Raw genomic sequence first — 72,089 nt, forward strand, 5'->3', positions numbered from 1 at the left:
ATGTCTGGATAAACTTTTAAAGGTTAGAATGTAAGGATCGCGGTTAAAGTAATGTTTCACATATTGAATTTGTAGAAATACTTTAAAGGCTGTTTTGATTTTTAACTTGAGTTTTCTAAAACAAACTTGGTTAGTTTTAATTATTCGAGGAGTGCGAAAGCACCCTGGCTTAGTAACTAATCTTTATTGTCAGTGAGAAGGGTATTGAAGTTGATCCTGCCAAGGTCAAAGCAATACAAGAAATGCCTGCGCCCAAAACTGAGAAGCAAGTCAGAGGTTTTCTCAGCCGCTTGAATTATATCTCCAGATTCATTTCCCACATGACTGCCACGTGTGCGCCTATATTCAAGATTCTTCAGAAAGATCAGTCTTATGATTGGACTGATGACTGCCAGAAAGTTTTTGAGAGTATAAAGGAATATTTGCTTGAACCTCCTATTTTGTCTCAACCTGTTGAAGGAAGACCGTTGATCATGTATTTGACTGCGCTAGAAAATAGTATGGGTTATGTTCTTGGTCAGCAAGATGAGGTTGGGAAGAAAGAATTTGCAATTTACTACCCCAGTAAGAAGTTCATCGACTGTGAGACTCGGTATTCAATGCTTGAGAAGACTTTCTGTGTATTGGCTTGGGCTGCTAAGCGTCTGCGCCAGTATATGTTGAATCATACCACTTGGTTGATATCCAAAATAGATCCAATCAAGTATATATTTGAGAAGCCTACTTTAACTAGGAGAATTGCTCGTTGGCAGATGTTGTTATCAGAGTATGATATCGAATACCGATCTCAGAAAGCAATCAAAGGTAGTATCTTGGCTGACCATTTGGATCACCAACCAATTGAAGATTACCAGTCAGTGCAGTATGACTTTCCTGATGAAGAGATTATGTACTTGAAAATGAAAGATTGTGATGAACCATTGCTTGAAGAAGGGCCAGAACCTGGTTCCCGTTGGGGCATGGTATTTGATGGAGCTGTTAATCAATATGGAAATGGCATTGGGGCAGTGATTATTACTTCTCAAAGCACGCATCCATCATTTACAACTAGATTGACTTTCAATTGTACAAACAACATGGCAGAATATGAAGCTTGCATTATGGGGCTTGAAGAGGCCATGAATCTCATAATCAAGTATTTGGATATCTTCGATGATTCGGCTTTGGTTGTGAATCAGATCAAAGGTGAATGGGAGAGAAATCAACCTGGTTTGATACCGTATAGATATTATGCGAGGAGGATTTCAACTTTCTTTACAAAGATTGAGTTTCATTATATCCCTCGAGATGAGAACCGGATGGCAGATGCTCTTGCAAAGTTGGCATCAATGATCCTAGTGAAATATTGGAATGAAGTTCCCAATTTATCTGTGATGCATCTCGATAGGCCAGCTCATGTGTTTTCTGTTGAAGAAGTCAAAGACGATAAACCATGGTACTACGATATCAAGTGTTTCCTCGAAAGTCAGATTTACCCGCTTGGGGCATCTTTGAAAGATAAGAAGACTTTGAGAAGATTAGCCGGTAATTTCTACTTGAATGGTGATGTATTGTACAAGAGAAACTTCGACATGGTTTTGCTCAGATGCATGGATAGACACGAAGCAAACTTGTTAATGACCGAAGTGCACGAAGGTTCCTTTAGTACTCATTCCAATGGACATGCAAGGGCAAAGAAGCTGTTGTGAGCAGGTTACTATTGGCTGACAATGGAATTTGACTGTTGCAAATTTGTGAAGAAATGCCATAAATGTCAAATTTATGTTGATAAGATTCATGTTCCTCCGACACTATTGAATGTTATCTCTTACCCATGGCCCTTCTCCATGTGGGGAATTGATATGATTGGGAGGATTGAGCCCAATGCTTCGAATGGACATCGTTTCATTCTAGTGGCAATTGACTACTTCACAAATTGGGTTGAAGCGGTATCATATGCAAATATAACCAAGCAAGTTGCTGTAAGGTTTATCAAGAATCAGATTATATGCCATTATGGTGTGCCAAGTAAGATCATTATTGACAATGAATCGAATTTGAATAACAATATGGTGGAAGCTCTTTGCAAAGATTTCAAGATTGCACATCATAATTCTTCTCCCTATAGACCCAAGATGAATGGGGTTGTTGAAGATGCGAATAAGAACATTAAGAAGATTATCCAGAAGATGGTTGTCACGTATAAGGATTGGCATGAGATGCTCCCATTTGCTTTGCATGGGTATCGTACATCTGTCCGCACTTCAACATGGGCAACCCCTTTCTCTCTCGTTTATGGTATGGAAGCAGTACTCCCCATAGATGCTGAGATTCCTTCGTCGCGTGTGCTCATGGAAGCCAAGTTGACTGAAGTTGAATGGTGTCAGACCAGGTTTGATCAGTTGAATTTGATTGAAGAGAAGAGATTAACTGCCATGTGTCATGGTCAATTATATCAGCAGAGAATGAAGAAAGCTTTTGATAAAAAGGTCAAACCTCGAGTGTTCAGAGAAGGTGACCTTGTTCTCAATAAGATTTTATCGTTCAAGCCAGATTCCAGAAGAAAATGGACTCCCAATTATGAAGGCCCATATGTTGTTAAGAGAGCCTTTTCAGGTGGTGCATTGATTCTTACAACTATGGATGGTGAAGAGTTCACTCGTCCTGTGAACATAGATGCAGTCAAGAAATACTTCGCCTAAAAATAAAAGAACAACTCGCTAAGTTGAAAACCCGAAAGGGCGGCTTAGGCAAAAATGAACGTCTCGGTGGATTGAAAACCCGAAAGGGCGATCCAGGCAAAAATTAGAGACATAAAACAGAAAGAGTTTCCCGATAAGTTGAGTACCCCACCTTGGGGAAATTTATGCAAAAATTAGGGATTATGGCAAGTAACTGCATTCTGCCAATCTTCAGTGTTTTGAAGACTTGGTTGAGCACGAGGGTTGACATCATTTCATCATCCCAACAGTGGTCAAGACCATAGTGGATATCAAGATTTGGTAGAGGGGTTAAGGATCATTTGTATTCAATGTAACCCTTTTCCATGTAAATTACCATTTTCAACTTTGTAAAAATCTATGGAGTCTTGTCATTTACAGACTACCATTCTATTAAATAAAGTTGAGCTTTTATCCAAATTATTTCTACTCTTATTTACTTCAATTAATAGTTTTAAATTTTATTATGATCATTTTGAAATTAAATTTTAAATCAAAATCAAGTTTTCTTTAATATATAAAAGCAAGAATTTTTCCAAAGCAAGTAAAAGGAATATCAACCGCGTTTCAGTAAAAAAGCAAGTCCTTAAGTGTGAAGCATCTGTGGTTCCCCAAGCAGTTAACTCTTGTGGTATCCCTAGACGTTTGTGTTTATTCAATTCCTCGGTGGAGTGTTTGATCCCTAGTGGAGCTTTTTTCTTTATCCCCAACTAAGTTGGTTGATTCAGATACCCTGCAACGTGTCCTTGTCCGCAACAGAGTTTAGGCCTTCCCCAACGGAGTTCGTGTTTCCTCAGCAGGTGGATCTTCATCAGAGATGTTTCCCCGGTAGACCGCTTTGGTGTCCCCACCAGTCTCCATGTATCTTTGCTCCCAGTCAGAGTTTCCTCCTGGTTTCTGAGCAGCTTTTTGTTCTTCTCTCTGTAGGGTTGTCTCCCATTTTTATGGTGTTGACCTAAAATTCCCCACAGATTGAATGTTCCGTCCTCAGCAGATCTCCTCCGTCTTCAGATAGGGTTTAGTCCTTTGGGATGTTGATCTCTCTGTTCTCCAGTTGTTGTCTCCATACATTTTGTGGATTGACCGAGGATTGTACCGGTGGTTCAATTTCTTTGCGACACATTTGTATCCTTTGTGACCGTTTTGTCAGCATAATCATTACATATACATATACATTCATACAATTTCATGATTTTGCATATCCTGCATGTTTGATTTGTTTGAGATTTTCATTCTCTATTATGGCGGTACTTTATCCCCATACCAAATCTGGTGTCTGGCCTCCTTCAATTGTAGAGTGTCAGCCCCTTAAGCAGAAAGACTTTAACCTTTCTCTGTTTCCCTACTGAGTTTGTTTCCTCGTGGATGGTTGTTATTTCAGCTTCCTCTCCAGAAGATTATCTGGATGGAATTACTCCCCTTGAGTTATGTCCTCAACGGGTTAAGTCTTGATTGATTGTTTCCTTCTAGCTCTTACCTAGACGGATGCTTTGGTCCCCTAAGAGTCTATTACCCAGTAACTGGTAATATTCTCCTTAGTTTGTAGTTTCTTACTTCTTGCCCAATACCCGACAAAAGTACCCTTTTTCTCCTCAGTGGAGTCCCCAGAAAGTATATCCTTGATATGTTCATCTTAACCGGTGACGGATATCTTTTCTTCCCCCGCAGGAGTCTATCCTTGATATGATCACTTTAACCAGTGACGGATATTCTCACTTTTAGTATTCTACCCAGTAAAAAGGTAGTTGCAATCCCTATTTTGTTTCTCAGAGATTTAATCCTTGATATGATCATCTTAACCGATGACGGGTTTTCTTCTCATTGTGGTTTTCTACCCAGTAACCGGTAGTTGCAAATCCTACTTTTTCCCCTGTGTGGAGTCAATCCTTGATATGTTCACTTTAACCAGTGACCGATTTTCTCTTCTTTAGTATTCTATCCAGTAACTGATAGACGTAATCCCTATTTTTGCTCCCCTTTTCAGAGTCTATCCTTGATATGTTCATCTTAACCGGTGACGGATTCTCTCTATGGCGGTTTTCTATCCAGATATTGATAGATGTAATTCCTACCCTTTTTGTTCAGTTGGTATATCCTTGATATGTTCATCTTAACCGATGACGGGTATCCTTCTTGACATTTTCCAGGCAAGTCTATCCTTGATATGTTCATCTTGACCGATGACGGATTTTCTTCCCTGTTGAGTTTATCCTTGACATGTTCATCCTAACCGATGACAGATACTCTCACCTTTGGTCTTCTACCCAGTAACTGGTAGTTATAAATCCTATTTTCTACAGTTTTCCCCAGCAAGGTTATTCTTACCCAGTAACCGGTAATGAATACTCCCTCCTGGCAGTCCTCAGCAAGTCATCCTTGATATGTTCATCTTAACCGATGACAAATGTTCTCTCTGTCAGATCTTTATTATCTCCTTACCCAGTAACAGGTAGCAGATAATAGATTTATGCTCCTCCTGTGTTGAAGTTTATTTTCTCCCCAGTTGAGTTGAGTGCGTATTTCCTTAGTTAAATTGTTTTTCCCCTGCACAAGTCGAGTACCTCAGTTTTATCCTGACGTATTCGTATCCCCTGCAGATGTTGTTATTTCCCCGGCTGAGTGTCTCCATTTTTTGTGGAATCCCTCTAGTCCCCCAGTAGTTTTAAGTCGTAGCCTGGCCTACACATAACTCCTTTTTATCCCCCAGAGTCTCTGTCCCTCCCAACGAGTTTTCCTCACATAATGCATTATACTCCTGCAGACTTTCGGTCTCTCTGATTTCTTTTTCCTTTGTGGCAATATCTCCCCACAGAGCATTAACTTTTGCATTCACATCATATGCATCATGAGGTCTCTTAGGGACCAAAATTTGTCTCTCTATGTTGTTATTTAAGCCCATTCTGCTGAGTCGAGCCGAAGATTTTAACCTTCACCTCTTCAGTTAGAATGACCTTAAATAGGGGCAGCTGTAAGTGTCGTACCTCGAAAAATGAGAACACGACCTAGCGAAGCGCAATCGCACGCTCCCAATGATGGACTGAGCAAAGTCGCCACTGAACTTTATTTATTCCTAAAGAGGAAAGGGGAAATATCGATAAAACCCAAGAAAGAACGACAATGATATTGGTCGTCGCAACCAAATCAGGGTTCAGGAGTCGATTACGCAAGGGGAAGGTGTTAACACCCCTCACGTCCGTTGTACTCAACGGGAACTGTTAGGCTAGTTGTGCGCATTAGTGTTAGTTTGAAATGTTAGGCTTTAAGTTATTAGATAGGAAAGAAAGAATAGAAGAGAGGAGAATATTTTTGGATTTTCGACGAAGGACTAAACCTAAGTTTTTTATTAGTGGGCCTGACAAGATTTACAAATCCTGCTCCAACGTATCTCAATAGAGAACTCAAGGCTTACGTAGTTTTGGGTATAAAAATGTTTGTTTGTTGGTCGATTTTAGTGAAAGCTACTTTGTGTCAAATCGACGAAAACATTGTTGGACTACCCAAAACAGGTGGAGAAACATTGCCTTGCATTGTTTTGAAACAAAATACCTTTCGTTTGAGAAAAGGTTTAAGAGGTCAATCGCACGGCGATGATAAAAGAAATTGATTGGTTTGATGTGTTTTGAATAATGGCGAGAACTTGGATGAGCGAGATATCCATCTCGAATCCTAATCTCAGGAATGCGTGGTATCCACCATGTTCCATTTCCATCTTATTTGCAAAAGTGTTTAACAAGGATTAAGTGTTTTGAATTTGATTAAGAAAGGGTTTGAAGAAAACTGCATTGACAATTTTAAATGATGGCGAGAGCTAAGATAGGCGAGGCATCCACCTCGAATCTTAGTCTCAGGAGTGCACAGTATCCACCATGTTCCATTTCCATCTTTATTGAAAAAGTGTTAAATAGGAATTAAGTATTTTTTGAGTTTTATTATGAAAATGGCTTGACGTTGGATCAAGCATTGATGGACATTTAAGAGAAATTTGAATGAATGTTTGAGAGAAACTGGATAGATAAATTTGGACGATGGCGAGAACTAAGATAGGCGGAGACATCCATCTCGAACCCTAGTCTCAGGAGTGCATGGTATCCACCACGTTCCATTTCCATCTTTATTGAAAGGGTCTTTAAATATGAATTAAGTTTTTTGAGTTTTTTTATTGTGAAAATGGCTTGACGTTGGATCAAGCATTTGATGAGTGATTGAGGAAATGGAATGGATAGAAATGGGTTGATAGAAATGGGTGGATTTATTTATAGAGAAAAATACTCGACATTGGATTGAATTTTTATTTTTTATCTTTTGGAAATGGTTGATTTTATTCTTGTATTAGTAGCTAACTAAACAGTCAAGCAAATAAAGAAATAAAATAGTAAAATTATTACACGTCATGGGAGTGGGGGTACATTTTGTCGAATGGGGATTCAAAGTAATGGAATAATTAAATCGGATCCAATCAATGAATAAACAATGCATGAGTGTAGGTGTGAGGGAATGATCTCATTGTAAGAAGGCCCATGAGTAAGCAATGTGAAGAAAGCAACAAATACAAAATTATATTTACAAGATAATCAAAAATTAAATTAAAAGGAGTAAAATCGTGATTTGCACGGATGGAAACTGAGGGACACATAAAACCTAAATAATGTGCTCAAAGCCGGTTTGCACATATTGACAACAATCAAAATGTCATATGTGATTGATCAAAACACGGCGAACTATTATCAATATATCAATAAAATAATCATGGAATAACAACATAGGAATTGTTGAATCCATAGATTAAAAATCGATGTCTAATTCGTGAAAATAAATCAGGGACAAACATAAAAAATCAACAAGTGTCAGGAGAATGAGAATAATAAAACATGAAGGGATTAGAAATAAGTAATGAAAATAAAATAAAAATGAGCATTAAAATATTTAACAAATGAGTTGCACAAGATAATGAGTGATTATTCAATCCTTTAATAAATCTTAAGAAAAATAAGAAACAAAATAATTTAAAAAAATGGTAAAGGAAAGTAATCATGCTCAAAAATCAGGAAATGGAGCATGCTGGTTTTGAACCCATGATATGCAGGAAGCAAGATGGCGCTTCAACCACTCGACCGTGCAACATCACTTGTCCAAAATCGATGGACAAGTGGTATGTGAATGGAAACCGGGATTTTCAACCCAAACAAAATTCAAACCCACCATGGGTGGCTGCAGTTCCCCTGGGCCCGGAATAAAGGGTCTGTTTCAACCATCGGCCCAATGAATAAATAAAATAATAATAATAAAAATAAAAAAAAGAAACTAAAGGAAATTTAAAATCTGTTGTGACCTAGCCGCATGGCTGTATTGATCTAAGCAAAAGAATATTACCCACTAATCAATGAATAGAGGAGCAAGGAAAAGACAGTGCATTAATAGACAAAGAATGTCTAGAGGACAAGAAAAGGCAGCATTGGGTTCTGTGAATCTCACATTTATCAATCCATTTTCTTATGTCAATTAAAATAAAAGCAGTGTAACGGTTGGAATGAATAAGAAAAAGGGGACTTCAAAAGCCACGAACAACTTCGTGTTACCGGTTGCAGCTTAAAAAAAAGTCTACCTTCTCAACCAAAATCAATTCTCATTTTGTGAACAACAAAAATTCAAACCATGGTAACAACACGAATAAGCAAAACGAACATTCATGAAGCTATATCGAAGGTGAGATAGATCAAGATGGAACTAACCGGTTGCAGCTTGGATTGACCGACGAAAATGTAGGTAATGCTTTACCTCGATCTCCTTCCAACTTATGCTATCGTTTCTCTTCTGAGTGGCTCGCGGATTCCCTTGGGGTTTTCGTTTTTTCCTCTTCTCCTCCAAGAAAAATAGGGTTTCTCACTTTTTCTATTTGATTTCTCTTGCTTGTGAACAGTATCCGCCGCTCAATGAGGAGAAAGTTCTCCCTTTTATATTCATAATGCTAGGGTTTGGAATTGGCCACTAAGAGGAATTGGGAGTGCTTTCTTGCGCTGCTCTGTTGTCTACCCCATTTTGATGCTTTCTCTGAAAAGATAAGTTGTACCTTGTACTTTCCCTTGTAAAATATTTGATTGGCTCTTGTTGCTGCTTATTTTCACTCCCTTTTGACCAGTTAACATCTTCATTCTCCATGTGAACCACAAAATATCTACGGATGGTTTTATAAGTCCAATTACCAGTCCAGACAAGTCTTTGGTTAACTTCTCCAAGTCTTGAGTTATCCTCTGATCTGCGTCAACACTTTTGCTTGCCATGTGAAGACCTCGTAGAACACATTGCTTCTCAAATAGTTCTGTAGTAGATATTGTGTCAAACGTATTCGCCACCCAAGGGCCAGCCTTGCTGTCAAATGCCTTATAGAAGGTGCAATGAAAGAAGATGCAACACTTTGAAGTACACTTAGACCAATTAACCGAATAAAGGCAACTTTATCCTGCTCCAAAACAAACTTCACAGTGGTACCATTAAGAGATGCAATACGATCTGAGACCCATGTTCTTGATACAACAAGAAGAGCAACAACAAGCAATTGTGCACCTTGTTTATCAAATACAGTAGGTACCAATACTTTGCACATGGCAGCTACTCTCAATGGAAATATCCTGGTATTACCCTGAAGTTGTGGAACAGTATATGGCAAAATTGTATGATTCGTAGATGGGGATGAATATATAACATCTGAAATATATGACTCTGCCTTTGAACTTGAGAATGTAGAGTCCGTTTTACTCATGGCAGATGCTCGTCATCAGTACAGTCCACCGTTTGATGTGGCAAGTGCTTCTTATCAGCATAATGTGCCGGCATTTGAGATGTTGAGTGCATGTCTCAACAAATCAGCCGCTGTTGGTTTGTGTTCAGGGTTTTTCCTCAGTATGCTCTTGATAAGTTGTTTCAGTGTGGAAGAGTAAACAATTGGCAATGGAGAAATAGCGGATCTACTTATTTTATTGTTAAGTCCAGCGTTGTCAGGAGCGCGAAATGCTGGTTGATGTGCAAAAATTTCTAACATGCAGCAACCAAGCGACCATATGTCAGATTTATAACCATACGACATATCAGCAAAGATCTCGGGACACATGTAACTTAGAGTTCCAACAACCATAGAAGCAGGACCGTCAGTGTCAAGTAGCTTCGCAACACCAAAGTCACCTAGACGAATGTTTTTTCTTTGTTTACATTTCCAGGCTTGCGTTTGGAGCTTGCTGCTTTGGTAATATTGTTTCCACAAACCCCGATTCAACCTAGTGCAGTTCAAAGTGAGTATCGTCTGCATCACCATTTGATTTAATGCGTGTAATTATTGAATTGGGCATGACTGTTGTATGGTTTGGTTTGTTATTCACAGGGCGCTGGTTGCATTTGTTACGGCTTGCAGGGCCTTGGCTACAAGATACTGACATCTGCCGACAATCAACATGTGGAGATATGGCTGGTACTTGCAAATGCTTGAAAATAATTCCAGGTTCCCTCACCCATGATGCAGCTCTTATGGATGAAACAATTGGGAACTGAATATTAGTCTCAGTAGAGCCATCCAAGGCCATATAAACATCACATGTTTCATCCATATCACACATATCCATCCCAAATCCCAGGCTGTTTCGAAGTGTTACTAACTTTATCATGCACTGTTGATGATATGATCTCTAAGTATTGCTCAAGCTCGTTAAGAAAAGGCTCAATCCTGGCTGATGAAACTTCTTCTACATATAGGTTATCCCAAAGAACGTGACAGAGATCTTTAAAAATAGCTTTGTATGCTATACACTCGCAGAGTTGACGGATACCTTCCCCTGCAGCGACTGCAGGAAACTTGAAGCTCACCCCATTTGCTATATTATCCTCATTGGCAGAATTAGAGCTACTAAGATTGGCAACTATCCTCTTTTCCAGAACCCCTAATTCCATGCGAATACGCTGCATAGTATTAATGCGAACACACAGGTGGGGTATATCAACCGAGCTATATTCACTTGTGGTTCTAACAAGGGCTTTCCTCCTCTGAGTCATTTCTTTTCAGTGCATTTGAACTTCCATTAGATTCTGCTCTAGATATGACATTGGAGTATGATAGTGTCTCTCCATTCCTTAAACCTGGGGTACCCGAAGAATCCGCAAATGAATTATTATTACGTAAATCGCTAGTTTCTTAAGCTTGAAAGGATGGAGAATCATGAGCAGCAGCAAAACCAAACCTAGTCACACTTGAGAACAATTTCCTCTCACCAACAACTTGAGGACTTGATGATAGAGTGGAATTTCCTAGAGCTTCAAATTCATCTATGGAGAACGTGGGAGGATCATCACGAGAAATAAGCTGAGAGTGGGTTGACATGGAAAGAGCATAATTAGAAGTAGCTTTAGCCTTTAATTTTTCTTTCAGTTCCTTCTTTGCAAGTTCCTTCCTGTAGATGTTTAATTGGCTGCATTGTATGGTAAAACACTAGCTGGATTCTAATGTCTTGACTGATGTCATGACATGCTGTGGAGATGTTTGTTTGACTACATTGTATGTTAGAATATCTAGCTGTACTCTGATGTCTTGGCTGATGTCATGACAGTCTGAGTAGTATACTGCAGGTTTAGCTAATACAGGATTTATTGAATGTCAAACTGGATGTTATGACATTCATCCCTGTCAGCAGATACTGAGGAATAGAACAGTTGGTGTTCTGCTATAACTCAGTATTTACTTTCAGTCTGGTTCTCAAGGAAATACCAGACCTGACATAAGGCTAATTGTGTAAATGTCAAATTGGATGTCTTGACATTTACTATTGTACGCTGATACTGAGGTATGGACAGATTGGTCCTGTACAGTTCAGCAAATTTGTACAGTCTGTTTTCAGGAAAAACAGACTTAGCATATGGTCCTTGATGTCAAACTAAATGTTGTGACATTCATTCCTGACAGCATATGCTATATTGTAGGTTGTTTAGTTTTTCTATTTCAGCAATTTTCTCAGGCTATTCTTCAGGGATTCAACAGCTGAGAGAAAATCCAGGAAACCAACAACCAAGCTACATTTAATAAACCTAACAAATAGCCTATTTGTTAGTAACCTAGATGTGGAATTTAGGGTAACTCGCATGACCTTAAATTCAGGAGAATACAAGTACAAGGCCCAAGTGCTGCAATATAAAAGGATGGCAATCCTTCATTCAGAACTGGGGATTTTAAGGCGTGAAGATTTAGTGTGTTCATCATACTTCACTGTTGTATTTTTGTGAGTCTTGTATTAGACATATCTTGTAAGCCAAGCTATTATCACATAGATGATTGCATTGGTATAGGGTGTTCATTGAGTTGTAAGTGTTGTGTCACTCTAAGCTTTTAAGCGTGAGTGCTGCGTATCTTGATTAAAGCTGTTAAGCACAATCAAGAGTTGTGTGAAGTGTGACTTCATAATTGTCTTTAATATTGATTAAAGGTAGTAATCACTGAGGTGATTGAGGGGGAGTGAGTAGGAACTCTGATCTTAGTGTAAGATTGAAATTGCATTGGGTAGGGATTAAGTGAAGAGTTGTAAACGGGGGAGTTTAGCTTTGAATTAATACTACTAATAGTGGATTTCCTCCCTGGCTTGGTAGCCCCCAGACGTAGGTCATGTTGGACTGAACTGGGTAAACAATTACTTGAGTTATTTACTGCACTTACTTTTAAGTTCTGCATAATTCTTGTCTGTGCTGAATTGGATGTCATAACAACCCGTGTGACATCGAAAGTATGATAACTAGAATTTCACTTCCTCTGGTTTGCACGGTTCTTTGTTTCATCCAAAAATGGGGCCAGTGCTTAAGGAGGTAACATCTCACTCAAATCAACTTCACAAAGCTGAAAAGTTGTGGTTAATGGAAAATGACTTAAATATCGATACCGCCTTCTCACAGCCTCAGATTGAGTAACTGTCTCCAATTGTAGAATCCTTCCACTTATTCTGTGAGGGAGCTTATCATAGCTACCATAATGGTGTAGTAAACACTTGGTGTTCAAAGGATGAAGAATTAGATGTTGCCCATCAACAGCCTGATAAAAATTGTAAGAGTCATTTTCCTTTGCATCTCGAATGCCATTTGAATGGCCTTGAATACATTTTTTCTCCTCATATGAAGAAGACAAGTTCATTTCCTGCTCGACTAGTAACTTTTCCAGGTCCAAAATTTCATCCTGACAGCTTCCAGCAGTTGATTTATCCATTGCTATAACCTTGCTTTGATCGGGGAAATCAGTAGAGGAAGTTCTTGATTCACTAGAACAGTTTTCGTCATCAGTATCCACAACATTTGCAGATATTAATGGTACCTGGAGTGCATAATCAATGAGGCTAGATGATTTTTCACTGTTAGAGGCCTTATGCTCATTCCAATACTTCTTTCTCTGTTTTAGTTGTTGCATTGCAGCACTAACATATGGAAGCTTCTCCAGGTCATCGACAAGACCTGAATCAGCTCTGGCCAGCCAACCATCTAGATCTGATATTGCATATCTCACTGAGAGATATACATCTAATGTGAGTCTGAACTTAGAAAATAGGTCACATACATCTCTTTGGCCACATGATGAGTTATCAGTCTCTTGTTTATTTTTATGTGAAAGAGTAAATGAATCCTTCTTCCTCGTTAAGAAAGTGAACTCAATATTATCTCCTACTCAATACTGTTTGACATTTGTGATGTGAACTAAATATAAGTCCTTGACAGATATCATCACGAAGCAAAACTGACACCTTTTCAAGCAATCACCTTTGTGATCTTCTTCACCCAACAACAAGTATTGAAGAATACATGGGAAACAAAAAATGTGTCCACATGAGGTTATTTGGGGACACAGGGGATGCTCCAAACAAATTGGACACTGAGTTGGAGAAGGGGTCGAATATGTCACACATATAATATCTTCCCACTGCAACATTTTATCTGGATCCATTGACTCGGGGAAATAATTTCCTGAATCTAGCACCATGAATTTGAAATTTGCCTGTAAAAACCAATATTTGTTGTATGGTCTTCTCTTCCGCTGCCTTCTTGCAGGAGGGGGAGGGGGAGGACCCCTTTGTTGAGAATGGGATATTGGATCATACTGAAAGTTGAGCAAGTGATTGTCATTCGCCATCTCAGATTTCCTTCCTGCAAAAGGGGTGCTTCCTTGAGAATATGTTGATCCAGTAGCCTGTTGATTTCTATGAGAAGCAACTGTTCCCGTTGTCATCCCCTCAGAATGGGAGAGTCCAACCATCCGTCTTCCTGAGTGACTCCTAGAATGTGACCTAGAGTTTTGCTGAGGTTCCTTCATAGTTAAGTATCCGACATAAATACAACCTCCTGTAAGTATAATCATTGTTTGACACACTGAAATAAACATGTTTACACCGAGGCACTTCTTTGAATAAGTCCCTTTCTGGAATGGTTATAAACTAATGTCATTTGCATATTGTTGTCTCTTGTGTAGGAGTTGCAGCAACCCAACAAAATGACCTCATCGTGGTGGGTGAAATGGCTGTTTGAGAATGTCATAGCTATTGAACCGATGACAGCATCAATAAAATGACAACGTAATGCAAACAGAAAATATGACCAACCCAAATATGAATTGAACCAAAAATGGAAACGGCATCACCCTCATCTGCAGTATTCCCTTACACCTGTATGCACTAGCTAGGCTTGACCATGTATCAGCAGAATTGGAACGGAACTCGATGGCAACCAAGTAATAGCAAATAGAAAATAGCAAGATCAATGTTGCCTTTTCTTTCCATGCCTTTTCTACATTACCGTAACACTCGGCAAAGTGGCTTGACCCCTAAGAGCTTCTTCAGATTCTCGTTCGTACATATATAAAACTTATGCAACTTATAACAAATTACATCGTGAAGTGGCATGTTGTCAGTGTGGAGGGGATTTGATCTCAACGACAATGTTGTTGTGTTCTAGTCCCTTTTGATTTCCAGTTTTGTACATGTGATGTGAATGAAAAATTAGTGCTTTTGTAGCAAGACAAAGTTATTTCCTTGTACTTTAGAACTTCCATGTATTCGTGTGATGACACTCTAGGATTATGAACTAATCACATGACTATGATTGAATGAATGTGAGGACACTCTTGGACATGAATGAAATGGTTGTAATGTGAATGAATATGTGAGTTCTCAAATATGGGTGAAGAGTGATTTCCCAATGTAATGTGAAAATTTCGAGCATACAAATGGAGAACGTGATTGTGGATCGAAAACATGTGGAAAATCATTTTAATCATGCATGAATGGTTGGACTATGAATGATTTTTCTTGGAAATCTTTAAACATGAATGAATGAAAAATCTTCCAATATGAAGTGAAGAGTTTAAACGTGAAATGGGGAGTATGAATATGGACGGAGAGGTACGCGTGGAATTTTGAATCTCGAATAAATGAAAAATGAATATGAATGATTAACTAATGTAATGTCTGATTCTATTAAATGAAAAGGGATTCCAAATCCTGCTTGGCTGTGGAGGTTAATTGTCTTAGGCCGAAAGCAAAGGCAAAACCCAAAAGTCATGGAATGGCGAGCGATGGCATGCCCAACAAAGAATATAGTTGGGTAGCCTCGTGACCAGGTGAAAAGGTCATGAGCAGAAATGCAAATGAATGATTAATTGGGAATATTTTCAGGGTCAAAATCAGGGTATGACAGTTGCCCCTATTTAAACATCCTCCACCAGAGAAAAATGAAACAACACTTTTTCATCGGATCGTAGTGGGGGATGGTTAAATACCATGGAGACCCAGATTTTGAACCTGAAAAATGAAAATGCTATGATATGATATGCATGGGTGAACGAAATATATATTTTTGAATTTATCTGGTAGGGACATGGTGAACCCTTAACAGGAGATGTTATGCCAAACAAACCATTCTGTGGGGAATACCGATGGTCCATAAGGAGACAGACAAATAGGGTAAAACAAACCGCTGAGGATAACAACCCTGCTGGAGAGTCTAACACACACTACGGAGTACTCAAAGTGAAAATTGATAAATGACACTTGGAGTACAACAAATTTCAACAGTAAGTTCACACATGACTTACTAACAACTCGAATATTTTAAGGGAATTTTCATCACAGGATCAAACATGACCTGACGACACTAGAACAAAAGGTTCAGCAACAGGTTCATACATGGCCTGACAATACTGGGGAATATCAAGAAATTCTGACAGCAGGTTCAAACACGAGCTGTCATCATTTAGAAAAAAAACATAAATAGTATATCAACGGGTTCATACATGACCAGATGATAATTTGAACATTCTAGACAAAACCGGAGATTTCTCACAAGAAAATCATCCGATCAAGAATTCTGGAAATTATTGTCACTGAAAAAGTCAAAACGATAACTTTCTAGGAAGCACTAGGGCCAAAAGGAACAGAGGACCCTCTCTAGGTGCCAACAACAATTGGACTTATGCCATAAACGTAGGTTACAACCAACTTCAAACGGATTAGTGCTAGTTACACCTGGACTTCAAGAGCGCTGACAACGACCAGACTTAAAGATACCATTCACAGATGGATTTGACAGATGCTGGTGACAACCAGACTTTAAAATGATACCAGTTACAATTGGATTTCACAAATGCTGGTGACAACCAGACTTTAAAAGGATACCAGTTACAACTGGATTTCACAAATGCTGGTGACAACCAGACTTTTAAAGGATACCAGTTACAACTGGATTTGATCAAAGATGCTGGTGACAACCAGACTTAACAAACGACGCCAGTAACAACTGGTCTTAAAAGGTAATGCCAATAACAATTGGACTTGCAAACAAATGCTGGTGACAACCAGACTTATCATACCATTTACAAATGGATTTTTAAGACAGATGTTGTTGACAACCAGACTTTAAAATGGTACCAGTTACAACTAGATTTGATAGATGCTGGTGACAACAAGACTCTAAAATGATACCAGTTTCAACTGGATTTCAAAATATGCGCCAGTTACAACTAGACTTAACAGACACAACCAATAACAATTGGACTTGCGACTAAATATGGTGATAACCAGACTTATCATACCATTTACAAATGGATTTTGAGACAGTGCCGATTACGACTCTGATTAGGGATACCAATTACAATTGGACTTAAGATAAGATGCTGGTGACAACCACGCTTTAAAGAGATACTAGTTACAACTGGATTTTAATAGACAATGCCAATAACAATTGGACTTGCAGACAATGCTGGCTACAACTAGATTTATCATACCATTTACAAATGGATTTTATCAAAGTGCAAGTTACAACTGTGCTTGAGGTACCAATTACGATTGGATTTGAGACAAGATGCTGGTGACAACCAGGCTTTAAAGAGATACCAGTTACAACTGGATTTTAACATTTGAACGCCAGTTACAACAGGACTTAACAGGTGGTGCCAATAACAATTGGACTTGACAGCAAATGCTGGTGACAACTAGATTTAAAGAGATACCAGTTACAACTGGGTTTCAAAAGATGTTGGTGACAACCAGTCTTAACAAACGACACTAGTAACAACCGATGTTAGAGGTCAAGGGATACAATCAACAACGAGACCTGAGATTATGCAAATGAGCGCGAAGAACTTCAGGCTATGCATGATTTGGATTTTGCTTATATGCATGATGCATGAATGATCATGATAGGCAAATGCTGACAATATGCAGACTGGAGATTCAGACGGCTTTATGTGTGATACTGAATCCTCAACACCAGTCAAATCAGCCAAGGGAGTGATGATAGAAATGCATCAAAGGAGGATCCATCAAGCTGAGCAGTTACAACTGGCCCAGGGAGAATGCTAAACTCGCACTCTCTTGAGATATATGTTGATCATCCAAGGGAAGTCTTACAACTTGAGACTTGCGGGGAAAGACAAAAGATTTCCTTTTAATATTTCCACATGTCAAAGCAGAATTGTGTTTCTCAATATGTTGAAAAATTATTTTTGAGTTCAAAATTTCATTATTAACAAATAAATGACATTTTGCATAACAAAGAAAATCAGAGAAAAACAGCAAATGATAGACTTTGATAGGCAAACTTGTATTTATTCAAGAATGGTTACACACAAATGGTGTAGCTCCATGGAATGTTACACATTTGAAAATGGATATAGGGAAAGGTTTACATTGAATCACAATGACTACTACTATCCCTAATAACAATGACTCCACAAAACTTCACTTCTGAAGGGAGTAACTGGATTGATCTTCCATCTTTAGCTCTTTTGTGTTGATCAATGACAAACTGATGCAGTCTATGCCTTTTGTCCCTAATTTTTGCATGGATTGCCCTTTCAGGTTTTCAATCCACCGGGACGCCCCTTTTTGCCTAAGCCGCCCTTTCAGGTTTTCAGCTTAGCGAGCTACCATTTTTTATTATCCCTAACTTTTTCCTGGACCCCCCTTTCGGGTTTTCAGTCCACCGGGATTTGTTAGGCATAATATCTTTTGACTGCATCAGAGTTTACATGGTGAATAAGCTCTTCTCCATCCATTGTTGTGAGAAACAAAGCACCTCCAGAGTATGCTTTCTTTACAATGTACGGGCCTTCATAGTTTGGAGTCCACTTCCCACGTGAATCTTTATGTACTGGCAAGATCTTCTTGAGCACAAGATCTCCTTCCTTGAACTCTCGAGGACGAACCTTTTTGTCAAACGCTTTCTTAATTCGTTGCTGGTATAATTGTCCATGGCACAGAGCGGTCATACGCTTCTCATCAATGAGGTTAAGTTGATCATAGTTGTTCTGGATCCATTCAGCTTCGTCTAGCTTGGCCTCCATCAATATCTTCGTGGAAGGTATCTCTACTTCGACTGGGAGAACTGCGTCCATCACATACACTAAGGAGAATGGGGTTGCCCCTGTTGAAGTGCGGACTGAGGTCCGGTATCCATGCAAAGTAAAGGGTAGCATCTCGTGCCAATCCTTATAAGTTTTCACCATCTTTTGCAGGATCTTCTTGATATTTTTATTGGCGGCTTCAACATCACCGTTCATCTTTGGACGATATGGAGAAGAATTATGGTGGTCAATCTTGAAACTCTCACATAATTCTGTCATTGTCTTGTTGTTCGAGTTTGAACCGTTGTCAATGATGATCTTGCTTGGGATTCCATAGCGGCGGATAATCTCTTTCTTGATAAAGCGAGCAACCACATGTCTCGTCACATTGGTGTAGGAAGCAACCTCCACCCATTTAGTAAAGTAATCGATGGCAACCAGGATGAAGCAATGACCATTAGAAGCTTTAGGCTCTATAGCACCAATCATGTCGATGCCCCACATTGAGAAGGGCCAAGGCGATGTCAAAACATTCAGCAGTGTTGGCGATACATGCACTTTATCAGCATAAATCTGACACTTATGACATTCTCTGGCATAGCTGAAACAGTCGGACTCCATGGTCAACCAATAATAGCCAGCTCTCAAAATCTTCTTGGCCATGGCATATCCATTAGCATGGGTTCCAAAGGATCCTTCATGAATCTCCTTGATCAACAGGTCTGCTTCGTGTCTATCCATGCATCTGAGCAGAACCATGTCATGGTTTCTCGTGTAAAGCACATCATTGCTCAAAAAGAATTTGGATGATAACCTCCTCAGAGTTTTCTTATCCAACAATGTAGCATCTTCTGGATACTCTTGTCTTAAAAGATATCGCTTGATGTCATGAAACCATGGTTTACCATCAGTTTCTTCTTCAATCAGCTGGCAGTAAGCAGGCTCATCTCTTCACTCGATTTGAATAAGTGGAGCTTCATTATGGAATATGACTTGGTACATTATTGCTAATGTTGCCAAAGCGTCAGCCACTTGATTTTCTACTCTCAGGATGTGATGGAAAGTGATATCGTCGAAGTATTCTATCATCTTCACAACATGAGCACGATACGGGATTAACTTCGTATCACGAGTCTCCCATTCACCTTTGACCTGATAGATCACCAAGGCTTAATCTCCATACACCTCAAGGATCTTGATTCAGAGATCAATTGCAGCTTCAAGACCAAGGATACAAGCTTCATATTCTACGACATTATTCGTACAATCAAAGCACAACCTTGCTGTGAAAGGGGTAAAGCCACCATTTGGATTCATCAAAATGGCTCCCACACCATGACCACTGTAATTGGAGGAACCGTCGAACACGAGTTTCCATCGAGATCCTGGTTCTGGTCCTTCATCTGGGCCCGGGATCTCACAATCCTTTATCACCATTATATCCTCATCGAGGAAATAAAACTTTAATGGCTGATAGTCTTCAACTGGTTGGTGAGCAAGATACTCTGCTAAAACACTTCCCTTGATTGCTTTTTGGTTTACGTACTGGATGTCGTACTCTGATAAGAGCATCTGCCAATGGGCAAGTCTTCCATTCAAGGTAGGTTTCTCAAAGATATACTTTATTGGATCCATTTTTGAGATCAACAAAGTAGTATGGCAAATCATGTACTGCCTCAAACGACGAGTGGCCCATGCTAGCGCGCAACAAGTTTTCTCCAAAAGCGAATATCGACCTTCACAATCAGTAAACATTTTACTCAGATAGTAAATAGCATGTTCTTTCCGACCAGTTTCGTCATGTTGCCCCATCACGCATCCCATTGACCCTTCAAGCACAGTCATATACATGATTAATGGCTTTCCTGGGACGGGTGGAATTAAAATAGGAGGCTCTTGCAAGTATTGACGAATCTTCTCAAAAGCACTTTGACAATCAGAATTCCATTCAATGGCTTGATCCTTTCGAAGCAATTTGAAGATAGGCTCACATGTGGCTGTCATATGTGAGATAAACCTTGAGATGTAATTCAAACGTCCAAGGAAACCTCTAACTTCTCGCTCGGTGCATGGAGCAGGCTTTTCTTGTATAGCTCGGACCTTATCGGGGTCCACCTCAATTCCTCGTTGACTAACGATGAAACCAAGCAACTTCCCTAAACGGACACTGAATGTCCATTTTGCAGGGTTTAATCGTAATCTAAACTTTCTGAGGCGTCCAAATAGCTTCTTCAGATGGCTCATATGATCTTCTTCATTCTGAGATTTAGCGATCATGTCATCAACATAGACCTCTATCTCTTTGTGCATCATATCATGGAAAAGAGTGACCATAGCTCTTTGGTAAGTTGCCCCGACATTTTTGAGACCGAAAGGCATTACCTTGTAGCAAAACGTGCCCCAACGGGTAATAAAAGTGGTCTTCTCCATGTCATCTGGAGCCATCTTGATTTGATTGTATCCCGAAAAACCATCCATAAAGGAGAATACAACAAAACTTGCAGTGTTGTCTACCAGAGTATCAATGTATGGTAGAGGGAAATCGTCCTTTGGACTAGCTTTGCTCAGATCCCTATAGTCTACACACATCCTCACCTTTCCATCCTTTTTAGGCACAGGTACAATATTAGCTACCCATTGTGGGTATTTCGCCACTACGAGAAAACCAACATCAAATTGTCGTTTGACTTCTTCATGAATCTTCAGAGCCATATCTGGTCTTGTTCTTCGGAGTTTCTGCTTTACTGGCAGACATTCTGGATGAAGCGGAAGCTTGTGCTCAACGATGTTGGTGTCCAAACCTGGCATATCCTGGTATGACCATGCAAATACATCCACATATTCTTATAGCAGCTTAACCAATCTCTCTTTGAATCTTGCTTCAAGCGTGGTGTCGATTTTGACTTCTTTCTTCTCTTCCTCTGTGCCAAGGTTGATTGTTTCCACCGGATCTTCATGTGGCTGAAGGGCTTTGGACTCGTGCTCGAGCAGCCTTGCCAATTTGTCGGGGATGTAACAATATTCTTCACCCTCTTCTTCCGCTTGGTAGATAGGGGAGTCAAAGTTATGAGAGGGAGTAAAGTCATTGGATTCAACGGGGTTATCATTTATTCTGCATGTTTGAATGATTAATTTCTTTTAGAAAAGTAAATATAAAAGATGCATAAAGGAAAAGTTTTTTTTGTCTTTTTTGTTTTTGAAAAGATTGCCATTTTCTTAAGAGAAAGCAAAATAAATGAATAAGAAGAATTTAAACAAAATGCCTTTCATTCATTGATGATGATTATTTGAAAATGAAAAGGGGCCCTACAACATGATCCACTAGCCTTGGGCAGAGCTAAGGATTTGAAAGGAAAAACAACAACTATTACATTGACAAAGGAAAAATTTCGGGGATCTCAACCGCCTTCCAGTTGTTCAAAGCTGTCTCACACCGGTAAACCAAACATGGCTCATCTTCATTTTTGTTGCTATCTTCAATTGTGTTGACCTGATCTCCATGGATGAATCATGTGCTGAGGAATACTTCCTGGATGCTTTGGGTGTTGTCCTTTGTAGGGACTCGGGCTCCTTTCGCAGCGGAAGGCACATATCCCAGACCAAAGCGATCATGGTTCTCACGAACATCAATAAGCTGACCCCAACCTTCAGGGTTTCCTCCTTCAATGCTAGACTTTAAGCTTTTTAGAGAAGCGAAAGATGAACAAGCTTTCCCAACCGGGTCCTTCATCTCCACAAAAGTGGCATTGGCTTTTTCAAGAGCTCGGAAAGAAGTTTTCAAAGCGTCCTCATCAGCCTCGGTATACCTGAAGGATGAAAGGTGACTGACCATAAAGTCCTCCTCTCCAGAGATAATAATCAGTTGGTTGTCCATCACAAACTTCATTTTTTGATGTAAAATAGAGGTGACTGCCCCTGCAGCATGAATCCAAGGACGTCCCAGCAAGCAGCTATATGCTGGATTAATATCCATGACTTGGAAATTAATCGGGAATACGTGAGGGCCAACCAATATGGGCAGTTCCACCTCTCCAATCACGGTTCTCCTGGAACCATCAAAAGCCTTCACTATCAGGGCACTAGGCTTCATAGCTGGTCATTGATAAGATAACTTGGCGAGTGTTCTTTTTGGCATCACATTCAGAGAAGATCTGGTATCAACCAAAACTCTCGCCAAAGCATCATCTTTGCATTTTACTGAGATATGGAGAGCACGATTGTGATTTTGTCCATCCTTAGGTAATTCCTCTCCACTGAAGCTCAAAGTATTGCAAGTTGTGATGTTCTCAACCACCCCATCAAATTGGTCAACTGTTATGCTTTGCGTTACATGAGCTTGGGAAAGCACCTTCAACAAAGCCTCCCTATGGGCTTGGGAGTTCAATAGCAGGGAAAGAATAGAAATCTTAGATGGTGTTTGATGCAGCTGATCCACCACTTTGTAATCACTCCTCTTGATTAACTTCAAGAATTCAACAGCATCCTCAAATTGGACCACTTCAGGTTCTTTAGTGGGAGTTGCGACTGTTGATTCCTTGTTTGGCCCTTGAGGAGTCACATTGAATTCAGGCGTATAGATTTGACCGCTACAGGTCATTCTGCTCATTCCTGCAATATTGGTGACGTCCTCACTCATAGCTTCTGTCACTTCGACGTCTGCATTTCCTTCAACATCCATATCCATAACGGTAATCTCATATTTCCAAGGCACATCCTTGGTGCTCTCGTATGGAAAAGGCGTGGGCATAAATATTTCAACAGGCGACGACTTACTATTCACCGGAACCACTCCACCACTGTAATATGGGATTTCAACTGGTTCAGGGAAATTGAAACAAGGTTCAATTACCAACACGTCTTCGTTCTTCGCAACACTAGAGGTTTGAAGCACTCCCTTATCCATGAAGTCTTGAATGTTGTCTCGTACCACCTGACACCCCTTTGGGTATGTGGCACACTCTTCACAATTTTCATGATTAACATTAATCAGGCCAGCTTCCACCAATCGGGCATGGAATGCTGCCAAAGGAGTCTTAACATCATCCATCTTATCAACCGTAACACCAACAGAGGCATCTTCAATGGCGTTTACTACAGGATCTCCATGGGGAGGAAGAGGATTGTTCTTCACATTCGGTCCCATATCTTTAAAGGACAGAATCTTGCTTTCAATCAGTTCACGAACCCTATGCTTCAGAGCGTAGCAACCCTCTAGGTCATGCCCGTGGGCACCTTCATGAAAAGGACAATATGCATTAGGGTTGTACCATGGAGGAAGACGATCAGGTGGAGGTGCCACAGGTCTAGGAACCACCAAACCCTTTTGCAACAAGGAGGGATAAAGCTCAGTGTACGACATTTGGATTGGATTGAACGTCGCCCTATCCCCTTGCCTCCTATTCTGGTTCTGAGCATTTTTCCTTGGAGCTTGAGCTCTCGGCTGTTGATAAATAGGAGCTGCTGGTGCTTGTTGATAAGTTGGAGGAACCGCAGCACGTTGTTGAACTGGAGCTGGTCGATAAACTGGAGGCACTTGATAAGCCTGAGCAGGTTGTTGATTGAATGCAGGCGTCACAACAGCTACGTATGGTTACAGAGCGTATTGGACGGGATACATGGGTTGCTGATAGGGAAAGGGTTGTTGAACATACTGCTGAGGTGAATATTGTTGTGGTCTCCTTCTTGGAGGAGCTCTTCCTTGACCAATAGTCACAACATTTGTTTCCCCTTCCTTCTTTTTGGGAAACCCTCCAGAGAACTTCTTTTGATTAGCATTTGAAGTTCCAGCTACAGCCGCCAGTTTTCCATTTCTTACACCATATTCAACGCGAGCTCCTATATCCACAAGCTCGAAGAATCCCAAGGAAGCACTTTCAACCATCTTCTCATAGAATTGGGGTTGGGCAGTGTCGATAAATAGTTCGGCCAATTCCTTTTCAGCAAGAGGTGGTTCAACCTGAGAAGCCAGTTCCCTCCATCTCTGAGCATATTCCTTGAAGGACTCCTTGTCATGCTGGAACATGCTTTGCAACTGTCTTCTGTCAGGCGCCATGTCCATGTTGTATTTGTAGTGTTTTATGAACGCGTCTGACAGATCTTGGAAACACCTGATCCTATTCTGATCCAGACTCAAATACCACTTAGAAGGAGCCCCACTCAAGCTATCTTGAAAACAGTGGATCATCATCTTGTCGTCTTCCACGTGTGCATCCATTTTTCAGTAATACATGATGAGATGGCTCTTTGGACAAGTATGCCCCTTGTATTTGTCGAAGTCTGGAGTTTTGAATTTGGCCGGAATCACCAACCCAGATACAAGGCACATTTCTTTGGCGGCAGATCCAAAGACGTGGTCTCCTTCTAAATCTCGGAACTTCTTCTCAAGGAGTTGCATGTTCTCCTTTACTTCTCTGAAATCCTCAAACCTTACTTCGTCACCAGCAACGGTTGAGTCGATAGTCTGATACATGTGATGTTGATCTTCATAGTGAGAAATATGCCTAGCATAATGTCATACCCCGATTTTGTTCTGGTTTTATTTGTCTCACGGATACCACGACATATTTGTTTTTAACCATCAAACCTTGATTTCCACATCTCTTTGTAATGGACTTGGGCCAAGCCATATATAGGAATCTAGAATCCTTTAAGGTTCTATGATGAACATGGCACAAGACTTAGTTGCTTGTGGGACATCCTCTCCTGTCATGTTATAGCCTCACCACATATCATCACGCGCTCCATTCACAAAATACCCAGGAGAATTTACGCATCGTTGAGTTCAAATGGTGCATTGGTCCATAAGTACGAGTTGTAAATTAAGTTGTCGAGTGTTTTGTTTGGTGTGTGAGCGCATCATTTTTGGTCCTTTATAAATCTCATGTCAATCCATTCCCATGTTTACTACGACCCCTCTACGTACAATGGTTCATAATGTGGCAAAGTTATCAAGATCCAAATAACCAAACCAGTGTAACTTCATTCAAATAAACAAACATCATTACAATCCATCAAAGTGCATTATTTGAAACAAAACTACGGAGTTCGGTATTATTGACAAAGAATACAACCCATCTCTATACCAAATTACCCATTCTAATTCTAATCACCTCCTAAAGCTTCACGTTAATCTTTGGACGAGCCATTGGTGTGTGGACACGTTAGTTCCAACCTTGATGACATGATCGTTTAAGCCATCCTGCCATAAACACTAGCAAGAAGATAAACAGACCAAGGTGTGAGGGATAATCATGCCACGTAATGTACCGCCAACATGAGCCCTGTAATGAACACCATCTGCGATATACCGTGAAAGCCACAGTTCATAATTACAGATGTAAGAAACTTAGCACAGCTATACCAAGACAAAGGCATAAGTAGATGCCATGAATTTTTCATAATAAAGTTGGAACTACAATCAATTCTTGTTACAAACTACCCATGGATGCATCAGAATCATAAAGAGAAGACGTCTAATTGAGTTCTATTGTTACAAAAGCTATAAACCAATCACTTTTCATGTGGATCCATAACTAAAAGATGCTATAGTCCAAACTGTCAGTCATTTTACATGACACGGATACTATTTTTACGTGGCTCAAAATTTGATCGACTGTCCCAAGTAGGATACAGATTGGTTAAAACAAGATTTTGCTTACAACAAGATTTTGTTCACAACAAGGTACTCCAACAGGAAACCCACGCCGTCCAAATCCAAACTTTCGAGCTGCAAGCAACAAAACAGCAGCATAGCTGTGGGATGAACCAAAAATGCTAGAGGCCACGCTCCCGGATCCAATACCGCGAACAAAGCTGCAAAACTGCGATGCTGCGTACGTGCCCACTGCGACCAAAGCGACAGTACCGTAACCTGCACTACCACAACAGCAATAGAATAAATTGATCAGCAGCAAATCATGGCATTTAAATCGATGCATCATCATCTTCGGTATCGTACCTGCTGCATGATAACAGAGGAGATAAAGCAAAGACAACATGAGTTCAAGTCACTCAAGGCCAATGATGTGCAAACTTCACACTTGCATCCAATATGCAAAATCAACTTGACATCAGAATCTTACGTGCCCTATATCATAAAGGAAAGTAACTTAAAAGTTGCAGGGGAAAGGGAAACGAGGTTGATACATGAGGGTAAGTTGTATACTTACAAAGGACGGATTCTTTTCATTTCCTCACGAGCCGTCATCTTCTGCAGCTACCAACAGAACACGCCGGAGTATTTTGATAAGGTGAGGCAACAAACGAGGCAATTATAGAAACAACCACCAAAATTTCAATTGATAATTGATGCTGCAAAGGTAATGGAATAAGGTATATCGCAATCCAAAACGCTCAAATTTGATGAAGCCTACATAAGAAAGAAATATTAGTAAATTCATGGAGGAGATGAATCAAAGAAAAGCATGGGAGCATTGAAGATACCCGTAGTGAAGCTTGAGAAGGAAGCAGTGGAAGCTCTTAAACCCAAAAACGAAGTCAACCGTATGTGCGTCAACTGCACTGAAAGGGTCATCAAGAAGATAGATATTTGCATCATTGTAGACGGCTCTAGCTAGTTGAATCCTTTGTTTTTGTCCTCCACTCATGCTTATCCCGCTCGGACCAATTTCTGTTGAGAAACATAAGCAAGGCTGGCACCTACATTAACCTGTTTTCCATTATAGTGAAACATGGGAAAATGATGATTTGAGTTTGGCAGGATAAAAATGTAAGAGTTCTACTCGTGACTTACTGTTCCAGAAATCTTATGAACCTCTCCAAATATTGCAAGTGATGATTTTCCAGCACCAACTGGTCCACAAATTGTTATTTCTTGTCCCTGTTTGATTCCTAAATTTACATCTGATAAAGTTGGAAACACAAATTCACGATCCCAAATGAGGTTGTCATCTTGAATTTCCACAGCAGAACATTGCTTGAAGTTGCTTTCACCATCATCTTTATTTATTTCTTCATCAAGCAGAAAGGTTATTGAGACGGTCGAAGGAAACTTTAAACTTGAATCATAACGGATAGAGCCTCGGGGATCACCCTAATAGGTTATGTCATGTTCCTCAATGTTGCAAGAATTGTGACAATGGTTTCAGCATTCAATGGTGCATTCTTGGAAACAACACATCTGAGGAAAACAACAGAAAATATCATAACAGGAGGCATCCAACAAAGATATCATAACAGGTCGTGCAGAACAAATGTTCTGTTGCGACTATAACATACCTGGCCTAACCTGTCCTGCATTGCAATGATCTAACCATCCTGAAAATCCTAAAAAGTGGCAGCCATGATTGCTGCAAAACCAGACATAGCAGCATGTTACAAGCACAAGTTAGATCAGCAATAAGTTTATCAAAGTACCATAGCATAATAAGCCAGATGATTGTTATAAGTCGGTATCACAAAAGCGTCTGAAACTTAACTTAGAGTGCAATGTGATATCCAATGGTTTGTAGCATTCGAAAGGTGTTTCATTGGCCTACTTCTCGCCTTCATTTGAGCAAATGATAGAGTTACGCGTCAGCTACATTAGCGATCATGCGTCAAGAAGATCCTACGAACTCATAACTGTGAATGGCGACCCTGTGATTCAAAACAGTACAGATATAAGAATTGAGAAGAGTTACCACGTAATCCCAAGACCAGGTTCTTATGTTGCAAATGATCACGTCGAGTCATACAAATTAGAGAAGTTAAAGCATGATTTTTAAAAGCAGTAAAAACAAAGTTACTTACCACATACGACATATCTTTTACAGCAGTAGAAATTATTCAAAGAAGGGATTTGGAGGAGTGGTCACGCGAAACAAATCTCACCACCTTCATTCCTGGGACCACACCAAAATCTAGAGGGGATCTGATCCTAACGGAATTATTTGGAATTTCCGCCAGCTCAGGAGTGAGAAACCTCGTACCCCCAAAGCTCTATATAAAGACCATCCATCATTGGGATGAGGGAACCTTTTTTCCAGTGTCGTTACCCTGCAGAAATAGAAGCAAAAACATCACTAAAGATCTAATCTTTCTTTTGGAGTTTGTTGAAATTTCATATTGAAACTCAGCAAACTCGAGCTAAAGCCACAGTTTACCCAAAAACGATTCCCATCCCCATAGCAGTGACGTAAGAAGGAAAGAGAAGGAGAATAAGCGAAGAGGACAAAAGGTGCAGAAGGAGGAAAGCGATAAGAAAGCAACATACCTTGAAGGGTCGGTCACATCGCCGGTACGCTCGTCGGAAAATCTATTTTTCGGTGAGCTTTATATTACTTCCCTCTTTGTTGATCTGCATATTTTTCTTTGTATGGATGACGCGTATATCTTTCTGTTTACCATACCATTGTGAACCGTTTACTTGCTTTGGTTAAATCATGAATTGTTATAGTTTGCTTGCTTGTGTTTGAATCCGTAGCGTAAGAATAGTTGGTTGCTCGCTCTGATTCAGGGTTAGGCTTAGAATACGTTTTGGTTGAGATGGTCCGTTGAGATTTTGGGGGATTTCATTCATAGATTCAGGTTGATGTTCAGAAAAATAATTTTCTTTGGTTAACATTCACGTTTAAACAGAAGGGGAACCAAGTGAAGGAGACGAAGTGTTTTTTTCTTTTGGTCTGTGCGTTATTTAAATCAATCAATGGTAGCGTTTGGCAGCTTTATTATGATCTAATAAGAATATTTAGCTTTAATGGACATTAAAGGAGGGTTAGAGAGTCCCAAGGCGGCACACGTGCATTTTCCGGTTGGGAAAGACCAAACTGTCACTTAACCGACGCCCCTTCGCCTTCCACTGCTTCTGGACAGATTGTTAAATTGGGCTTAAGGCCCAATTCTTTTTTTTTATTTGGCTGGCTGATTGTTTTTTATGTGGGAAAGTGGGGGCCTTAGGGCCCATTTCGGTTCCCTCACAAGCCAAAACCTCTGTTGGGCCATTGCAATATGATTTTTAAGGGTTCACCCCTTGTTCTCCTTTCACACACCCAACCTGCATTTTTACTCATTTGTCATTTTATCCAAAATTTTATTTAAATATCTGAATAACATAATGATTATGATTAATAAATGGAAAAAAAAAATATCTTATCAACATAAGTTCGATTATTATCCTTAATTCCTATTTTAGTTATTTATAGCATTAGATTATTATAGTCAATCAAATGGATGATAATTGTTGCTAAGATTGATCTATCTTGGTCCAACCTCAAATAATTTTCCTTGAAAAAATATTAGTTCTAACGATTTCAAAATTAATTAATATACTCTTAAGAGCTCTATAACTTTAATTTTGGATGAAAAGGAGAATAGTGAGCATCTGCTTCACTATCTCTCGATTATTCGAGTAATTGGCGTACACCATATTACTCGGGTTTTTGTCATTCAATTAAAACCCTAAAAAACTCTATAAAATTAAAATCATTTCCCCGATTTAATTATAAATTCTAAAAGCTTTATTTTAATAATTAATCTTTGGATGAAAATGGAATAGTAAGCCTCTGTTTCACTATCTCTCGATTATTCGAGTAATTGGCGTACGCCATATTACTCGGGTTTTTGTCATTGAATAAAAACCCTAATAATCATACAAAATACAAATCATCTTCCTAAATTAAGGTAATACTCAAAATATATCTTTTTATAAACTTGGGATGAAAAAGAATATAGGAAGCGTCCGCTTCACTATTTCTCAATTTCTCGAATTGAGCAATAGTCACTGCAGTCATCATGTCCATCTTCTCATTTAGGATGTCCAGGATTCTTCCATAGTTTTGCACAAAGCTATTGAGTTTGATTGGCGTTACTTTGGCACTCAAATTTTGCAGGCTGGCAAGGTCCACGTTCTTGTATTTGAACTGAAAAGTGTTTCTTCTCTCAGGATTCATCTTGCTAACAAGTCTTGGATTCCTGAAATAATGCGAAACAAACTAAGAGTTTTGCTTTTTATGCGTATGCAATGAATGGATGGATGCAATGTTTTTTTTGGTACAGGTTTAAAAGTCTGAGGTATGGATAAATCTGATTGCTTTCCAAAACGGGGTTATCACCGAGTATGATCTAGGGTTTTGTTACAAAGGATCCCCAGAGTCATTGATTCACAAGAATGTTTGACGCTTACGGAAAATACTCTTCGGTCGTCAACTCCATCAAGGGAATCTATTTTGGGTGAGGCTCTCGTACCGACTCTTACGAAGTAGTCACCTCGAGAGTCCATACTACGCAACCATCGACTTGGTTCTAGACAGGGTACTCAGAGTCATGGATTCAAAAGAATGTTTGACGCTTACGGGAAATACTTTCCGATCGTCAACTCCATCAAGGGAATTTATTCTGAGCGAGGTTCTCGTATCGATTCTTATGAAGTATTCACCTCGGGAATCCATATTACGCAACCATCATTTCTAGTTGGCCAAAGGTTCAATGTTCTAAAATGTTCTTAGAGTCATGGACCCCTTTGAAACATTGAAGCTTACGAGGTATCCACCTCGGGCGACAATATTCGCAAAAGGATCTACTCTAAGTGAGGTTCTCATACCGACTCTTACGAAGTATTCACCTCGGGAGTCTGTACTACTCAACCATCATCCTATCTTATATGTTTTTTTCACTCTAGACTCGGGTGTAGAGTCTTTCCCACATGGTTTGCAATCAAATATTCAAGTACCCAACACAGTGGAACTAATATACAACAAATATATCCATATAAGAATAAAGATAATAAAAGAAATAAATAAGGAAAAGTCATACAATTGAACAAACAAAGGCACACAAGTGTCCTAACTAGGCCTGACTCACTTAGGGATCGGTATTCCCCAGCAGAATCGTCATCTGTCGTACCTCGAAAAATGAGAACACGACCTAGCGAAGCGCAATCGCATGCTCGCAATGATGGACTGAACATAGTCGCCACCGAACTTTATTTATTCCTAAAAAGGAAAGGGGAAATTTCGATAAAATCCAAGAAAGAACGATAATGATATTGGTCGTCGCAATCAAATCAGGGTTCGGGAGTCGATTACGCAAGGGGAAGGTGTTAGCACCCCTCACGTTCGTTGTACTCAACGGGAACCGTTAGGCTAGTTATGCGCACTAGAATTAGTTTGAAATGTTAGGCTTTAAATTATTAGATGGGAAAGAAAGAATAGAATAGAGGAGAATATTTTTAGATTTTCGACGAAGGACTAAACCTAAGTTTTTTATTAGTGGGCCTGACAAGATTTACAAATCCTGCTCCTACGTAACTCAATAAAGAACTCAAGGCTTACGTAGTTCTGGGTATAAAAATGTTTGTTTGTTGGTCGATTTTAGCGAAAGCTACTTTGTGTCAAATCGACGAAAACATTGTTGGACTACCCAAAATAGGTGGAGAAACATTGCCTTGTATTGTTTTAAAACAAAATACCTTTCGTTGGAGAAAAGGTTTAAGAGGTCAATCGCACGGCGGCGAGAAAAGAAATTGATTGGTTTGATGTGTTTTGAGTAATGGCGAGAACTTGGATGAGCGAGATATCCATCTCGAATCCTAGTCTCAGGAGTGTGTGGTATCCACCACGTTCCATTTCCATCTTATTTGTAAAAGTGTTTAATAAGGATTAAGTGTTTTGAAATTGATTAAGAAAGGGTTTGAAGAAAACTGCATTGACAATTCTAAATGATGGCGAGAGCTAAGGTAGGCGAGGCATCCACCTCGAATCTTAGTCTCAGGAGTGCACGATATCCACCATGTTCCATTTCCATATTTATTGAAAAAGTGCTAAATAGGAATTAAGTATTTTTTGAGTTTTATTATGAAAATGGCTTGATGTTGGATCAAGCATTGATAGACGTTTAAGAGAATTTTGAGTGAATGTTTGAGAGAAACTGAATAGATAAATTTGGATGATGGCGAGAGCTAAGATAGGCGAGACATCCATCTCAAACCCTAGTCTCAGGAGTGTGTGGTATCCACCATGTTCCATTTCCATATTTATTGAAAGGGTCTTTAAATATGAATTAAGTTTTTTGAGTTTTTTTATTGTGAAAATGACTTGACGTTGGATCAAGCATTTGATGAGTGATTGAGGAAATGGAATGGATAGAAATGGGTTGATAGAAATGGGTGGATTTATTTATTGAGAAAAATACTCGACGTTGGATCGAGTTTTTATTTTTGATCTTTTGGAAATGGTTGATTTTATTCTTGTATTAGTAGCTAACTAAACAGTCAAGCAAATAAAGAAATAAAACAGTAAAGTTATTACACGTCATGGGAATGGGGGTACATTTTGTCGAATGGGGATTCAAAGTAATGGAATAATTGAATCGAATCCAATCAATGAATAAACAATGCATGAGTGTAGGTGCGAGGGAATGATCTCATTGTAAGAAGGCCCAAGAGTAAGCCATGTGAAGAAAGCAACAAATACAAAATTATATTTACAAGATAATAAAAAATTAAATTAAAAGGAGTAAAATCGTGATTTGCACGGATGGAAATTGAGGGACACATAAAACCTAAATAATGTGCTCAAAGCCGGTTTGCACATATTGACAACAATCGAAATGTCATATGTGATTGATCAAAACACGGCAAAATACTATCAATATATCAATAAAATAATCATGGAATAACAACACGAAAATTGTTGAATCCATAGATTAAAGATCGATGTCTAATTCGTGAAAATAAATCAGGGACAAACATAAAAAATCAACAAGTGTTCGGAGAATGAGAATAATAAAACATGAAGGGATTAGAAATAAATACTGAAAATAAAATAAAAATGAGCATTAAAATATTTAACAAATGAGTTGCACAAGATAATGAGTGATTATTCAATCCTTTAATAAATCTTAAGAAAAATAAGAAACAAAATATTAATAAAAAAATGGAAAAGGAAAGAAATCATGCTCAAAAATCAGGAAATGGAGCATGCTAGTTTCAAACCCAGGATATGCAAGAAGCAAGATGGCGCTTCAACCACTCGACCGTGCAACATCACTTGTCCAAAATCGAACGACTAGTGGTATGTGAATGGAAACCTGGATTTTCAACCCAAACAAAATTCAAACCCACCATGGGTGGCCGCAGTTCCCCTGGGCCCGGAATAAAGGGTCTGTTTCAACCATCGGCCCAATGAATAAATAAAATACTAATAATAATATTAATAAAAGTAAAAAAAAGAAACTAAAGGAAATTTAAATTTCGCTGTGACCTAGCCGCATGGCTATATTGGTCTAAGCAAAAGAATATTACCCACTAATCAATGAATAGGGGAGCATGGAAAAGACAATGCATTAATAGACAATGAATGTCTAGAGGACAAGAAAAGGCAACATTGGGTTCTGTGAATCTCATATTTATCAATCCATTTTCTTATGTCAATTAAAACAAAAGCGGTTTAACGGTTGGAATGAATAAGAAAAAGGGGACTTCAAAAGCCACGAACAACTTCGTGTTACCGATTGTAGCTTAAAAAAAAGTCTAGCTTCTCAACCAAAATCAATCTCATTTTGTGAACAACAAAAATTCAAACCATGGTAACAACACGAATAAGCAAAACAAACATTCATGAAGCTATATCAAAGGTGAGATAGATCAAAGATGGAACTAACCGGTTGCAGCTTGGATTGACCGACGAAAATGCAGGTAATGCTTTATCTCGATCTCCTTCCAACTTATGCTATCGTTTCTCTTCTGAGTGGCTCACGGATTCCCTTGGGGTTTTCGTTTTTTCCTCTTCTCCTCCAATTAACCGAATAAAGGCAACTTTATCCTGCTTCAAAACAAACTTCACAGTAGTACCATTAAGAGATATAATACGATATGACACCCATGTTCTTGAAACAATAAGAAGAGCAACAGCAAGAAATTGTACACCTTGTTTATCAAATACAGTAGGTACCAATACTTTGCACATGGCAACTACTCTCAATGGAAATATCCGGGTATTACCATGACGTTGTGGAACAGTATATGGAAAAGTTGTATGATTCGTAGATGGGGATGAACATATAACATCTGAAATATATGACTCTGCCTTTGAACTTGAGAATGTAGAGTCCATTTTACTCATGGAAAATGCTCGTTATCAGTACAGTCCACCGTTTGATGTGGCAAGTGCTTCTTATCAGCATAGTGTGCCGGTATTTGAGATGTTGAGTGCATGTCTCAACAAATCAGTCGTTGTTGGTCTGTGTTCAGGGTTTTTCCTTAGCATGCTCTTGATAAGTTGTTTCAGTGTGGAAGAGTAAACAATTGGCAATGGAGAAATAGCGGATCTACTTATTTTATTGATAAGTACAGCGTTGTCCGGAGCGTGAAATGCTGGTTGATATGCAACAATTTCAAACATGCAGCAACCATGCGACCATATGTCAGATTTATAACCATACGACATATCAGCAAAGATCTGAGGACACATGTAACTTAGAGTTCGACCAACCGTAGAAGCAGGATCGTCTGTGTCAAGTAGCTTCGCAAGACCAAAGTCACCTAGACGAATGTGTTTTCTTTGTTTACATTTCCTAGCTTGCGTTTGGAGCTTGCTACTTTGGTAATATTGTTTCCACAAACGCCGACTCAACCTAGTGCATTTCAAAGTGAGTATCGTCTGCATCACCATTTGATTTAATGTGTGTAATTATTGAATTGGGCATGATTGTTGTATGGTTTGGTTTGTTATTTACAGGGCACTGGTTGTGTTTGTTACGGCTTGCAGGGCCTTGGCTACAAGATACTGACATCTGTCGATAATCAACATGTGGAGATACGGCTGGTACTTGCAAATTCATGAAAATAATTTCAGGTTCCCTCACCCATGATGTAGCCCTTACGGGTTAAACAATTCGGAACTAAATATCAGTCTCAATAAAGCCATCCAAGGCCATATAAACATCACATGTTTCATCCATATCACACATATCCATCCCAAATCCCAGGCTGTTTCAAAGTGTTACTAACTTTATCATGCACTGTTGATGATATGATCTCTAAGTATTGCTTAAGCTCGTTAAGAAAAGGCTCAATCCTAGCTGATGAAACTTCTTCTACATATACGTTGTCCCAAAGAATGTGACAGAGATCTTTGAAAATAGCTTTGTATGCTATACACTCGCAGAGTTGACGCATACCTTCCCCTGCAACGACTTCAGAAAACTTGAAGCTCACCCCATTTGGTATATTATCCTCATTGGCGGAATTAGAGCTGCTAAGATTGGCATGTTGGTGTAAGCCCTAGAGGCCAATACTTTTGGTACTTGTATCGAATTATTTATTAATAATAAAAGGCATTTTCTTTATTATGGTTGATTAATAAAGTCCCTGGAATAGATAATCCTTTTAATGTATTAAGTGTGACTTAATCATGAGAGCACATTAAACATAAGGACACTATTCTTAAAGTATCCGTAGTCGAGCTTTAGTGTGAAGTGGGATAACATTAAAGCATTAAGACTATTATGTTTGTAGACTGATGATCACATCTCATGGATCATGGATAAAGAGTTATCATGTCTTAAACATAGGTATGAATATTAGGAGTAATATTTATACCGGATTGACCCGCTATGAGAATACTATATAGAAAGTTATGCAAAGTGTCATAAGTTATTCTCATAGTGATAATATTGTATACCACTCTTCGACCTGAAACCACTATGGACCCTAGACGTAAAGTCGAATGCTTTATTGCTGATCCAACGTTGTCCGTAACTGGATAACCATAAAGACAGTTGATGGGTACTCCACGAAGCATGCTGAGGGACATGAGTGTCCTAGATGGAATTTTCCAATCCTGCGTAACAGGATAAATGTCTATGGGCCCAATATTGAATTGGACAAGGATGACACGGTCTATACCTTGTGTTCAATATAGACATAAGGGCAAAGGGGTAATTATACACATAATTATTATCACAAGAGGTTTTGTTAGATCACATGACATTTTCGTGACTTGGGTAGCAGTGATGTGTTGCTAGATACCGCTCATTGTTTATTATGTTAAATGCGAGATTTAATATAATTGCCAACGTCGCGAAAACCTACAGGGTCACACACAAAGGACGGATTGATGAGAAATAGAGTAACTAAGGAACACCGTAAGGTACGGTGCACTTAAGTGGGAGACGAAATATGGTAAGGTACCAAATACTTAAGTGATTTTGGCATATTATGAGATATGGGTGAAAATACACTTAAGTGGGCTTTTTAGCTTGAAGCCCACACAAGTGGTTCTATAAATAGAACCCCTTGGGTTGAAGCATTGTCACTCCACTCAAACTAAAATTCAAGTAGAGACTTGGAATTTCGTTTCCCTCTCTCTCTCTCAATCAAAGCCTTCATTCATAACAGCTAGCACTGCGATTGAAGGAATCCGTTCGTGTGGACTGAGTAGAGACGTTGTCATCGTTCAACGTTCATGATCGCTTCGTGGATTTGTATCCAAGGTTTTGATCGTTGCAAGAGATCTGCACCAAAGGTTTGAATCGTTACAAGAGGTAACGATTCTATCACTGATCATGCCCATTCATAAGGATCACTAAATGGAGAAATTTTTTAAATTCCGCTGTGCCTTGGATGGCAATTCTCCTTCTGTGGTATCAGAGCCACTTACGAAACCATGAATCTGATAACTATTTTTGTTCTGAATTAATATGATAAAAGACAGAATGAATCAAAGATTAAATTGAGATCGATCAAGTTACATATATGTGATATATGTAATCCTGATGCAAAATACATTATATATGATATAGTGTTCTCGTTTCGTTCATTCAAACACTCAATGATTGTTTTCCTTTGAGCGATCAATGGTCATTTGCTTCTTGATCCGACATCAGTATGGTGAAGCAATGACGTGTTGATCAATCATACTGAATTAACAATCGAGATGTGTTTGACGGTCTGAAATTGGTGCATCAGGGTTAGTGACGACACAAGGGTTGTGTTGTCAGAGAGTTATGCGATTGGGGTTTGAATGCACAAGAGTTGTGCTTTCTAAACACTTTTTGGAACAGTGTTAACCGGTTAACGCGTATGGTTAACCGGTTAACAAAATACGAAATAATTTTTTGTGTGTTTTTCAACAGTGTTAACCGGTTAACGCATTTGGTTAACCGGTTAATGCAAGGCAGAAAACAGTTTTCCAAGACATTTTCAAACAGTGTTAACCGGTTAACGCATTTGGTTAACCGGTTAACGCAAGGCAAAAAACAATTTTTTCAGATTTCAAACAGTGTTAACCGGTTAACGCATATGGTTAACCGGTTAACGCAAGGAAATTTTCACCCGTTCGGCTAACTCAGTGCTTTAAAAGTATCAAGTGTTGATACGAAAAGCGACATCGATTTTAAATGAATTGTTCATTAAAATGTGGTGATCGGTCATCGAGATTTAATTTCATTTTAATTAATTAAAGGAATTAATAATAATAATAAAGTGTTTATTATTGTCTTGTGGTGATCGATTATGGCCTTAGACTTCCTTTATTTTGTTTTGGATTTTAAAATACGACCTGCGTGTCGTGCCTCTCTCTTTATCTCCCAAATGTAACTTCTTTTCTCATCTCACTCCCTCGTGTGTAAAACGACTTTCTTTTGTAATGTAATAATATGAATAAAGCAAAGAAGTCAGTGCCAAAGGAAGACAACCTTGAAGATCTTGCTTGGAGAAGCTTAGATCGTTGTAGGTTAGCTTAGGTTCTCTTATTGGCTTGGGAGAAGAATTGCGCTAGGGGCCATAATTGTTTCATTATGTATGTATGTTGATGCATGTGTATGTATTTTGATGCACGTGAGAGACGGTTTATATGATAAACAAGCCGGTGAGATCAGAAAATTGCAATTCCCTCAAATTAAATATTAAGTTTATGCTTTCCATGTTTTAACACTCATCAAGACTAGTAATGGATAATGTAGGTTTCGCCTACGCGAGGTGCATGATCTATATATTAGTAAGGTGTGATGGGATAATTGTAATATCCAACTGTTAAAACAATGGGTCAAACTTAACTAAACGAATTATAATAAGATTATATATATGTTTAGAAGCAAGAGTTGGGAATGATCCATATGATGGATTGGAATAAGGAGTTATTCACCCAACTGAAATTTTCGAGAGTTGTATGAGATACAATTGGAAGGAGCTCCTACCTAAATAACCTAGTTTTGTGTAATCCACCTACGCGGACTTAGAACGAAGTGAAATATGGATCTCGACCCACTAGAAAATCTTCCAACGGGATTTTCCGAATCAAATGATGAGGGTCATTTGTTTTGAGTAAAATAGTGGGAGCATATTTAATTAAAGGCCTAATTAAATATGTCAATGATACTTATATTTTCATTAATCCTTATGTAGATTACCATGAGAACAAACACCTCTAACAACATATTGCGATCAAAACTTGACAAGGAAAAATTGTTTGGGACAAATTTCCTGGATTAGTACTGAAACCTGAGGATTGTCCTCAAACATGATAAAGGGAAAGGCAAGGAAGTTGGAAGACGCAAATCCACTAGTGCTACTTTGAAGCCTAGTGAAGGCATAGAAAGGAAGGCACCTGCTTCCATTACGGTAAGACCGGACACTGGAAGAGGAACTGCCCAAAGTACCTGGAAGATAGGAAGAATGGAGTAGAGACTCCAACTTCAGATATTTTTGTTATTGAAATTAATTTATCTACTTCTGCATCATGGGTATTAGATACTGGATGCGGTTCTCACATTTGTACAAATGTGCAAGAACTAAAAAGGAGTAGAAAATTGGAAAGAGGTGAAGTCGACCTACGAGTTGGTAATGGAGCAAAGGTTGTTGCCTTAGCCGTAGGAACTTATGAATTGACTTTACCTAGTGGTTTAGTAATTCAGTTAGAGAACTATTATTATGTACCAGCAATTAGCAGGAATATTATTTCTGTTTCTTGTTCGGACAAGTTCGGTTTTTCATTCATAATAAAGAACAATTGTTGTTCAATTTATTTGAATGATATATTCTATGCTACTGCTCAAATGAACAATGGATTATATGTCCTTGATCTTGAAATGCCTATTTATAACATTAATACTAAAAGGATGAAACCTAATGAGTTAAATCCAACTTACCTTTGGCATTGTCGATTAGGCCACATAAATGAGAAACGCATTTCCAAACTCCATAAAGATGGACTAATGGACTCTTTTGATTATGAATCATATGAGACATGCAGATTTTGTTTAATTGGAAAGATGACAAAGTCTCCATTCACAGGAAAAGGTGAAAGAGCTAATGATCTTTTGGCCCTCATACATACTGATGTATGTGGTCCACTGAACATACCAGCTAGAGGAGGTTTTCAGTACTTCATCACATTTACTGATGATTTCAGTAGATATGGTTATGTGTATTTAATGAAACACAAATCAGAGTCCTTTGAAAAGTTCAAAGAATTCAAGAATGAAGTACAAAACCAACTAGGTAAGAATATTAAAGCTCTTCGACCAGATCGAGGTGGTGAATATTTAAGCCTAGAGTTTGATGACCATCTGAAAGAGTGTGGGATCCTATCCCAACTCACTCCTTATGGAACACCCCAATGGAATGGTGTGTCTGAGAGAAGAAACCGAACCCTGTTGGACATGGTCCGATCCATGATGAGTCACGCCGATCTTCCAAACTCCTTTTGGGGACATGCGCTATTGACAGCAGCTTACACACTTAACCGTGTTCCATCCAAAAAGGTTGATAAGACACCATATGAGATATGGAGTGGTAAGAGACCACATATGTCTTACATGAATATTTGGGGTTGCGAAGTTTATGTGAAACGACAAATTTCAACTAAGCTTGAGCCCAAATCTAACAAATGCTTATTTGTGGGGTATCCTAAAGAAACAAGAGGATATTACTTCTACAATCCTTCTGAGGGAAAAGTGTTTGTCGCTCGAACTGGAGTTTTCCTAGAAAAGGATTTTATTTCCAAAGGAACCAGTGGGAGGAAAGTAGAGCTTGAAGAAATTCAAGAATCACAAAGCATCGATACACCTATGGAGGAATTAGAGCAGGAAACACAAGTGGTTGTGGAAGAGCAACCTGCTCAAGTAGCACAAGACCAACGTAGGTCAAGCAGGATACGTCACCTACCTGAGAGATATGGATATCTCATAACAGATCAAGGTGATGTATTACTCATGGATCAATATGAGCATGTGACCTACCAAGAGGCCATAACTGGTCCCGAGTCTGAGAAGGGGCTAGAAGCCATGAAATCCGAAATAGATTCCATGTACACAAACCAAGTTTGGACCTTGGTAGAGCCTCCTGTAGGAGTTAATCCTATAGGATGCAAGTGGGTCTTCAAAAAGAAGACTGACATGGATGGTAAGGTACATACCTATAAGGCAAGACTGGTTGCAAAAGGATATAAACAAATTCATGGTGTTGACTATGATGAAACCTTTTCACCAGTTGCAATGCTTAAATCTGTTCGGATTTTACTTGCTATCGCTGCATATCATGATTATGAAATATGGCAGATGGATGTAAAAACTGCTTTCCTTAATGGGAATCTTCTTGAGGATGTGTACATGACACAGCCTGAAGGATTTGACATACCAGAAGAAGCCCATAAGATATGTAAGCTACAGAGATCAATCTATGGATTGAAGCAAGCTTCCAGAAGCTGGAATCTTCGTTTTGATGAAACAGTAAAACAATATGGATTCATCAAAAACGAAGATGAGCCTTGTGTCTACAAGAAGGTTAGTGGGAGCATGATCGTTTTCCTGGTATTATATGACATATTACTCATTGGAAACGATGTCCCTACCCTGCAACAAGTAAAGACTTGGTTGGGGAAATGCTTTTCTATGAAGGACCTAGGTGAAGCAGCCTATATATTAGGAATCAGAATCTATAGAGATAGATCACGAAAACTGCTTGGCCTAAGTCAGAGTACATATATAGACAAAGTGCTAAGACGCTTTAATATGCATGATTCTAAGAAAGGATTCATACCTATGCAACATGGCCTATGTCTATCAAAAACACAAGCCCCTTCAACTAAGGAAGAAAGGGAACGCATGAATAAGATTCCATATGCATCTGCAATAGGATTTATCATGTATGCCATGTTATGTACTCGACCAGTTGTCTCGTATGCTTTAAGTGCAACGAGTAGGTATCAATCTGATCCTGGTGATGCCCATTGGGTAGCTGTTAAGAATATCCTTAAGTACTTGAGAAGGACTAAGGACTCATTCTTGATATATGGAGGTCAGGAAGAATTGGCTGTAATTGGTTACACCGATGCTAGCTTCTAGACAGATAAGGATGACTTTAGATCGCAATCTGGTTATGTGTTTTGCTTGAACGGTGGCGCTGTGAGCTGGAAAAGTTCAAAGCAAGATACAGTTGCTGATTCTACAACCGAGGCCGAGTATATTGTTGCCTCAAGTGCAGCAAAGAAAGTTGTTTGGATCAGGAAGTTCATTAGTGAACTTGGCATAGTCCCTAGCATTGTGGATCCCATTGGTCTATATTGTGATAACAATGGTGTTATCGCACAAGCTAAGGAGCCTAGATCTCACCAACGATCCAAGCACATACTTAGGCGTTATCTTCTCATTCGAGAGATAATAGATAGAGGAGATGTGAAAATATGTAAAGTACCTACACTTGACAATATAGATGACCCACTGACAAAGCCTCTTGCGCAGTAGAAGCATGATGGCCATACTAGATCAATGGGAATAAGGGGTATGCCTGATTGGCTCTAGTGCTAGTGGGAGATTGTTGGGGTAAGCCCTAGAGGCCAATACTTTTGGTACTTGTATCGAATTATTTATTAATAATAAAAGACATTTTCTGTATTATGGTTGATTAATAAAGTCCCTGGAATAGATAGTACGTTTAATGTATTAAGTGTGACTTAATCATGAGAGCACATTAAACATAAGGACACTATTCTTAAAGTATCCGTAGTCGAGCTTTAGTGTGAAGTGGGATAACATTAAAGCATTAAGACTATTATGTTTGTAGACTGATGATCGCATCTCATGGATCATGGATAAAGAGTTATCAAGTCTTAAACATAGGTATGAATATTAGGAGTAATATTTATACCGGATTGACCCGCTATGAGAATACTATATAGAAAGTTATGCAAAGTGTCATAAGTTATTCTCATGGTGATAATAGTGTATACCACTCTTCGACCTGAAACCACTATGGACCCTAGATGTAGAGTCGAGTGCTTTATTGCTGATCCAACGTTGTCCGTAACTGGATAACCATAAAGACAGTTGATGGGTACTCCACGAAGCATGCTGAAGGACATGAGTGTCCTAGATGGAATTTTCCAATCCTGCGTAACAGGATAAATGTCTATGGGCCTAATATTGAACTGGACAAGGATGACACGGTCTATACCTTGTGTTCAATATAGACATAAGGGCAAATGGGTAATTATGCACATAATTATTATCACAAGAGGTTTTGTCAGATCACATGACATTTTCGTTATTATAGATACCGCTCACTGTTTATTATGTTAAATGCGTGATTTAATATAATTGCCAACGTCGCGAAAACCTACAGGGTCACACACAAAGGACGGATTGATGAGAAATAGAGTAACTAAGGAACACCATAAGGTACGGTGCACTTAAGTGGGAGACGAAATATGGTAAGGTACCAAATACTTAAGTGATTTTGGCATATTATGAGATATGGGCCAAAATACACTTAAGTGGGCTTTTTAGCTTGAAGCCCACACAAGTGGTTCTATAAATAGAACCCCTTGGGTAGAAGCATTGTCACTCCACTCAGACTGAAATTCAAGTAGAGACTTGGAATTTCGTTTCCCTCTCTCTGTCAATCAAAGCCTTTATTCATAACAGTTAGCACTGCGATTGAAGGAATCCGTTCGTGTGGATTGAGTAGAGACGTTGTCATCGTTCAACGTTCGTGATCGCTCCATGGATTTGTATCCAAGGTTTTGATCGTTGCAAGAGATCTGCACCAAAGGTTTGAATCGCCACAAGAGGTAACGATTCTATCACTGATCATGCCCATTCGTAAGGATCACTAAATGGAGAAATTTTTTTAATTTCGTTGCGCATTGGATGGCAATTCTCATTCATGGCAACTATCCTCTTTTCCAGAACCCTTAATTCAATGCGAATACGCTGCATAGTATTAATGCGAACACATAGGTGGGGTATATCAACTGAGCTATCTTCACCTGTGGTTCTAACAAGGGCTTTCCTCCTCTGAGTCATTTGTCTTCGGTGCATTTTAACTTCCATTAGATTCTGCTCTAGATATGACATGGGAGTATGATAGCGTCTCTCCATTCCTCAAACCTGAGGTACCAGAAGAATCCGCAATCGAATTGTTATTACGTAAATCGCTAGTTTCTTGAGCTTGAAAGGATGGAGAATCTTGAGCAGCAGCAAAACCAAACCTAGTCACACTTGAGAATAATTTCCTCTCACCAAAAACTTGAGGACTTGATGACAGAGTGGAATTTCCTAGAGCTTCAAAGCAATCTATTGAGAACGTGAGAGGATCATGACGAGAAATAAACTGAGAGTGGGTTGACATGGAAAGAGCATAATTAGAAGTAGCTTCAGCCTTTAATTTTTCTTTCAGTTCCTTCTTTGCAAGTTGCTTCCTCTGGTTTACACGGTTCTTTATTTCATCCAAAAATGGGGCCAGTGCTTCAGGAGGTAACATCTCACTCAAATTAACTTCACAAAGCTGAAAAGTTGTGGTTAATGGAAAATGACTTTAAAATCGATACCGCCTTCTCGCAGCCTCAAATTGAGTAACTGTCTCCAATTGTAGAATCCTTCCACTTATGTTGTGAGGGAGCTTATCATAGCTACCATAATGGTGCAGTAAACACTTGGTGTTCAAAGGATGAAGAATTAGATGTTGCCCATCAACAACCTGATAAAAATTGTAAGAGTCATTTTCCTTTGTATCTCGAATGCCATTTGAATGGCCTTGAATACATTTTTTCTCCTCATATGAAGAAGACAAATTCATTTCCTACTCGAAGAGTAACTTTTCCAGGTCCAAAATTTCATCCAGACAACTTCCAGCAGTTGATTTATCCATTGCTATAACCTTGCTTTGATCGGGGAAATTAGTAGAGGAAGTTCTTGATTCACTAGAACAATTTTATTCATCAGTATCCACAGCATTTGCAGATATTGATGGTACCTGGAGTGCATAATTATTGAGGCTAGTAGATTTTTCACTGTTAGAAGCCTTGTGCTCATTCCAATACTTCTTTCTCTGTTTTAGTTATTGCATTGCAGCACTAACATATGGAAGCTTCTCCAAGTCAACGACAAGACCTGAATCAGCTCTGGCCAGCCAACCATCTAGATCTGATATTGCATGTCTCACTGAGAGATATACATCTAATGTGAGTCTGAACTTAGAAAATAGGTCACATACATCTCTTTAGCCACATGATGAGTTATCAGTCTCTTGTTTATTTTTATGTGAAAGAGTAAATGAATCCTTCTTCCTCGTTAAGAAAGTGAACTCAATATTATCTCCTACTTGATACTGTTTGACATTTGTGATGTGAACTGAATATAAGCCCTTGACATATATCATCACGAAGCATAACGGACACCTTTTCCAGCAATCGCCTTTGTGATCTTCTTCACCCAACAACAAGTATTGAAGAATACATGGGAAACAAAAAATGTGTCCACATGAGGTTATTTGGGGACACAGGGGATGCTCTAAACAAATTGGACACTAAATTGGAGAAGGGGTAGAATATGTCACACATATAATATCTTCCCACTGCAAGATTTTATCTGGATCCATTGACTCAGGGAAATAATTTCCTGAATCTAGTACCATGAATTTGAAATTTTCCTGTAAAAATCAATCTTTGTTGTATGGTCTTCTCTTCCGCTACCTTCTTGCAAAAGGGGGAGGGGGATGACCCCTTTGTTGAGAACGGGATATTGGATCATACTGAAAGTTGAGTAAGTGATTGCCATTCGCCATCTGAGATTTCCTTCCTGCGAAAGGGGTGCTTCCTTGAAAATATGTTGATCTAGTAGCCTGTGGATTTCTATGAGAAGCAACTGTTCCCGTTGTCATCCCCTCAGAATGGGAGAGTCCAGCCGTTCGTCTTCCTGAGTGACTCCTAGAATGTGATCTAGAGTTTCGCTGAGGTGCCTTCATAGTTAAGTGTCTGACATAAATACAACCTCTTGTAAGTATAATCATTGTTTGACACACTGAAATAAACATGTTTACACCGAGGCATTTCTCTGAATAAGTCCCTTTCTGGAATGGTTATAAACTAATTTCATTTGCATATTGTTGTCTCTTGTGTAGGAGTTGCAGCAGCCCAACAAAATGACCTCATCGTGGTGGGTGAAATGGCTGTTTGAGAATGTCATAGCTATTGAACCGATGACAGCATCAATAAAACGACAATGTAATGCAAACAAAAAATATGACCAACCCAAATATGAATTGAACCAAAAATGGAAACGGCATCACCCTCATCCGCAGTATTCCCTTACACCTGTATGCACTAGCTAGGCTTGACCATGTATCACCAGAATCGGAACGGAAGTCAATGGCAACCAAGTAATAGCAAATAGAAAATAGCAAGATCAATGTTGCCTTTTCTTTCCATGCCTTTTCTACATTACCGTAACACTCGGCAAAGTGGCTTGACCCCTAAGAGCTTCTTCAAATTCTCATCCGTACATATATCAAACTTATGCAACTTGTAACAAATTACACCGTGAAGTGGTCTGTCGTCAGTGTGGAGGGGATTTGCTCTCAACGACAGTGTTGTTGTGTTCTAGTCCCTTTTAATTTCCAGTTTTGTACATGTGATGTGAATGAAAAATTAGTGCTTTTGTAGCAAGACAGAGTTATTTCCTTGTATTTTAGAACTTCCATGTATTTGTTGATGAAACTCTAGGATTATGAACTAACCACATGACTATGATTGAATGAATGTGAGGACACTCTTGGACATGAATGAAATGATTGTAATGTGAATGAATATGTGAGTTCTCAAATATGGGTGAATAGTGATTTCCCAATGTAATGTGAAAAAATCGAGCATAAAAATGGAGAACATGAATGTGGATCGAAAACATATGGAAAATCATTTTAATCATGCATGAATGGTTGGACTATGAATGATTTTTCGTGGAAATCTTTAAACATGAATGAATGAAAAATCTTCCAATATGAAGTGAAGAGTTTAAACGTGAAATGGGGAGTATAAATATGGACGGAGAGGTATGCGTGGAATTTCGAATCTCGAATAAATGAAAAATGAATATGAATGATTAACTAATGTAATGTTCGATTCTATCAAATGAAAAGGGATTCCAAATCCTGCTTGACTGTGGAGGTTAATTGTCTTAGGCCGAAAGCAAAGGCAAAACCCAAAAGTCATGGAATGGCGAGTGATGGCATGCCCAACAAAGAATATAGTTGGGTAGCCTCGTGACCAGGTGAAAAGGTCATGAGCAGAAATGCAAATGAATGATTGATTGGGAATATTTTCTGGGTCAAAATTAGGGTATGACAGTAAGACCCCAATTTTGACCCTAAGATCCCTCATGTAATTCCATCATAAGCATTAGCATTGGGGTCATGTCTTGGCATCCTCCTTACCCATCTTTAATTGGGTTTGTTTTGGGAGAGATCACCAAGAACTTTGTGATTATATCATATTTGTATTTCATCATTTCACTAACCAAAATACCAAATATATGTCTTTGCATTTGTCTAACTCTTTTGTAGGTAGGGCATTGATCTCATTTGATTCATCAAGATCATATCTAGGGTTTGAGACCCTCATGACAAAGAGCACAACCATGAATTTATACAAGAATGGTTATGAACATCATATATGAGTCCCATTGTTCTCTACATGTTATATTGATCAAGTTTTCTTTAAGAGTTTGAGGGTGATTTACCTTGGAAACCCTAGTTTGACTGGGTATCTTGAGTAACTTCTCCAACAAGCTATCTCACCAATTGATCAAATTTATCTCAAGGTACACTTCAAATTGCATCATATTATGCACATATGATCTACCATGAGCCAATAAAGTCAAGAGAATTAGAAGTTAGCAAGTTGGTTGATGGTGGTTGGCCAGATGAATTCATCTGATCAAAACTGGGTCTCCCTAGACCCTATCTCCTACAATTTTCACCATATGAAAATGATTCCAAAATAAAACATACTCTAAATAACATTCCAAACAACTTTCATCTTGATATCTAGAGATAGTTTTGCTAGGAAAATCATTTTCTATGTTGAAACATTATAGGTCATTTTGTCTAAACTCTAATTTGGAAGTCAACTTCCCAAGGCCATAATTGTTCATTTTTTATGATATGAAAGATTTCCAAGTTGAAAAATCAAATTCAACGTGTCTAGTTTAACTTTGATGTTTGGAGTGGGAACTAATTCAACTTTTTTGAGCATGTGATATGAGGCTACATTATAGGTCACTTTTAACCTATACCGTTGATCAAGTGATTTTTCCAAACTTCAAAAATGCATAAATCTATCATTTAAAATCCAAATGACATGAAATTTGTTACCATTTTGAAGGTCTTTGATAGAGCTACAACTTTTATGAAGACACTTTTCTCATTTGAAGCTCATATAAGAAGTTAAGCAAAGTGGAATATTGAGACATATGGCTTGACACTTAGAAAATTTTGATATGTCAAATATTTCCAAACTTCCACCTCAAATTTCTCCAATTTCCAATCTCCAAATGAAAAAGTGTTGAACATGAAAGTTGTTCCCCCTTATCTCACCTTTCCAAAGAGCTCAAATTCATTCATTTTGGATGAGAAATGCATAGGTTGCGCATGGCTTAAACAGAGTGACATCACTTGGCATGGATCAAACTTCGAACATCAATGTGCATTTTCCTTGCAATCCAAGCTTAATTCAGGGTATCTGATCTTCAATTATGGACGTCTAGCAATCATATGATGGGCCTATACGCGCCCATGCACCATTACATCACCATTTGGAAAAATTGGAAAGTGAATAAGACTGTGCAATTATCAGCCATTTCAGATATAAATAGAGCTTCAATTGCTCAGAAATTCACACACAATCGCGCCAGCTTTGATCCCCCATTTCAAACCCTCACTTCTCAAAGGATAAGCCTGAAAAATTATCTTGAATTTCAGCTTGAATCTCCACTGTTTTGGAATTCAATTCTCCAGGAATCCATTGCTTATAAACCATTCAATCCTTCTCCTGCAAGCAAGTGGAGTGAGTCCAAGCACAAGCAAGATCAAGATCCATCAAATTCAGACTTACATTGAAGGTATTTTCCAGAAATTTTGAACTCTTCGATTCTCTCAAACTCTTGCTCAATTCTATTGATTCTTTGGTTGTCTAAAGTCCTACCAATGTAGGCAAGAAGATTGAGTTTCTTTGAGGTCAAATTTCATGTACCTCAAATTTCAATTCCATATATCTCTCAATATATTTGGAATTGGAGTGAATGGAGGTCAAATTCGAGCTCAGTGCCATTTTTCTTCAAGATCATGTCCTTGTTTTTTATTATGGTGATGGTTCATGGTGGACCAGTCCGGTGTGGTCCACCGGAGAAGATGACCGGAGCTTTGGTTCCGGCGATTAGTTGGCTAGCATCTGAACCACATGATCCATCTCTCACGTTTTAATCCTGGGTGTTGCTTTTGATTACCACATTCGCCACGCGCTGACTAAGGTCCATGGTGGATAGCGCGCTAGGGACCATCTAATCTGCCACCTCAATTAATAAGGGAGATCTGATGGTCCACGTAATTTAGATTTTCTGAATTTTTAATGTAATTTCATTTTCTTCAATAATTCATATTAAATTTAATAATGATCAAAAAAATATGGGACTTTCACCAAAAAAATTCAAATATTTTTCTTTTTCATATTCTGAATTAAAATTATTTTTTGGATCATTATTAATATTTTTCATGAATTAATTGATTTTGCATTTGTTTTTAATTGTTTAAAAATATTTTTAAATGTCCAAAAATTATGAAATTTTTTCTCCAAGGTACTTTGACCTTGTTTGACCTATGATAAATCTCATAGCCATTACTTTGGTGTTTTGATGAGATTTTAGGAGTTGGACAAAACATATTTGATTTAAATGCACTATTTTATTATTTTTAATTGAATAAATGCCAATTAAATTTTGTTGACCATTTGTATTGACTTGTATGAGTTTGCTTATTGTTGTCGGGCCTTGGTCAAGGTTGATTTGACTTTGTCAAGTTAATATCATTGGATTTAAGGGATTGATGGAATGTACATTCCATCTCCCAAAATGAATGAATGATATTAATTTAATAAAAGTCCTCCTTTGACCAATTTGTGATCTCATTCATCCCCTTCCCACTTCATCTTATTACTCTTCTTCATTCATTCATTTCCATTTGGCCTATGACATCTCAAAGTCCTAATGCTAGTTGATTGAAAAATTGACATGAGTATGGATGAGATTAGGCCACACCTTTTGCATATTTTTTATGTGTGGTATGTTTCATGAGCATAGTTCATAATACTATGTCTCCAACATGCATTAACACCAAAATTCTATTGCCCGACCTCAAATAGTTGTGACTTCTACATAAGTCCAATTAGGATTGCTTAACATAGCGCTAAATTTGTGACATACATGGCATAAGCATTCTAGTTAGCGAGATTGTAAGTCTCCTCTCTTTCATGGTATTGTGTGGAAACTTGACCTTCTTTCCTTCCTTTGGAAGATGTTTTGGTTCAAGGATCCATGCTTGTGATAAATGGGTTGAGTGTTCTCCAAAAAGAATGTCATGAAATGAAAAAGCAAAACAAAACTAACTTCTAACCTACTAACTACTAACTTTTAATTTCGAGCTTTTACTTCAATGCAATTTACTTTTAGCACTTTATCTCATTTGTCATTGTTCCTATCATTCTAATTGTTTATGTTAATGTAATTTTCACTTTGTCCATTTGGACCATATTGTGTGATATATTTTGTTTGTGTATACTTTGCTTGTTTGTGTGGTCTTTGACCATTAATGTACATAATAACAACAAAAAACGCTAAAAAACTTTTGAATGGACTGTTGACTTGATCTTGGACAAATGGACTTAGAACTTAGGCAACACTCCTATGCTAATGGACTTGGCCAATGCCAACTTGTTGAAGAATCAAGTGCTTGCAATTTAAAATTAATCTGATACATCTTTGAAGATCTCTCTAGATTCATCTGCAACATGATCATTGTGAAGCTCTTATTTTGAACCTGTGACTTATGGAATTCATCTGTTGCATGGGCTATTTTGAAGAAGAACATGGAATGGATAAGCTTGGATGCGGCCATCTTTATTTGATGCCTTGCTCCTCAAGATAATATAATTGTGCATTTGTGTGTTGCTTGATTCTAAAAGTCCAAGGGAATTCTGGGTTTCTATTGACATTTTTGTCTATTTGATTGCTACCCAAGGAAATTCTAAAAGTCCAAGAGAATTCGGGGTTTCTAAAAGTCCAAGAGACTATCTTATGTACAAAATTAATGGATCACAAAGTGGGTTGAAGTAGCATTGTATGCGAATGTAACCAAGCAAGTTATTATGAGGTTTATCAAGAATCAAATTATATGTCGGTATGGTGTGCCGAGTAAGATCATTACTGATAATGGATCTAACTTGAACAATAATATGGGGGAAGCTCTTTGCAAAGACTTCAAGACTGCACATCATAATTCTTTTCCCTACAGACCTAAGATGCATGGGGTTGTTGAAGCTGCAAACAAGAACATCAAGAAGATCATCCAGAAGATGGTTGTGACGTACTAAGATTGGCATGAGGTGCTCCCATTTGCTTTGCATGGGTATCATACATCCATCCGCACTTCAATAGGGGAAACCCCTTTCTCACTTGTTTATGATATGGAAGTTGTGCTCCCAGTACAGGTCGAGATCCCCTCATTGCGTGTCTTGATGGAAGCCAAGTTGACGGAAGTTGAATGGTGTCAGACCAGATTTGACCAGCTGAATTTGATTGAAGAAAACAGGTTGACTGCCATGTGTCATAGTCAGTTATATCAACATAGAATGAAGAAAGTTTTTGATAAGAAGGTCAGGCCTCATTTGTTTATAGAAGGTGACCTTGTGCTCATGAAGATTTTATCTTTTAAACCAGATTCTAGGGGCAAATGGACTCCTAATTATGAAGGCACATATGTTGTTAAGAGAGCCTTTCCAGGCGGTGCTTTGATTCTTACAACTATGGATGGTGAAGAGTTCACTCGTCCTGTGAATGCCGATGCAATCAAGAAATACTTCGCCTAAAAAGAAAAGAACAACTCGCTAAGTTGAAAACCCTAAAGGGCGGCTTAGGCAAAAATGAGCATATCGATGGATTGAAAACCCGAAAAGGAGATCCAGGAAAAAGTTAGAGACATAAAACAAAAAAAAATTATCCCGATAAACTGAGTACCCCACCTTGGGGAAATTTATGAAAAAATTAGGGATTGTGGCAAGTTACTGCATCTTGCTGATCTTCAGTATTGAAGACATTCTTAAGCACAACCTTTGTTTCTGATTCATCTTCAACCGAAGTCAAGAGCATATTGGATATTGAAGTCGGTAGAAGGATTAGTGATCATTGTATTCAATGTATCCCTTTTCCAGGTAAATTACCATTTTTCAACTTTTGTGAAGATCTATGGAGTCTTGCCATTTACAGACTACCATTCTATTAAATAAAGTTGAGCTTTTTATCCAATTGTTTCTACTCTTATTTATCTTTCAGCCAAATAGATTTTAATTTTTGTGATGATCATTTTGAAATTAATTTTTAAATCAAAATCATGTTTTCTTAAATAATAAGAGCAATTACTTTTTAAAAGCAATCGATTTCATTTAAGGAATATCAACAGCGGTCCAAGAACAGGTGATCCCTAAAATGCGAAGCATTGTTGGTTTTTCCCAAGCAGTTGATGTGATCTTTGTTTCATTCCCAACATCATTTCTTCATCTTCAGCCGAGTTTTGTTGGTTTCCCCAGTTGAGTTTGTGACTGCCTCCCTTGAGTCGTAGGCGCGTTGTCTCAGCAGTTTGCATTAAATCCAGCAAGATTCTTGTTTCCCCTTAAGTCTCCAGCGGGTTTCATTCAACATTGATCCTAGAGCAGTTGTTAGATCCTCTGCAAGGTTGTCTCGCCATTTGATATGGTGTTGACCTTAAATTCCCCGCAGAGTTGATGGTGCAAATCCTCAGCAGATTTTCTCTCTTCCCTAGCCAGGGTCGAGCCTTTGAGATATTTGAGTCACATTCTCTTTCACCTCTCTTTATCCAGTTGGTTTCTCCCTATGAGATTGGCTGAGTGTCGTATTGATGATTCAAACCAGTAACAATCATATCCTTTGTGATCATTTTGTCAGCATAATCATCATAAATACATATACATATACATAAACATCCACAGATTTTCATTATTACATTATTTGCACTATATGATTCATTATTTCTCTGATCCTCTGCTATGGTGGTATCCTTTTCCCTCACGGAGATGTGGTGCGTCAGTCCTTTTTCAATTGTAGAATGTCAGCCCCTTGAGCAGAAAGAATTTAACCTTCTCATTCCCCACCAAGTTATGTCCTCGTGGATGACTATTATTTCAGCTTCCTCCCTAGTTGATTATCTGGATGGAACCACTCCCCCTGAGTAATATCCTCATCGGGTTGAGTCTTTGATTGACCCTTCCTTTCTAGCTCTTACCTAAATAGGTGCTTTTGGTCTCCTGAGAGTCTATTACCCAATTACTGGTAATATTCTTCTCAATTTGCAAGTATTTCACTTTTGCCCAATACCCGACAGAAGTAACCTATTTTTCCGCAGCAGATTCGTTTTCACGTTTCCCTAGGAAGTCTATCCTTGATATGTTCATCCCAACCAATGAAAAATATTTTCTTCCCCTTCTTTGAGTCTATCCTTGATATGATCATCGTAACCGGTGACGAATATTCTATTTTTGGTATTCTACCCATTAAAAAGGTAGTTGTAATCTCTATTTCCTTCCTAGAGGGTTAATCCTTGATATGTTCATCCTAACCGATGACGGGTTTCCTCCTCTTTGCGTATTCTACCCAGTAACCAGTAGTTGTAAATCCTGCTTCCCCTTGCGGAGTTTATCCTTGATATGTTCGCTTTAACCGGCGACGAATATTCTCTCTTTCGGTTTTCTATCTAGTAACTGATAGATATAATCCTATTTCTCCCCTCGGGGTCTATCCTTGATATGTTCATCTTAACCGGTGACAGATACTCTCTTTTCGGTATTCTATCCAGTAACTGATAGATGTAATCCCCACTTCTTCCGACAATCTATCCTTGATATGTTCATCTTAACTGATAACAGATATTCCTCCCTTTGAGTCTATCCCAGTAACCGGTAATTGTAAACCCTATTTTGGCTTTTCCACGGCAGGTCATACTTACCTAGTAACTGGTAATGAATACACCTCCCTGTAAGACCCTAATTTTGACCCTAAGATCCCTCATGGCATCATATCATTGCACATTGCATTTGCCTCAAGGATCATAGCATCTTGGCTCCTTACCTTTGGGTTAGGACTTATGTGAGTTGGTTTGAGACCACCAAGCATGCTTGAATTGTATATTATTGTCTTTCTTATTTTTGTTTACTAACCAAAAGCACAAAAATATGTCACTAACGTGTTTGGTTTTGTAGCTTGAGCAATCATGTGATCCAAGGCTCCTAGGAGACCCCTATGCTCATTGAAATGGCCAAATGAAGTTGAAAGGAAGCATGAAAATGGTTCCCAAAGCTCTCAATCATCATATATGCCTCCCAAGTATCTCAATTTGTCAATTTGATCAAGATAAACCAAAGGGCTTGAGGATTTTTTCCCAAGGAAACCCTAATTCAACTGTGCATCAATTGTGCCTTGCTCATGAAGCAACCTCAACTCATGATCAAATATAATCAAGGTAAGTTATTTAATTAATCATTTCATGCATATTTGAGCTTATTTGAATGTCCTCAATCATTCATTCATCAATATTTAAAGTTTGGACTTGAGAAGTTGATCAGTCAATTCATCTAACTATTTTGAAATCTACTGAGACCTAACTTTTGATGTGTTTGTCAAATGAAGATGACCCCAAGAGAAAAAATGTCCTTAAGAACCATATGCACAACTTTCATGTTCATAAAAAATTTATTTGAAGCTTGGAGGTCATCATTCATTTCAAAACATTATAGGTCATTTTCAATGAAACCCTAATTTTGGGACAACTTCCCAAGGACTTAACTCCTTGATTTTTCATTATTTTGATGTGGGATCAAATGCATTGGAAATTTTAAGATGCCTAATTCATTTTTTATGTTGAACAAATTTTCATAATCCTAAAATAAATACATGTGATAATACAAAACATTATAGGTCACTTTGGACCAAAGTCATTGAAATGTGAAAAAATCCAACTTCAAGTGCCCATAACTCTCTCATCAAAAATCCAAATGATGAAAATTTTAAGTCCAATTTTATTGTCTTGAAAAGATCTACAACGTTGATGTTGAAGGTTTTGTCATTTGGAGCTTGCATCATTGAAACAGAAAGGCTTGAAGTTGGTCCATTTTGGCAAAATTCTCATACACATGTTTTGCACATTGAACTTCATGGCCTGTTTTCATAAATTTCCCAATCCCAAATGGATTTTTGTTCAATATAACAATAGTTCCTCATGTCAAGACCTTTCCAACCATTACCAACATGACCATGTTTCCATTTGGCAAAGTGTATTTTCGAAGAGGTAAAGATTTATGTGCATTTATGGAAACTATGTGAGAACTTTGTGCACAAGCCAATTCAATCACATTTGCACGTCCAAACCTGATCTATTACACTTCATCATGCTAAACCAATTGCATTTGGGCCTCCCATGCGCCTGTACAGGCCCATGCATGGAGGCCCTCACTTCATGCACACATGAATTTTGCCTTGCTTGCATCAGCTTTCACTATAAATACAAGTGCTCGGCTTCATTCCAAACCAACCTAAAGGCGCCTAATACTCTGCAGAATTGGAATCCCAGCCTTCACCTAAAAGAATTTTGCATTTCTTCTTGAATTTTTCAGTTTCAATTTTCAACTTCCTTGGTTGATTATTGAACTTCAATTCCTTAGCCTGGCTCTATTTCCATCTCAAGAACACACTGCAATCAAGAATTGGAAGAGATCGTGCCTTGTAGAGCTGCACTTCAAAGGTTGTTGTTCAAACTTTTTCCATTCGAATCTCACTGGATCTTGCTCATTTCTTGTGTTTGTTGGCACCTCTGAAGTCCTCTCATAAGAGGCAATTGAAATGTGTACTTAGTTTCATGAATCCGTCAAGTTCAGGTGGAACACCATAAACTTCCACCTTAGATTTCTCTTCATATAGTAATCTTGAGAGGAAGCCAATGGCACAGGGGTGATGTACATCACCCCAGCTTTCCAATGATATGAAGATCGTGCATTTTCATTAAGTTTTCATAACTTGCAAATGTCACCGGAGCTGGCATGCTCGCTGGAGAAGACGGTGGTGTACACCATCGTCCACCACGCCAGATTGAATCTGGGCCATTGATTGTTATTTCCAGATCTAATCTATGCCATCCAATGTTATGACCATTTTTAATACATTGTGCTTCGCCTTTGACTCTGGATCACCATGAGCGCGCGCATGAGTATCATTTTAATTTTCTAAAATACCAAAAATATTTTATTTGTTTCTTGACTTCTAAGCTTCATCTTGCTTCTGTTTACCATTGATTGACTTTGATTCCATTCATGTTTGATCAATGTGTGTTGGTTATGTTATTTGAATTCCATTTATGTACATTTCCATTCTTCTTCTTCTTCTTCTTCTTTTTCTTTTTGATGAATGAGTTAAAGATTGGTGGTTAGCCTTGACATATGAGAGGCTTAACCTTCCTTGATTCAAATATAATTCATCTTGATCAAAGATCAAGTGAATGGCTTTGCATTAAGGATAGGTTGCTTCTTGGTCAAGCAAAAAACCTAAATCAATACAAGATCATTCTTCTTTTCTTTTGGCATGGCAAGTTGTAGGAGTTTGGCTTACTAGTCATGGTCTCTAACTTGTGTTTGTTGCCTATAGTTTTATTGACCGGCCTCAGATAGGTGTGACTACTACATTAGTCCATTTACGATTGCTTAACATAACGCTAAATTGCCTTATGGCAAACTAACACTAACTAATAATCATTAAATTTTTAATTCAGGCATTTAATTCTTGCAATTTACTTTTATGCAATTTAAATTCTTGCACATTAATTCATTTGCTTTTGCCCTTTGCTCACTTGAGCTCATGTTTATGTTAATGTAATTTTCCTTTTTCCCACTTGAGCACATTATTGTGTATATACTATTATGCTTATTTTATTTTGTTTGTGTGAACCCAATATAAATGGAGAAAAGGACTTAGATTTTAGGACCTTACCTATGCAAAAAATGGAGTCAAAGAGCAACTAGGCCTCATGCCTTTAGAATGCTATAAAAGAAGAAAAATGTCAAAGAGAAACTAGGCCTCATGCCTTTATAATGCTTAATCTTGAAGATGAACTTGAAAGGATCCCAATTTCTAAACTTCCTATTGTCCATTCTTTCTATTGCATTGTGGAACTTTTTGATTTGTGTGTTTTTGTGTGCTAGGGATCATAAACTTGCCAAGTAGAAGAACCATTGTCATGAGCATCCAAGAGAGAGATACAAAAGCCATTAGAAGATTCCTAGGAGCTTGATTGTTATTCGCTTGATTGCTTGAGTTATTTTCTTATTGCTTGTTATATCCAAAGGGAGGAACAACTTGGATCATCACTATGATCTCAAGAAGGGAACTCCAATGTGGTTTTATTTCTCTTCCTTCATCTTTGCATGTTTAGGACCTTAGCCATTTTCTTCTTCCCTCCACTCTAACCCAAGCCAAACTTTTGTGCAAACATTAACATTGCTTTTCAAAACTAGAAACCTAAGCACTATGCTTTTGACTTTTTAAAACTCTTTTCATAACACTTATTTTGAATTGAATCCTAAGTCAACTTTGACCTTACTTTGTTAATACTTTTCATTGGTAAATACAACTCACTTGATTTTTTTTATGGTTTCAATGGCCATTTCTTGCCAAAGCTTTTCATAAACATTAACTATTAGGTTTGAGTTATCTTAGAGGTTGATATAATACTCACCTATATCCTTAGTGATGGACTATAAGCCTTCCATGCTTATTATAGGGTTAACCCCTCACTAGCATGCTGAAGCTCTCCTCACATGGTGGATTTGTGGTTTTAGGTTGAGTTTTCTCCCTTTGATAACAAAAGACCTTAAGGCTTTTGACCAATTAATTCACCAACTTCTTTTGAGATTTTTACCCCGAACTACGAGGTTTTGATCCTAATCTTTTTTAAGATGGTACGTAGGCAATGGGTTTATCCATTCAAACACAAAATTGTAAATAACTTGTATATTCTTCTCTCATCTCCCCAATCATGTTTGCACAAAATATTTTTTCACAAATACCAACCTACCTTACAACATTTGTAAAAAGGGCTCCCTTAGAGTACTAAGGATGTTTTGGGTGCTTAAAACCTTCCCATTGAATAACCAACCCCCTTATCCAGATGTCTGACATTTTTATTAGTTTTTGATTTGATAAAACTTCTCGATTTTTGTTCGCTTTCTAACCTTTCCTCTGGATAAAGAGAAGTGTGGTGGCAACTTGAATTGTATGATTTACTTTTGATTTAGTCAATAAATCTAAAGGTAACGAATACCCCGCTACAGAAAAGTGGCGACTCTGCTGGGGAATTATTTTGCCTAGTGGGTTTTGCCTACTTTTTACCTTTGTTGTATTGTATGCTTATATTATTTGTGACATATTTTTGTGTAAATTTGGGATTACTGTATTGTTTGTAATGTATGAATTGCTTGATATATCAATTGCTTGTGTGCTTGGTGGTCTTGGTGAGATGAGTTCTATACCCGAACTCGAGTGCACTTATGATAGGAGAATGGCATAGTCTTGTTGACTTGTGTGGAGTTATTCCTTAGCAAGTTGACTTGCAAGCCTATTCACTTGGTGGAGGTTATGTTGGGATCAATAATGTCACACGAGTAGTCGTGGTTAGGCATTACTCTTTCCAATATATGCCTTAGAAGCCAAGGACCTTAGTTTACCAAGCCCATCTTGGCTTATTTTTAGGACGTAGTGCGAAGGTCGTTCAAGTGTAAGATTTGATACGATTGTTACGTGATACTACACTCATAAGAGTCTCTCTTGAGAATATTTTTGGAATACGAGTAGTCGTTTATCCGATAATATCCGAAAGATGGGATGATGACTATGGGAACCTCTTTTAGAACATGATTGTCAGGTTTAACCCTAGTACACTCCCTTTGGGTGGTTCTTAACCGAGACTCCATACTCGTGACTTGCAACAAACCCTTGATTCATGGTTGATCCGTTCTTGTTTATCCTTAATATCAATGGAACTTGGGTGTTGATAAGGTGTAAACCATAATCCACCAAAATGGATGGTTGATATTAAGGATGACTTGATCCATCCCATGACCTTTGTGTGGTGTGCTTTGCTTGATCCTTGAGTGTGATTTTTGCGTCCATGCATTCATGCATTCATACACATCCATATCATCAACAAGAAAAAATTTCAAGGAACTTAAGAGGTCTATTTGCAAATTTTCAGACATGGATAAGCAAAGAAGGAATACGAAGAAGCACAGTTTCAGACAACCAGACTTGAAAGAGTTAAGGAGTTTGATATCCTATGTTTTAGATCCCTTGGACTTCAAGGCTCGTCATGGGAAGCTTTTGTCTATTCTTGCTACTCAGGTGGATGAAGGTCTGATGAGTGTATTGGTACAGTTCTATGATCCCTTGTACCGTTGCTTCTCTTTTCCGGATTTCCAACTTTTGCCTACGCTTGAGCAGTATGCCTATCTTGTGGGTATACCTATTCTAGATCAGTTTCCGTTTAGTGGCTTGGAGAGAGTTCCCTCTTCTCAAGAGATTGCTGATCTATTGCATATAGATGAATCTATTGTTGGTGCTCATATGACTACCAAAGGTGGAATTCAAGGTCTCCCATCTGATTTCCTCATTGCTCAAGCTACTATGTTTGGGAAGGCCATGAGTGAGAACGCCTTTGAGGCCATATTTGTACTTCTCATTTATGGGCTAGTGTTATTCCCCAACATCGACAAGTTTGTGGATGTGAACGCTATTAGGATTTTCTCTACTCTTAATCTCGTTCCGACTTTGTTGGGTGACACTTATTTCTCTTTGCATATGAGGAATGCAAAGGGTGGTGGTACCATTGTGTGTTGTTTACCTCTGTTGTACAAGTGGTTTATTTCGCACTTGCCACAGACGGTCGCCTTCAAGGAGAACAAAGGATGTCTAAGGTGGTCCACGAGACTTATGTCTCTCACTAATGACGATATCTTTTGGTACAACTGTGTATATGATGATGTGCATATTATCGACTCTTGTGGTGAATTCTCCAATGTGCCTCTTCTTGGTACATGTGGTGGGATTAACTACAACCCTATTTTGGAACGTCGTCAGCTTGGGTTCCCCTTAAAGGATAAAACTAATAACATTTTGTTAGAAGGAGTGTTCTTTCAAAAGGGTAAAGATCCCCAAAACTTGAAGGGCAGAATGGTCCGCGCTTGGCGCAAGATTCATAGGAAGGGAAGGAAAGAGATTGGTCCGAAGAATTGTATTGCTTTGGAACCCTATACCTCGTGGGTTAGGAGGAGAGCTTCTGAGTACCTTATACCATATGATTACCCGAGACCTACACCTATGGTTGTGGCTGGGCCTTCAACCCTCCCTGACCAAGGAGTAGAGGAGTTAAGAGATGAAGACCGTTCGCGTGCTTGGGTCCGTGAGCAAGAGGAGCTACTTCAGCAGCTTAGAGATAAGGATGTGTTGATAGAGTTTTTGGAGCATCAGGTTATCGACGAGCCTGATGATGCGGTGACTTCTCTTCTTCCTCAGTCTTCCAGGTTTTGGAAGAGGAAGTACGATCGACTCGCCAAAGAGAAGGCAGATATAGAGGCAACCTATGAGAGAGAACTGAAGAGGCTTCGTGCAGCTTATCTTTCGGTCTCGAGAGCTTTGGATGAATGTTTCTAGGGTTCCATAAGATGTTCATTTTCCTTCTCTCTTGTATTATATTTGGTTACCAAGACTATACTTCTTTGGTGTAAAATTTTTCCAAATATTATTGATATGATATTTCCATATATGTCTAAATGATTAATATTTTCAAAAAATTTGCAAATAGATCTCTAAAAGTTCCTCTGATTAAAAAAATAAAATCATATGCACAAGCATTGCATGCATCATGTCATAAGTAGGTTTTGTTCCAAGGCTTCTTGTTCAGTGGTCTAACTCTGTGTTCTTCATTTATTTTAAAGACAAGCTGGCGCACCGGTACTACACCAGAGCTAACTCTTCAAAGCTAATGGATCACCTAGAACAAGAGAACAGAGAACTGAAGAAAAAAATGGCAAGATTGACTGGCCTGATGGAGTCTTTCTTGGCCGCCCAAAGCCAGTCTTCTCCAATACCTTCAACTCCTCCCCAGAGCACGGTCATCTCAGAGGTTGCTTCCTCTATCGTGCATGCTTCTAGTGCTCACTTTGCGCCTACTGCTATGCCAGCCGGGTTTCCCTGGGGGATGCCCGCTAACTTTGTTCCTGAGGGTCTAGCTCCAATTTTTGCTTCTTTGCCGACATCTAGCCCGGTCCTTGCTGTGCCACCTCCAGTCGTGCATACTTTGCCGAGAGTAGATGACACCATTTACCACTCTGAGCCATCTGAGGGCCCAGACGTGTATGAGAAAATGGATGCTATGAATGATCAATTCCTTGAGCTTCACAAGGAACTTAAAACTCTCAGAGGGAAGGACCTCTTTGGCAAATCTGCTGCTGAACTTTGCCTGGTTCCTAATGTCAAGATTCATGTCAAATTCAAAGTGCCTAACTTTTAAAAGTACAAAGGAAACACTTGCCCGCTCAGACCGACAATGACCAACTCCTAATCCACTACTTCCAGGAGCCTGTCCGGTGCCGCTTTGAGATTGTACATGGGCTTGGATAAGGAGTTGATCATTGTCGCTCCTTCAACGACCTTGGCGAAGCCTTCGTCAAGCAATACAAATATAATGTTGATATGGCTCCCGATAGGGACCAGTTGAGGGACATGTCCCAGAAGGATAAGGAAACATTTAAGGAGTAGGCCCAGAGGTGGCGAGAATTGGCTGCACAAATCGTGCCTCCGCTAGAAGAGAAGGAAATGACCAAGATCTTTCTGAAGACCTTGAGTTCATTCTACTATGAGCGGATGATTGCTAGCGCTCCTTCTGATTTCACCGAGATGGTGAATATGGGGATGCGTCTAGAGGAAGCAGTCAGGGAAGGGCGCTTGACTAGAGAAGAAGGCTCTTCTGCCAAACGTTATGGGGCGTTTGCGAAGAAGAAAGATGGTGAGGAACATGTTGTGACCTCCCATGTCAAATCAAGAAGACCCTTTGTGAAGAGGAAGACCATGCGTCCCACCGATAATCAGCACCAGGTGGCTCATATAGCACCTGTTTTCAGAGAAAATCAGCAATATCAGTATCATAATCAGAACCAGCAACAACAACATCAATAGTATCAGCAACAACAGCACCGTCCTCAATAGCAGGCCTACCAGCCTCGAAACAACAATTAGTCAAGCACAAGCTATGATAGGAAGAGGGTCACTTTTGATCCTATTCCCATGACCTATGCCGAATTATATCCTTCTTTAATTGAAAGGAAACTGATCACTCCACGTGACCCACATGCTATACCTACCAACCCTCAGTGGTGGTATAAGCCCGAGCTTCATTGTGTTTATCATTTCGGTGCTCCCGGACATGTGTGGAGAACTGTTACCCTCTCAAGACCAAGGTTCAGGACCTTGTTAGAAGTGGTATTCTATTTTTCGAGGACGTAGGTCCTAACCTCAAGAAGAACCCATTGCCCGAGTATGGGAAATCTGCTGTTAACATGGTTCAGGGTTGCCCTGGCAAATACAAGGTCAGATATGTCAGCCATATCAAAGAATCACTGGTCGAGATGCACAAATTGTTATGTGAATACAGTCACTACGAGCATGACCATGACAGTTGCCATGTTTGCACTGTCAATGAGAGAGGATGTCGTCAAGTCAGAAAAGACATCCAAGAAATGCTGGATCAGGGTGTAATAGAGATACTTCAGAATCGTGACGAGGATGAAGTTAATGTGATATCCCCTGTATTCAGGACGCCTGAGCCTGTTGTCATCCGATACGATGACAGCAAGCAAAAGGCTTCTCCCTCTCTCATAATTAAGCCAGTTGGCCATGTTCCTTACTCTTTCAACAAAGTTGTTCCCTATCGTTATAATGTCGTTGCTTTAGAAGATGGGAAGGAGGTGCCCCTACCCTCCACTTCTATTGTGAATATTGCTGATGTCAGTGGTTTGACCCGGAGTGGTCGTGTTTTCTCGGCGCCGCCGAAACCCCAGGCTGACACCAAAAGAGCTGATGCTGTTGATAGTGCTACCCGTCCGGTTGGAAATTCTTCCAATTCTCCGAATCCGACACTTACTGTTGACAGACCTGCCACTGTCGTTAGAAGTCTTGTCCCTGCTAGCCAAAATGGCATGATTAGAGACTCTGGCGAAACTTTCTTACCAGGGGCCTCCCATGAGGCAGAGTGGAGTGGTCGTCAAAGCTTTTGATGGATCCCGCAGGACTGTGATTGGTGAGGTTGAACTCCCAATCAAGATAGGACCTAGTGATTTCCATATCACTTTTCAGGTCATGGATATCCACCCATCATATAGTTGTTTGTTCGGCAGACCATGGATTCACGAGGTAGGCACCGTGACATCCACCATACACCAAAAGTTGAAGTTCGTCAAGAACAAAAAGTTGGTGGTGGTAGGGGGAGAGAAGGCTCTCTTGGTTAGCCATCTGTCTTCCTTTTCTTATATTGATGTTGAGGATGAGGTTGGGACTCTATTCCAGGCCTTATCTATTGTTGAGCCTTCTAAGAAAGGAACTTCTTCATTTGCGTCCTACAATGATGTGAAGTTGGCCATTGAGCATGGCGCAACTACTGGTTTAGGACAAATGATCAAGCTGGAAGACAATAAATCCCGGGATGGCATAGGGTACTCTTCAGGAACTTTCAACGAGCACGGTCTGTTTCAGAGTGGTGGTTTCATCCACACGGTTGAAGACCAGGAGGCTGCTGCTGTTGTGGAGGATGATGCAGAGGAAGATTCTGGCAACTTTGTCATCCCTAGAGGGGTCTGCAATAATTGGATCGCTCTTGATGTTCCAACAGTTGTCCATAAGTCCACGTAACGTTCATTTTTGTTTAAAAACCCTTCTCCCATGCCAAAGGGAGAAGTGATGACATTGTTGGCCCATAAATACAATGATATTCATTCAATAAATTCATGTTAAATGTTTGTTTTCCCAAATTATTTTCACTTTTTGCTTTTGCATGAAATTGGTGATCACAAAAAAAACCTAAAAAACAATCTTTTCATCTGCATAATGATTTGCTTTGTTTGAATTCTAAAATCTCTTTTATATCCAAAATCATTATGCAGGTTGATCAAACCCATTGAACATAATGATCCAACACCATCTCCCAACTTTGAATTCCCTGTATTTGAGGCCGAAGACGATGATGTTGAAGAGACTCCTGATGAGATTACCCGTCTACTTGAGCACGAAGAGAAGATCATTCATCCACATCTTGAGAATATGGAAACAGTCAACTTGGGGTCTGAGGATTGTGTTCGTGAGGTGAAGATTGGGGCACTCCTAGAAGAATCTGTAAAGAAGGGGTTGATTGAGTTGCTACGAGAATATGCCGACGTCTTTGCCTGGTCATATGAAAACATGCCTGGTCTGGATAATTATATCGTGCAACATTTCCTGACTTTGAAGCCTGAGTGTGTGCCTGTGAAGCAGAAGCTCAGAAGAACTCATCCTGATATGACAGTGAAGATTAAAGAAGAAGTTCAGAAGCAAATTGATGCAGGGTTTCTGGTGACTTCTACATATCCTCAATGGGTGGCCAATATTATGCCCGTGCCTAAGAAAGATGGAAAAGTCCGAATGTGTGTGGACTATAGAGACTTGAATAAGGCTAGTCCGAAAGATGATTTTCCCTACCACATATTGATATGTTGGTAGATAATACAGCTAAATTCAATCTCTTCTCGTTTATGGACGAATTTTCCGGATATAACCAGATTAAAATGGCACTCGAGGATATGGAAAAGACAACATTCATCACACCATGGGGAACATTCTGTTATCGAGTGATGCCCTTCGGTTTGAAGAACCCCGGAGCCACGTATCAATGAGCTATGACTACCTTGTTTCATGATATGATGCACAAGGAGATCGAGGTATATGTTGATGATATGATTGCAAAGTCAAGAACGGAAGTTGAACATGTTGAGCACTTGTTGAAGCTTTTTCAGCGTTTGAGGAAGTATAAACTCCATCTGAATCCGAACAAGTGTACATTTGGAGTCCGTTCCGGCAAGTTATTGGGCTTTATTGTCAGTGAAAGAGGTATTGAAGTTGATCCTGCCAAGGTCAAAGCAATAAAAGAGATGCCTGCACCCAAAACTGAGAAGCAAGTCCGAGGTTTTCTTGGTCGCTTGAATTATATTTCCAGATTTATATCCCACATGACTACCACATGTGCGCCAATATTCAAGCTCCTCCAGAAAGATCAGCGTCATGATTGGAACGAGGATTTCCAGAAAGCTTTCGACAGTATCAAAGAGTATTTGTCCGAGCGTCCGATTTTGTCTCCGCCTGTGGAAGGGAGACCCTTGATTATGTATCTTACTGTTCTTGAAGACTTTATGGGTTGTGTCCTAGGTCAGCAAGATGAATCAGGGAAGAAGGAGTATGCCATCTATTATCTGAGAAAGAAGTTCATTGATTATGAGTCTCGATACTTAATGCTTGAGAAAACATGTTGTTGTTTGGCTTGGGCTGCTAAGCGCTTACGCCAGTATATGTTGAATCATATGACTTGGTTGATATCCAAAATGGATCCAATCAAGTATATCTTTGAGAAGCCTGCTTTAACTGGGAGGATTGCCCGTTGGCAGATGCTGTTATCTGAGTATGATATTGAGTATCGAGCTCAGAAAGCTATTAAAGGTAGTATCTTGGCTGACCACTTGGCACATCAACCAATTGAGGATTATCAGTCTGTTCAGTATGACTTCCCTGATGAGGAGATTCTGTATTTGAAAATGAAAGATTGTGATGAGCCTACACTCGATGAAGGGTGAGAGCCTGGTTCCCGATGGAGCATGGTGTTTGATGGCGCTGTAAATCAATATGGAAATGGTATTGGGCAGTGATTATTACTCCTCAGAGCACACATTTTCCTTTTACAACAAGGCTAACTTTCAAATGAACGAATAATATGGCGGAGTATGAGGCCTGTATTATGGGTTTAGAAGAATGTATTGATCTTAGGATCAAGCATCTTGATGTTTATGGTGATTCGGCCCTTGTTGTTAATCAGATTAAGGGTGAATAGGAGACGAATCAGCCTGGCCTCATCCCATATAGAGATTATGCGAGGAGGATTTCAACGTTCTTTACTGAGGTTGACTTCCATCATATTCCTCGAGATGAGAATCGGATGGCAGATGCGCTTGCTACACTTACTTCGATGATTGTGGTGAAATTCTGGAATGAAGTCCCCAATATCACTGTGATGCGCTTGGATAGACCAGCTCATGTATTTGCAATAGAAGAAGTAAAAGATGATAAGCCATGGTATTTTGATATCAAGTGTTTTCTTCAAAGTCATATTTACCCGCCTGGGGCATCTGTTAAAGATAAGAAGACTTTGAGGAGATTATCTGGAAGTTTCTACCTCAATGGCGATGTGCTTTATAAGAGAAATTTCGACATGGTTTTGCTCAGATGCGTGGATAGACACGAAGCAAACATGTTGATGACTGAAGTCTATGAGGGTTCATTTGGTACTCATTCCAATGGACATGCCATGGCAAAGAAGATGTTGAGAGCAGGCTACTATTGGCTGACAATGGAGTCTGACTGCTGCAAATATGTGAAGAAATGCCATAAGTGTCAGATTTATGCGGATAAGATTCATATTCCCGCGACACTTCTGAATGTGATTTCATCACCATGGCCTTTCTCCATGTGGGGAATTGACATGATTGGCATGATAGAACCAAAAGCGTCTAACAGTCACAGGTTTATTTTCGTAGCAATTGATTACTTCACCAAGTGGGTCGAAGCGGCATCATATGCAAATGTGACCAGGCAGATGGTTGTGAAGTTCATCAAGAATCAACTCATGTGCCGTTATGGTGTGCCAGATAAGATCATTACTGATAATGGATCTAACTTGAACAACAAGATGATGAAAGAGCTATGTAGCGAGTTCAAGATTGCACATCATAATTCCTCTCCTTATAGACCCAAGATGAATGGGGTTGTTGAAGCTGCTAACAAGAACATCAAGAAGATTATCCAGAAGATGGTTGTTACGTACAAAGATTGGCATGAGATGCTGCCATTTGCTTTGCATGGCTATCGTACATCTGTCTGCGCTTCAACAGGGGTAACCCCTTTCTCTCTTGTTTATGGCATGGAGGTTGTGCTCCCATTAGAGGTGGATATCCCATCAATGAGAGTCTTGATGGAAGCCAAGTTGATTGAGGCTGAATGGGTTCAGAGCCGTTATGACCAGTTGAACTTGATAGAAGAGAAGAGATTGACTGCCATGTGCCATGGACAGTTATATCAGCAAAGGATAAAGAAAGCCTTTGATAAGAAGGTCAAGCCTTGTGTGTTCCGAGAAGGTAACCTTGTGCTCAAGAAAGTTTTGTCTTTCGCACCCTATTCCAGGGGCAAGTGGACTCCAAACTATGAAGGTCCATATGTTGTTAAGAGAGCCTTTTCAGGCGGTGCTTTGATACTTACAACTATGGATGGGGAGGATTTCACTCATCCTGTGAATTCAAATGCAGTCAAGAAATACTTCGCCTAAAATAAAAACAGAATAGCTCGCTAAGTTGAAAACCCGAAAGCATGCAACTTGTTTATGTTTCAGTTATTTTCATTTTGCTCATTTGAGCCATATCATGTGATTGCATTAATATGCTTGTTTTGTTTTTGTTTGTGGTCTTAGGACCTTAAAATACCTAATGAACAACAAAAACCCTAAAAAACATCTTAGTGGACTGTTGGACTTGATCTGAACTTTTGGACTTAGGATAGGCAACTTCCCTATGCTTTGAGGACTTGGCCAATGCCACTATCTAAGACTGAATTATCCTTGCATGTACCTTTCATCTGACGCAAGACCTTGAGTGACTTTGACTCATCTTGCACTTTGACTTTGTGCTTACTAGTTCCATTGTTATTATTATTGATGTATGATAATTGTTCTGAGTTGATCAAGGAATATTTCATCTGATGCATTGGAAGAAGTTAAATACGGCTAGATATTGGGATTGCTTGCTTGAATATTCTGGCTATCTTAATTTTATGCCATGGACTTCATTTGATTTTCTTGGATATTGCTTATGCTTGTTGCCTGCTAAAGTCCAAAGGAAAATGAGTTTCTATATGACATTTTTGTCTGTTAGAGTGCATCCCATTGGTCAGATCTTTTCAACCTTACATTTTAAATTCTTGTCTAGGATAGTCCCTTCATCTCCTCCCACTTCTTAAATTTCAAAACATCTCCCTCTTTTCAAAAACTTTCTTTGTTTATGTTTCCTAACTTAGACATGTTTTAATGACTAGAAACTTTGGGCTTATGCTAATGAATTTTTAAATATTTTTTCTTAATCATGCTTTTAAATGAACTTAACAATATGGACTTTAATTTCAAAACTTTGGCCTTTTGCTCCTTCTTGTTAAACTTTTGTTAAAACAAATTCACCAACTTCTTTGAAATTTTTACCATGAACTCCGGGGTTTTGATCCCTCATTTTTATGTTGGTACATAGGCATCAGATCAAAGGTCTTGTCAAACACAAAAATATAATTAATGAATTCTTTTCTCATCTCCCCACTCTATATTTTATCAAACATCATTTAGACCAAATCACTTGCACATAAAAAAGGGCTCCCTAGGAGTACCTAGGACATTTTGGGTGCTAACACCTTCCCTCTGTGTACCTAACCCCCTTACATGTAATCTTTTTGTTTTATTCACGTAAAGTTTATCCATAGCTTGATCGTCATGAATTTACCGCTACAAAAGTTAAGTGGCGACTCTGCTAGGGTGTAGTCCTTAGTGGCTTTAGCCTACTTTTTTATGTGTATATATTTGTATATTTGATGTTTGTGTGATATATTCAATCTGTTGTACTTGGTGATCTTTATATGGTGATATAAGTTCTTACTCGAACTTGAGTGTAATTAAGATAAGAGGATGGTATAGTCATGTTCAACTCGTGTGGAGTAGTCCCTAACGAGTTGGCTTGAGACCCATCTACTTAGTGGAGACCTCTTTAGAGTTCCTGATGTCACACAAGTAATTTATGGATATGAATTACTTTCTCTAATTTGGGGGTCCGAGAAGCTGAGGAGCTTAGAACATTTAACCCAACTTGACCTATTTAGAATGTAGTGTGGAGACTGTCCAAGTGTAGACTTGATAACAGTTGTTACGCGATACTACAATGATACAAGTTTCTCTTGAGAATATTATGGGTTGATGAGCCATTCATCCTAACCTATAATGTTTGATAGATGGGATCAAGACTCTGGGAACTTCTTAGAACATGATTCTACAGGTTTTTATCCTTAGTACACTCCTTTGGGATGGTTCTCAACCCGACTCCATGCTCGTGACTCACAACAAACCCTTTCATTCTTGGTTGATCCGATCAATCTCATCAATATCAATGGAACTTGGGTGTTGATAAGGTGAAAACCATAATCCACCAAAATGGATGATTGATCTTGATGATGACTTAATACATTCCTTGACCTCTGTCTGTGTTTGCCTTATGTGGGATGCCTTGTGTGTGATTGTTGTATTCATGCATACATGCGCATCATAACATTCATCACAGAAAAAATAAATTTCAAGGAAACTAAGGTCTTGTTTGCAAACATTTTCATACCATGGATTGTGGACGAAGGACACTAAGAAGTACAATTTCAGATGTCCTGATTTGAAGGGGTTAAGGAAGTTATCATCCTTTGTATTAAATCCCTTGGACTTCAAGCAACGTCATGGGAAGCTCTTGTCTGTATTATCTACTTATATGGTTGAATGACTTCTGAGTGTCTTGGTTCAGTTCTATGACCTTCTTTATCGGTGCTTCACTTTTCTCAACTATCATCTTGTACCCATGTGGGAGGAGTATGCATATCTTTTGGGTATGCCTGTATCTAACAAGGTACCTTTCTGTAGATTGGAGGAGATCTCTAAATCCTATGTCATAGCCGAAGCTCTTCATATGAAGAAATCTGAGATTGATGCTCACTTGGTGAAGAAAGGGGTATTCTTGGTTTGACTTCTGAGTTTCTCATTGGTAAGGCTACTGTTTTTGCTCAACATGGAAACATGGATGCTTTTGAAGCTATCTTGGTATTTCTCATTTATGACTTGGCTTTGTTCCTGAATATTGACGGTTTTGTCGATGTTAACGCCATTAGAATCTTCTTGATTGGGAATCTTGTTCCGACTTTATTGGGTGACATGTATTTCTCTTTGGATTTAAGGAGTTCTGAAGGTGGTGGGACTATTATGTGTTATGTTCCTCTTCTGTACAAGTGCTTCATTTCACACTTGCCTCACACGCCTGCCTTCTTGGAGAACCGACAATGTCTACGGTGGTCCTAGAGAGTTATGTCTCTCACTAATGATGATATTGTTTGGTATGATTCTGCATTGGGTAGTTTGGATATTATTGACAGTTGTGGTGACTTCTCTAACGTGCCTCTCATTAGTACGCAAGGAGGAATCGACTACAGCCCATCATTGGCCCGTCGTCAACTTGGATTACCCTTGAGAGATAAACCTAATAACACTCAGTTAGAGGGTCTATTTTATCAAGAGGGTGAAGATCCCCAACTTTTGAAGAGTAGAATGGTACGTGCTTGGAACAATGTGCATAGGAAAGGAAGATCCGAGCCTGGTCCATGCAACTGTGTAGCTTTCGAAGCTTACACTATTTGGGTGAAGAAGAGAGCTTTGGAACTCAAGATGTCGTACGCTTGTGAGATAATTATGTCTATGGTTGTGGCTGAGCCATTAACTCTCCCTAACCAAGATATAGAGGAGTTAGAATATCTGCTTTCCAGGATGAAGCAAGAGATATATTTATGGGAAGATCGGTTCCATGATTTGAACCGAAAGCATGAGGAGTTGCAGCTTAATTCGAAAGACAAGGATGCACTTATTGAGATTCTTGAAGATCGTATATTGAAGAGACAGAGTGAACCAAAGGGTTTAATTGCCTCTAGTATGCCTCAACCTTCTGGTGCTTGGAAGAAGATACCAACTTGTCCTTGAGAAGGCTTAGATGAAGACATCCTTTGAGTCAGAGATTCAACGCATCCAAAGGAAGTACGCTCCAGTAGCCAGATCATCTGATAAAGTTGTTAGGGATCCTTAGGATGATAGTTTCCTTTTCTCTTGTATTTGTATTTTGGTCTCTAAAATTGTACTGAGTGTAATCCTTCCAATTTTATAAATAAAAATAGATTTTATGGTCAATTGAATTGTTATTATTAATTATAGTTATATTTGCAAATAAAACTTCATATGATCCTTGAAATTAAAATATAAAAAAAATAATGCATTTCATGCATCATTTGCCTAGCAGGTTTCTTCTTCCAGGTGTTTTATCAGTTATTCTTCTGTGTATCAGCCAAGCTGACTCATTCTTACAACACCCAAGTTAATCGTTTGAAAAGAATGGAGCACCTCGAGCAAGAGAATAGAGAACTGAAAGACGAGATTTCCTTACTCACAACCCTGATGGAGTTTGTGATAGCTACTCATAACCAACAGTCTCCATCTCCTGTAAATCCTCCTCCTCAGAGGACTGTCATCTCAGAGATTACTTCATCAGCTGTGCCTGTGGCGGCTAGCCAGACTGTCCCTGCCATGCCAGCTGGATTCCCGTGGGGAATGCCATCCAATTTTGTGCATGAAGGGTATGCGCCTACCTTTGCTTCTTGTAATACCCCAACTTTGACCCTAAGATCCCTCATGCTATCTCATCATATGCATTGGCATTGAGATCCTCCTTACCCCTCACCATTTGGGTTTGCATTGGGAGAGATCACAAAGCAAAATTTGATTGTATCATACTTTATATTTTATCATCTTTACTAACCAAAATACCAAAATATGTCTTTGCATTTGT

At 39.0% G+C, this 72,089-nt stretch overlaps 1 protein-coding gene and 2 pseudogenes across 1 annotated transcript; all 3 read right to left on the minus strand.

Moving 5' to 3' along the window:
* Nucleotides 1–10,707: 10,707 nt before the first annotated feature.
* On the minus strand, nt 10,708–19,206 carry LOC127122808 (uncharacterized; annotated as a pseudogene).
* A 3,433-nt stretch (nt 19,207–22,639) lies between these two features.
* Nucleotides 22,640–23,902, minus strand: LOC127122809 (uncharacterized). The gene has a single exon (XM_051053091.1). It carries the CDS (start codon nt 23,900–23,902, stop codon nt 22,640–22,642), a length of 1,263 nt encoding a protein of 420 aa, XP_050909048.1.
* A 19,896-nt stretch (nt 23,903–43,798) lies between these two features.
* Nucleotides 43,799–44,554, minus strand: LOC127122810 (uncharacterized; annotated as a pseudogene).
* Nucleotides 44,555–72,089: the final 27,535 nt, after the last annotated feature.

This window comes from Lathyrus oleraceus, chromosome 2 (genome assembly GCF_024323335.1).
Source record: "Lathyrus oleraceus cultivar Zhongwan6 chromosome 2, CAAS_Psat_ZW6_1.0, whole genome shotgun sequence".
NCBI lineage: Eukaryota > Viridiplantae > Streptophyta > Magnoliopsida > Fabales > Fabaceae > Lathyrus > Lathyrus oleraceus.

Excerpts from the sequence above, each read along its gene's own strand:
- LOC127122809 (XM_051053091.1), bottom strand. The coding sequence starts at position 23,902 with ATGTCGTACACTGAGCTTTATCCCTCCTTGTTGCAAAAGGGTTTGGTG.